At 39.3% G+C, this 72,089-nt stretch overlaps 2 protein-coding genes across 7 annotated transcripts in view; both read left to right on the plus strand.

Moving 5' to 3' along the window:
• Positions 1-2,628, plus strand: part of MSL1 (MSL complex subunit 1) — a 19,180-nt gene extending 16,552 nt beyond the window's left edge. Inside the window, exon 8 of the mRNA XM_026717523.2 lies at positions 374-2,628. Coding sequence (XP_026573308.1) covers positions 374-464 — 91 coding nt within the window. The 3' untranslated portion in view covers positions 465-2,628. The remainder of the gene's footprint in view (positions 1-373) is intronic.
• Positions 2,629-7,062: 4,434 nt separating this feature from the next.
• CASC3 (CASC3 exon junction complex subunit) lies at positions 7,063-29,456 on the plus strand. Of its 6 annotated transcripts, none has more exons than XM_026717627.2 (14): positions 7,063-7,294; positions 12,506-12,533; positions 14,544-14,581; positions 15,300-15,455; positions 17,034-17,185; positions 17,726-17,902; positions 18,047-18,735; positions 20,233-20,297; positions 20,749-20,860; positions 22,189-22,287; positions 25,668-25,897; positions 26,453-26,575; positions 27,986-28,025; positions 28,158-29,456. In XM_026717627.2, the coding sequence occupies exons 1-14, from the start codon at positions 7,085-7,087 to the stop codon at positions 28,169-28,171; spliced, it is 2,133 nt and encodes a 710-aa protein (XP_026573412.1). In that variant the 5' UTR covers positions 7,063-7,084; the 3' UTR covers positions 28,172-29,456. The 6 variants fall into 6 exon arrangements, with proteins under 6 accessions (XP_026573412.1, XP_087772540.1, XP_026573411.1 ...); XM_087916414.1 differs by having other exon boundaries at positions 27,990-28,025; XM_087916416.1 differs by lacking the exon at positions 7,063-7,294 and adding an exon at positions 7,583-7,662.
• The last annotated feature ends 42,633 nt before the right edge of the window (positions 29,457-72,089 follow it).

Genomic DNA, 72,089 nt, shown 5'->3' on the forward strand with positions numbered 1-72,089 from the left:
ACACACCGCATGAAGCCATAATGTGGGTACATTTCATCATAGCATGTTATGTGGATGGATTTGTTAGTTTGTAATCTATTGCTTAAAGGATAGCAGATATCGTAAACTCAGCCAATTATGTTTTATTCAGCAAACATTATTATAGGGCACTCAATATTGTAAAATAATGCTCTTGATAAAACATTTTAAGTTTAATATCGTCTGTATTCATTTGTTATGTAAATCTTCTAGAAAATGTGCTTACCGTTTGTATTTCTTTGCTGTCAGAATGTAGGCTTGAAGGCAAGTTATGCAAATGTAGACAGAGCTATTAACCATTCTCTTCTTTTCAACATCACAAATAATCTTCTATGGGGCGCTTTCTGTTTGGCAGGAATTTTGAACTGCCATGGCTGGATGAACGAAGTCGTTGCCGCCTAGAGATGCAAAAGAAACAGACTCCTCATCGGACATGCAGGAAATAAATGCATCAAACTAGGAGAAATCTGTCTTCATGGTTGGCTATGTCATTTGCTGCAAATGGCAGAGAACAGGACATGTTTTGTTATGTCTTTTTCTTGTACCATCCTCCATGATGTATATTCTTGTTCATTATAAATATTTTTATGCTACATTTCCCTCCCCCCTGGGGTTTATTTTCACTTTTTTCATTATTTTTACCTTTGCTTGGTAGAAAATATTGGAGGTTTGTGTTGAGAGAATAAGGTTAACAATTTATGGTATGCCACCTCTGTTGAGCTGTATTGGATAACTGCAACCACTTTGTGGGAAGAGGTTATCTGTCATTGAGCAACACAAGACACTTCATTTGACCTATTGCTTCTAACTGCTATTCTATAAAGCATCCACATATTGATTCATGTATTTTCTCCTGCCCCAGTGTCTTTTTGAGGCTTTTTAATGAATTCCTTTCATGCCTTCTGATTCAAAACAAAATTACTAATCAGGTCTTGAATTTGTAATACTGAATGCAGGCAGTTCTGGTAGTGAAGAGCTGCATATCTTCACATCTTTGTCACAATTCTAATGTATAATTTGGCAAAATCCAGAAATAACCATGCAATGCTAGTTTGTCTCTAGATGTTTTTCTGTTTTGTTTAATAAAATATCTTGTCAAAACTGTGAAACGATTGCTACTGTTTTTTTTTTTAATGGACAGTTTGATTTCCCAGTGGAAATACTGAGAAGTAGTTTAAACTTCAATTTGTGATTGTTTAAAGTTTGGCACTTTTTTAAGCTAATCATAATCCTGTAACTTTTACAGTAAGTGAAATCAATACTTTCATCTTCCCCGAGTGTAGGGAATTCGTTTGTAAAATCGCATGTCCTTCTGCCTGATCTACATCATTTTTGGAAGCTGCCTTTGTTTGTGTATTGCCTGCTTATGGGAATACTGAAACTAACTTTTTTAAAAAATGGCTAAAATTTCTAGATAAATGGGGGCGGTTTCAGTTTCTTGAATTGTAAAAAGCCCTACATATAATTTTCTGCATTACTTATGGAGGACACTAAAAACATTGTTTCATTGTCTATTTTAATTTCAAGGTGTTTCAGGACAGTTGCAATCACACTTCTGGGCAGTTTTCCCTGGGAATTTAAAGTACTATTTTTTCCACCAAAGGTAGAACACTTAGTATGAACATTGTTAAAAGTTATATTCTATGACCTGAAATTAAAATGACAATAACAGATCCTCTTTTCTGCCATGTAGTCTATTGTAGTAGAAGTAGTGCAAAATGATTTTGCTTTAAATGAGGCTGTATTGCATCTTTTGCTTTTTAGCATGCCAGCATGCATCCATAAGTGGTTATTTTTTGTCCCCTGCCAAGTACAAGTGTGGATGTTTCAAAGAAGCAGATTTTTGGTAGAAGCTTCTTGAAGACAATGTTGATTTTAGAACTTGATCTTGCTTTTTCTAAAGTAATTAGAAATTATCACATGATCAATTCTTCAATCAATATTCCATTTTCAGAAGACAATGTTTTTGTTTAACCCACAATAAGACAGTTATCAGAAATAATTCAATTTGTACTCTGAATAAAACTTCATATTATCTCTTCCCTTCCTTCAATGAATAGAATGTTGACTTAGAAAGACTTACCATCAATTATAACACATGCATCATAAAAAGATGACTATGCATGTGGAAGTAGGTAGGGTTTGTAGAAACAGTTTGCAGTGGATGTTAGCTGGGAATGGGCTGGTAAAAATAGCGCCCCACCCTGTAGGAAGTTCAACATTTGAAAACTCTGTTAATCAAAAAAAAAGCCAATGCAAATTATATCTGATTTAAAAAAAAACATTATCCAACTTTATGGTAGTTCTAAAAACTGTCTATAATTCTCTTTCTCTTGTATTTCTGCCCTTTCAAATGTGGTTGTCTGCAAATGCATTCTTTTTATACCATTTTCAATATGTAAAATCAGTTGTCTTGTAAATAACTTATAAAGAAAAAAAGTTTGTAAATACCAAATTTGTGGCTGTTAATGTTCATTTTTTGTCTTTAAAATTGTTTTGCTTTGTTCAGTTTAAACAGTGTTAACAAGGAGTATTAAAAGAGAAATTCTGCTTGTATGTTTAAACAAAATTGAAATAATTTTTTTTACAATAAAATGAAAAGAATATTAATGCTTTTGTCATGTATTGCCTCATTGCCCATCAGGTAGAATTCTGAAACACCGTGCTTTTTCTGTATCTATCAAAAAATAGTCATCTGACCATTGCTAGTAATGGGCAAGACTCCCTGTGCTGTCAGCTTAGCCATCTGTTTCTGTGTCTCTTGGATCATAAAAGTGGCCAAGGAGGTGACCCTCGTTTGGATTTATATTGTGGTGTCAGTCTCTCTAAAGGAAGTGGTGGTACTTCCAGCCTTGAAATAGGTGGTTCTGGTGACCTTCCTCAAGAGGCCATCTTTGAACCAGCAAAGGGTTGAATCTCCCAACTTTCTGTTTTGATGAAAGTTGTTTAGAAGGTGGAGGAGACAACGTGATGAAAATACTAAAGGAAAGGGATAATCTATACCCATTCACTCATGTTTCAGGCCAGGAAGTATTGAGACAGCTTTGGTTGTGTTTGTCAAGGCTTCTCCTATGTGGAGTTCTGTACTGTTCTTTCTGTCTCCTTCTTTTCAATATCTACATAAAACTGTTGGAAGAAGTCATCTGCTGGTTTGAGGTTTGGCATCATTGGTATGCTGCTGATACCAAATTATTTTTCATCTCTTGAGCCAGTAAGGCTGTGAAGGTTCTGTCATAGTGCCTGGTAGGTGTACATATTTCAATGAGAAGGAATCCTCTCCAACTCAAAACCAAGTGTATGTGTTTGAATTGTCTAGATCTAGAGATACTCCATCTTTGACCTTGACTAGGGTTGCACTTCTTTCATAGTTGGTATGCAATCTGGCAATCTCTGGACCTGCAACTCCTGCTTGAAGAGCAGGTGTCAGCTGTGGCCAGAAAGGCCTTTGCACAATTTTATCTGGTGTGCCAGATACACCCTTTCCTAGATCAGGGCATCCTTCAGTTGCTCGTGCTCTAATTACCTCATAGCATAAATACAGCAATTCTCTCTATATGGAGCTGCCCTTGAAGGCCATACAAAAGTTTCAGTTGGTCTGAAATATGGGCAGTTTATGGGCAGTACTTCGATAAGCAAAGCAAAGCTATAAAATCTTTGCTTTGTGAGAAACACTGGTTCCCAATAATACCTGCCCTTTGGAACAAGACTGACATGTCTTTTCAACCAAGGCTTCAGCTAGGGAGCATGAAGATCCCTTACTTCATTGTACTTGCTGTCTTTATTTTTTATATTTTATGGCAATTTCCTTGTTCTGAGCTACCCAGTCATTGACTCAGATGGCATACAAGTTTAATAAATCATTATCTTTTTCTGCTTGAAGATAATACATGGTATGAAGCTTGCAAACAAAATAGTTAGATATGTATTTAGAAAAAAAAATTGATTACAGTACATAAATTCCATTGCACTTTACAACCAATGCCTAAATGTATGATCTTTGCAGTGTCCCTCAGTTGTGATCATCATTACAAAGAGTATACACTGTTAACAGGTAAACCACAAAGTTAAACCTCAAAATCCTTCGTTAGCAATCTATTATTATATTTAACTCACAGAAAGTGAGCAATGGCTTCTTATTTATCACAAATTACCATAGCCCTTATCTCTAATCTGTCCAGGATCAAATATCTTCATTTTATTCTTAATAATAAAATTTTTCCTTAAGATTTTATAGCGATCTTTCCTAAAATTGCATCTCATTCCGCAGTCATACCTGTTGTATCTCCACAGCATGTGCTGTTCAGAATATATCTCTAAATAAAAACCAAAGCATCTCGGCAATTGCTTTCTGATTAAGCATAATCAATGACACTCCAAATTCCATCCATCTTCTTAAGAAAATCTAGTCAATCACTCATCAGTTCTATCATCTGAATCTTTTATATTCATGCCTCTTTTAATCTTACCCACCAAACCTGCAATTCTCAAGACAGACCCTTTTCCTTCATATCCGCTAGCAAAAGATCAGATTCCAATCCATTTGACTGTAAGTCTAGTCCAGCTGTTACTGTATTTGGCTGTTATCTTGGGTTGCATTAATATTGTTAATTTATCAAACTTTTTATCCAAGTTTTCAATTAGAATTTGTAAGTTAAAAAGCATTTTAAAGGTTTCCCAAAGGGCTTTATCTCTTTTTGTAGACAGTGTAAAGCACTGGTGGGATTCAATTTTTTTACTACTGGTTCTGTGAGTGTGGCTTGGTGGGAGTGCAAAGGAAGGATACTGTAAAATCTCCAGTCAGAAGTGGTATTTGTTGGTTTTCTGAACTACTCAAAATTTCCAGTACCGGTTCTCCTGAACCTCTGGTGTAAAAAATATAGAATATATTGTATTCAAATCATTTATTGTTATTTATATTTACATATTTACATTTTAAAATAATCCAAACTTTTGTAGTTGAGCATTCACGACAAAAGTGCAGTTTCAATCTCAAAGATTAGAAATAAAGGTACCATAACTGAACAATCAGAGAAAAATAGAGATAAAATTTCCCACAATAAAAAGTAGTTAGAAAAAAAGGAAATTTTCCATAAGAAGTTAAAATAAGACCAAAGTTTTTAAAAATTGTTAAAATACAGAATCCTTGTAGTAAACGTTCAATATAAATATGTTAAATTGGTTTTCATCAACAAGGAATAAATCCTCTTGCCATCAACTTCCTTTCAGCAAAAATGAAAGTGATTTTAAACTCTGAAACAAACAGTAAAAAGAAAACACCAAAAGTTTTATTTTAAAATCCAGCAACGGATTGTAGAATAAGTCAGCATTCAGTCAATTAACAATTAAAAATATAAATCAAAAAATAAAGAAAACTTTAAACAGTGCAATTAAAACCAAAGCATGCTTAAAGATAACGAACAGCGGGAAGGAAAAGATGAAAACTTGACCCTCCAATAGCTTCTACTAAAAGTTGTGATTATCAAGATCCTTCTTCCCAGCAAGCATGTAATCATCTGAGGGACATCTTGGGTCATTCCTAGTTGCTTTTTTTCAAATCTGGGGAGAGGATCACCAAATAGCCAGTTTTGATGGCATGATCAGCTGTTTGTTTGCAAGGGGGCGGGGAAATCACCATCACTCAGCCTGCCATGTTGGGAGAAGTCCTCAATGGTGGTGGTATTCCATGGTCTGCCTGGAGGGTTTGGGAAGATGGTACTGCTCTGCTCTTTCCTCAGGTAGGCAGTTCCAGTCAGTATTAGGTTAAAATAAACATTAGCCCAATGTCTATTCCTTTATGGCAATCTTCCTTAAAGATTTGAGTCAATAAATATAATGAATATTGCTCAGTTAAACATAAGATTCCCTAACCCATTCCCTACACAAATCCTGGGCAGAAATTTGATGTTCTGAATATTTTTATAGCCAAATGACAATTATTAGTTAAGTACAACTATAATAAAGTTATATGCTGATCACAAAGGAATCAATGAAAATCAACAAGAAATTTCTTTTAAAAAGAAAGGCTGTATTTTGGTGTTTTAAATTTAAGAAAAAAGAAGGGAAAATGATAAAGGTGTATGAAAATGCAGAAAATGGATAGGGATACTTTTCTTCCATCTTATAATATAAAATGGAGTCAACCTAATGAAGTTGATTAGAAGAATATTCAGGGCAAAAAATGGAAGTACTTCTCGTTATAAATTTCCTTGCTATACAATGAGATAGCCTTTGGATTAAGATGGCTTCAAGAGATCGGAAAGATTTCTGAAGAGAGTGCAAAGTGGAATGGAAGCAAGGAACAACCCTTCAGAAATCTGTTTAGTCAGGACTCCTCCCATCCCTAGGGGCTTTGCCATCAAATGTAGCGTGGGAAAGATCTGCATAGAATTTGGAGATGACCCCCCCTCCTCATGGCATTGTAACAGGAGTTGCCAGAACGATGCAAAAAGACAGCACTGCTGATAGCCGCATTGCCTTGCCTAATGTCTAGGTAACATTTTGTGTTGTGTCCCTAATGATCAACTGGCCACCCTAGCCTTACATAAGCCGCTGTTCTTTTAAACATTAATGGCTCCCTTGTTTTCTCCAGAGGAGGCTGCTGCGCCTCAACTATTTCGGCACTGCAGGAAAACTGGAATGATGTAATCCCTGCAATGGGAAAACGTCATGCTATTTTTGACTAGCAAGTCACCTTCCGTCCCCACCTCTCCTGCAGCAGTTTAGAAGAGATAAAGCACGTGACATTGTCGCCAGGACTTCTCCCGCCCGCCCCCCTTCCCCGCCTATTGAACCGCTTTCTCGTGATGTCATCGCCCTTGATTGGGCGCGAATTTTCTTCTTCCCGCAACCTTCTTCCAACGTGCTTCCTCCGACGTGCCAAGCACAAAGAGTTCTGGGTGAACGAAGTCAAGTTTTGAAACAGACCTGCGTTGGACGCTGGGAATCGTAGTCTTTTCATGATGGGACGTCATCTTCGTTACCCGTCATCCTCTTTGGGCCTTGCTTCCTCTTCCTCCTCCTCCTAACCGTTTCGCTTTTCTTGTTTCCTTTTTGGGTTCCTGTCAAAATGGCGGATCGTAGGAGGCAGCGCGCTTCGCAGGACAGCAGCGAAGAGGATGAGTCCGATTCGCCGCCTGGAAGCGCAGGTTCTTCCCCGCACAGCGGCAGTCACCGCTTTGGCTTACCCGTAGCGGCAAGCACCGCCGGTGCTACTCCTACTCCTGAAAATGTAGAGGCGCCGGTGGCGGTTGGAGGTAGCCCGGCCGACTCGGAGTGTGTGAGTGGAAAGATCCGGAAGGGAAAGAGGGAACGGGAAAATTCTTACGGTCGGCTCCCCGCCTTCCTTTGCCCATTATAGCGGGGAGACTTTGACTACGGTCCTCTCCATGGGCGTTTCTGCAAAGTTGGGAACAACTGGGGAGGGGAACATGGTTCTGAGTATGTGCAGAGTACTCCTTTAATTCGTCGCTGAGTAATAGCCCACCAGATTCCGCTTGGATGGGGAAAAACAAGCTAGTGTCTGGTTTTCTTTTCGATGTTTTCTCCCTAGCCTCTCTGTCGTCTCGGAAGTAGATAGCCAGCACTTCCGTTTGCGTGCTGCATTAAACAAAATTGTATCTCTGAGTATAATACAGTATGCAGAAGGTGCGTACCTGTTATTCTAAGATAAAGGATGGTGGTGATCATGCAGATTTCACTGATGGTGTCTTTTATTTTGCGGGTATTTAAATTGAACTCGGTTCGTTAAGTCTCTTTGAGATTAAACGTACTCTTCTTGGGTTTCCAGTAGGTAAATACTATTATGTTTGAATGCGTGTCATATTTTAGTTTCTTACACCTGAGGGGGGTCTTCTGCCTTTTTAAATAAGCATCGTGGGTTTTATGTTATAAGTCATGAAAATGTGGCCCTGAAGATTTTGTTGTGGCATTTTGAAACTGGTAATATGTTAGGTTAACAATCCAAATTGATACTGTAAAATTGATACTTTGAAAATAATTCTGGGTGAATTATAACAGACATTGTGCTGAAAGTTCAAAGTCAGAAAGGGCTATTGTACAAATAAAAGATTTGGTTTGGTAGATGCAGGAATTGTTGTACAATGTATCTGTTACATTTAGCAGACTTACTTTTATGTTTAGCAAGAAGCAATGTTTTCTGTATAATGATGTTTTTCCATTTCAATCCTGTTCTCCATAGTATTAAAAACTGTATAAGTACTTAGGAGTTAATGTTCAGATCTTGCAACTTTAATTTAGGATACTTTGTTTGTATTGTATATTATATGGTAATATTATATTACCATTGTGAACACTTCTGTAAGAAAGTAAAATCTGTAAAATAACATCTTGTCATGTTCTTGTTTTCTTGTGTTTTCATAGAAACACAAAGATAACATCTGTTTTTTAGGCATAGAGAGGCTATTATGTTTCGGGAACAACTAAGTTGCTAATGTAGACAACTGAATAAAGACCCAGTTTTTATTTTAAAAATGCACATGGACAATGCATGTATTAAATAATGATTTTAGGTTTTCCAAGAATTACTAATCATCTCCATGGGACATTTTTTTCCCTGATGAAAAGTATTCATATTCGTGCTCTTATAATCTTACCTAACCTTCCATCTAATCATTATGTTTTCTAATGTTTCATAAGGCAGGATTTCCTGTAAGTGGAAGAAAAAGATGCCTTCTTTCTTTTGGAATATCCTGGTGCTTTACTTACAATATAGCAAAATAATTACTCCTAACAACTATCGGGCTCAGTTTTAAACAGCTATTGAAAAAGCACACATAAACAAGTTTAAGAATAAGAAAAATAACCAAATATATCAAGAAAGAACGGAAAAATCGATGTCCTAGAATTTTGGGGGAGGTGTGGATTGTTGTGGTAGATTATTCTTTGAATATTAAAGATGTAGTGATTTAAAGTAGAAAAGAATAGAATACTTTATTGGCGAAGTGTAATTGGACACACAAAGAATTTGTCTTGGTGTAAATACTCTCAGTATACATAAAAGAAAAGATAGAAAAGATAAAAGTAATATTCCCCTATCAAATATTCATGAAAGATGCTGTCTGGAAATTTATTTAATGCTTTTAAAATAATTGAAAAAAAATAAGATACAAAAATAATTATGGTAGAAATATATGCTTAAAAAAAAGCTCATAAGTATTTGAAAAGGTAAAAAAATACATAAAATGTAGCATGTCACAACAATAAACTTACAGTTTTATATATGCTTATACAAATATTCAACTGTTTTTCTGATATACTTAAATAAGTCCACCTGTCATTATATTAGAGATAAAATTATATCTCTAGACCATCCCTTCATAGGTGACAATGTAATCAGGTATTCAATCCATTTAGTAAATATCTTCATCTTACCAATGCTGCAATATCAGTCTTTCAGTCATAGTAAGAACACGGCCATTTACTTTGTTAAATTCCTTGCCTAGATACATAGTTAAGTGATTAATATCTTCTGAACATTTTAACTTTTTTTTTTGTAAATTTTATTTGAGTTTTCACAAAGAGAAAAAAAATACAAATAAAACATCTATTTTGAAAGCAGCATAATCCCGGGTTACATTTCTTCGTACAGACACAAATTCAGGTTCATGCTCATTTTTATATTCTATTCCATATCTTATTACTATTTTACATTTTCTGCATAGCTTCTCCCCTCTTAATTTTCTCAATTTTATTTTAATTATCTCATCTCAATTCAAATCATTGTATTTATATGTTTTGTCTATCCTGTTTCAATTATCTATTATCTTTTCTCATTAAACAAAATTTCTCCTGTAGTTACTGATTGGAGTATGACGCCTTTATATCTTTTCCCTAAAGTTGTAACATTCAATATAATACATAACTTCCATTCGGATTCTGCTTGGTACATTCTTAAAATGCACACTATATTCTTTAAAAAAGAAAAAACTTATAAACGTATATAATTAAAACAACATTCCATTCCAATTCAATTCTATCATTAATATTAATATTCATTAAAGTCTTAACATCTTTAACATTACTTTTCAATTAAATATCATACTTCTATGGGAACAATTATAAGCTTTCCATAGTTAATTCCCCCCCCTTCACTTATATTTTATAAAACATTAACTAACTAAAATGTTCCCGTTCCTTCCTAATTCAATTTTCTCATTTATTTTATTTCACTTATTTTATTCACAAACATTTCACTAAATTACACTATTTTATCCCTCATTTTAATCATATGTTGTTTCCAATTTTCTAAAGTTATTTCTATTACTAATATAACAATACAATCTTATGTACCTTTACAGAATCCCTTTTTCAGTTAGATTTTCACCCATTATCTCTAAATAGGACCTGTTTCTCTATATCTTGCCCCGGTCCTTTGTAACTTCTTTTACTTTCCTTCTTCCCTCTCTTCTTCTCTCTCCCCTTTTTACCCCCTTGTCTCTCTACCTCTATTTCTCTCTTCTGTATTCCCCTTTTCTGTTGCTTTCCAGTATTATACTTATTTTTTGAATTATTTTTCTTTTCTTTGGTTGTTTTTTTAAGTCTTAAATTCTCCATTCTCTTTTCCCCCTTTCCTTTTCCTTTTTTCTTTCCCACATAGAATTACTTGTTCATTAAAGATGGCTTCTTTTTTGTCCCAGTCTTCTTGTTTTGCAGTCTTTTCTTGTTGTTTCTCATAGTTCCAAATCTCCATTTCTAAGAATTGAAAAACGAAGCCAAAAAAACCCTTCCCTTCTTGTGCATCTTCTTTGTACTTTTTAAGTTCCATTTTTAATTCATCCAGAAGTGGTGCCATTGTATAAATTTTTAAACAACCACCCAATTGATTTTAGTTATTCAAATATAATAACCAAAAATCCAAAGATCACCAAATCATCCAAATACACGCAAGCTGTTTTTTTTTTGCTCTTTTTTTTTCACTTTCTCTTCCTGGGGTTACTATTTAGTTGCAAAGTTTCAGTTAAAATGTATCTTTTAGAAGTCTTGTTGAAGTTTTACTTTAAATTCTTTTTATTCCAGGCAGTCTCCTCCCTTTTCCAGATCCTGCCCTTATTCTTTTTCTCTCCCTTCCTGCTTATGAAAAAGAAAGTTTTTAATGTCCAAAAATCTTTGGCATTTTGTTTTATTTTCAGCTTAATTGCCTATTGATGTCAAAGCGGATTTTTCCGATTTCTTATTTAAGTCTCTTAGTTGTCAGTATAGGGAAGGAGAGAGAAGAAAAAAAAAAAGGCAAACCTTTCCCTTTTCACTTTCCTTCGCTGCTTCCAACTCTTCTTTGGGAGCGATGCTATTTTTTGTAAGTTTAAATTCCAGGGTACCTTGGTTGTTGCCTTTACAATTTAACCCGGTCAGCCAAAACTTTCACTTCTTATCTTCCTCATGCACATTCTTTTCCGGTTGAGTTCTTCTTTGTGGTGGCCATTTCTGACCACCACTGCAACCGCCTTCGGGAAAGGGAGTAATGGCCAGCTGAGGAGGAGAGATGCGGCTCTCCTCAACCCTGCTGGTGGTCTCCCCCCTCTTCACCATCTCTACAGGGTGGCTTAGCCCCGAAACCAGCCGGCTCGGGGCGCTCCAGTGGTGAGCCCAGACAGAAACCGCGCACGATCTAAACATTTGCATATCAAATTTATGACAAATACCTACAAAAACTAACAGGTTTTTATTTAATAGATTGTTAAACAAGGATTTAAGAATTTTTTCCTATATCTTAGATTGGTCCAAACACTGTTAACAAATGTAGCAGTAAATATTGCCATTGGTTTATATCTGATAGATGACTTTTATCTCTTAACACAACATATGTTAAAAATTATCTTCATCACCTATCAACTGAGCCAGTACCAATATCCCCCATCCATCCAATTTTTCCATATCTTTTTCCTAATTTTTAAAGTTGGGTTTCCCCATAAAGTCAATCTCACATGAGAAAAAGAGTCCATTTTTATTAGGCATTACATTCCGTAAGTTTCTAAGCGACATAATTGTTTTCACTGGAACTTACTGGAATTGCACTGCCAGGAGGATATCTTCCTGTAGCTTTGATACAATTCCATCCCTTCCTAATATTTATATTAATAATAATAACCTGATAATGCATCTCTGTTATAGTTGTATGGTTATTAGTTGCATTGACATACTGATCATTCCTTCAGAAGTTCAAATCCCTCCAATATTTTCCTTATGGTAATATGGCAGGTAGGCTACCGAGAAGCCTACCTGTCAAATTGCATCATTATATGATGCAAAGTCATATAATGAAACACATAGCCAAGATAATTCTTAATTTGAATCTCCTCAAACTATGTCCAATCTTGAAGCAACTATTATACTCAATTGTTTAGAAAATAAACCATGCTAAATTCATTTATCTATTTTTTCATAATAAAATACATTCTTAGAGCAGTCTAATGTAACATATTTGCATCTGCCTGTTTTCTTTCTTTGATAAATGTTTTCTCTCTCAAAACAGGAAAGTGAAGATGGCATAGAAGGAGATGGTAAGTGGTATTAGCTTTTAACAGTAGTGATTGGTGCTAGAAATACAAAATAATTATGTAGCAATGTTTTTAATATCATAAAGTATTTGTTGCAAATCAGTATTCTAATTCTATTCATTTTTTGGCAATAAGACCAAAAATGTATAGACTAGTATTTCTGTTGTTAGCAATGGAAGCAATATATAATCGAGTACCAAGGTATATATTTGTTATTTGACAATATTCTACGTTATTTGGCTGCCATAGCAGGGTGCAGTTCTTCAAGATGGTTACGCTGCAGTAATATAATTGTAAAGAACATGGATCACTGATGATAGTGTTTCCCAGTTCAGACACCAGCTACAGCTTGGTGTAATTGTTATTGTTTCTAAGGCCAGTGTGTCTCTACTGTAATATTGAAATTAAGAAGAGCTCCTAAAATATACATCTGATATTTTGGTGGAGCTACTATGATCTAGAATAGGACATCTTAATTTCTGGTTCTGAGAACTTCCTGACAGTATTTCCTTACATCCTGACTGGATTCAGTTTGCTGTTTCTCATTCACTCCAATTCTACATCCAGGTAGCTCTCAAGCACTTGTGCAGTCTTTCCTGTTTCTGATGGAAAGGAAGGATAAAGGTGAATGTTATCAGCATACTGATGACACTTTATTCAAATTCTCTGGGTAAATGTTCCCACAGAGAGGAAAAAATGGAAACCTATGAGAGTCCCATCACAAGTTTCTTGGAAACTTTCCACTGCTAGTTTAGATAGTTCTGCAGGTAGGAATGAAATCATAACCACATTGTGGTTCCAGTTTCTAACTACCTAAACCATACAACACTGTTCCAACTGCCACATAGTTTAAAAAAAATGATCAGGGCAGCTGACAGCCTTTTTGTGGTATCTTTGCATCTGAAATAATACTGAAACAACTCATTCCCCAAATGAGGGGAATGAGTGGCACTGTGATGTTCTTTGTGCTGGCCCATCCTTGCTTTGGGCAGCTTTGATTTTTCTTCTTCTTGAGATTGGCAGGAGCCACTGATTTGTTGCTTTGCCCCTCCACCTTTCCTCTGGGTCCAGCATTTTGGGTTCCTCTTCCATTTTGACTTCACGGTGAGCTCTCTGCTCTGAGAGACTGAAAACTTGGAGTCGATCTCCTTTTTGCAGACATCCCTGGAAGAGGCTCACAAATGGCCTTCTCTCTCTCCCTCCCCGCCCCTTAGAATAATTAGGTTTTTTCAACCTTACTGATAGTTAGATAACCACCACTTTTTTTAGCATCTTGCTGAAGAAAGTTGCATAACTTTATTCAAAATGATTGGCATTGGAAAAAGACTAGTTTGTATACCTTTCCAGTTAGACTTCCTTATTAGATCTTAATAGGGATAATGTGCAAGAATCCAGATAAAAAGTAGTGGAAAATAAAAGCTTTTCATAGGTAAGATAATAATCTTTAAGGGAGGGAAAAACATAAGAGTTCTGGAGTCATACTTAATGGCAAGTTAGAAAAATGGAATAAAGAAACAGGATATGGAATTAAGGTTGTAAAAGATGGATGATGAAGACCAACATTTTTTACATAGGGACAATGAGTTTAGAAAGGATTAAAAAAAACATGAAACAAATATAAGGATATGTGAAGACATAGCCCCATGGGAAAGGTGAACAATTTTGTGCAGAATTCTTGGAAGAGGATTTAATATTAAAAAGAAAAATGTGTTAGTCAACAAATTAGTGCTGTAGTTTTTCCTGAAATAGATTCAGAGGAACAATATTTTGCATTTGTTATGCTTTATAGAAAAATGATTTGTGATAGATGGAATATTCAAAACAAGCAATATTAGATGGATGAACCAAAGATAAAACAAGATTTTATATATGAGCAAAAGAAACAGGTAATACAGTTGCAAAATGGATTTGGAGGGTATGAATGAAATGCTTGGGAGAAAATAAGGGAATTAAGCCTTTAAAGCATTACATTTTGGAAGATGTTTTTCACCTCAAATAACTCTTTATTTTTAGCTGTTCTCTCTGACTATGAAAGTGCTGAGGATTCTGAGGTGAGTTGAGGTCATATACATCATTTTATAATGTGCATGAATATGTAATACGGCAGTTTATTGGATTTTTTTAAAAAACCTGCTACCGTAGGTAGATTTAGAGACTGGGTACATATAAGTGCCTTTGGACAAATCAGGGCATGAAATGTTTACTTCCTTATCACAAAAAGCCATTCAGCTCTTTTTTTCTATACACTTTGTATGTTTGGAGAGTTTCAGACATTCAGGTCATGCATATTTCAGCAATTCCAAGGAGGTGCCACACCTATCTGCATTATTCAAGTGATCCTGAGAGCACAGATAAATCTCAAAGTGGCCTCAGTGACTCTCAGAAAGAGTACTAATGACCAGATGACTGTAAGGAATGTAAGGAAGGATATGGAATATTCTTCCATCGTTCACCATTTAGTCAGAACTGAAGAAGCTTCGTGGATGAGAAGTGAAATGTCTTCAAGGAAAAACAAAGTCCAGTTGCCTTTTGAAAAGACACCTTAGGATATACATTCTATAGTATATTTTTCTTTACAGCATTTAGGTTTTCTTTACACCATTTTGTGGACTAGAAATGCATGCTTTGGACATATGTTTTGTTTCTGTATATATTTTAAAAAGGTATTAAATGACACATTGTATAACATACTCTGCATAGTGTAAATATAGACAAAATATTGGTTATTCTCCAATTCTCCAATTGAATCAAATTGGATGTTTGTTTTAGGCTGAGGAAGGAGAATACAGTGAAGAAGAAACTAGTAAAATGGACTTAAAGCGGGACAGAAATGACACTGAATTGAGAACAAAAGCAGACAAAGCGGATGAGAAACCAGAATCAAAAGGCACAGTTGCAGGTGAAAGGCAGAGTGGGGATGGACAGGTATGTTTTGCTGAATTTTAAGCTTAAGTATTAATTAACCTAGAAATTAAAATATGTATTTGTATTGTTTAGCAAAACATGGTCATAGAATAAAAAAAATATTTTAAGAACACATTTAATAGATTTTCTCTCTCTCATGCTTGTATTCAGTTGCATTCTAAGCAAGTAGTTTTGCAATAATTTTATAAGCAATATTTTGTAGCTAAAAAGAGAAGAGCTACCTTGGTTTAGTGTAGTAGCAGTAAAACTCAGAAGTAATAGTGAGCTTTGATTGGATGTGTCCTCAGCTAACCACTGGCATTTGGTTAATAGTGTTAATGGAAACTTGCAAGATTTAAAATGATCTGTATTGCTTAAATACCATGCTGAAATAGTTTTCACTAATATCTATACACAAAGTTATAGACATTTTTAAGAGGACTTATTTTAATTGACTACCCATTATTTCTCATATCGTGACACATATTTCATCATATAGCCTTGTGTATATTGTCATTTTCTAACATAATATTGAAATATAACCACAATTGTTGATTTAACTTTATAAAACAGGTGCTTATCTTTTACATGACTAATATTTTTTTTCATATTAGTACTTTCAAAGATATTTTAAAATGTTATGCTGATTGATTTATATTTGGTACAGGTAGTCCTTGACTTACAACCACAGTCAAGTCCCAAATTTCTATTGCTAGGAAGACACTTGTTAAGTGAGATTTGCTTCATTTTACGATGTGAATTGTTGCAGTTAAGTTAGGAACATAGCTATTAAGTGAATCTGGCTATCCCATTGACTTGTTTGTCATAAGGCTGAAAAGATGATCATATGACTCTATGACACTACAACCATCATAAATACACACCAGTTACCAAGCATCCAAATTTTGATCACAGGACCATGGAATGCTGCAACGGTCATAAGCAGAGGTGGGCTGCTGCAGGTTCAGACCGGTTTGCCTGAACCCCTTGTTCTGATTCTGCACTGTTGGGAGAACTGGCAGATCGGACCACCGGCTGGCCCCCACTTGTTTTCAGGCTGTTTTCTGCAGTTTTTTGGGCAAAAAATGGCCTGAAAAAGACGACTGTTTTTTTAGCTGTTTTCAGGCAAATTTTGGCCAGAAAAACAGCCTGAAAACAGCCCAGAAACGGCCTGAAAATGGGCAGGGGCATGGGTCGCCAGTGATGGGATTAGCCCCAAGCAGCTTAATCCTACCTGTTCCTTTGAGGCGAGTGGCCGGAGGCGGGGCTGGTGTGACATCAACCACCCAGTCACATGACCAGCTGGCCACGCCTACCCAGCCAGAGAACTGGTTGTTAAAAAATTTGCAGCCTACCACTGGTTATAAGTGAAAAACAGTTATAAGTCAGTTTTTTCAGTGCTATTGCAACTTTGAATGGTCACTAAATGAATGACTGTAAGTTAAAGGCTACCTGTAGTAGTTCACAATCAATTGTCTATCCAGAATACATAATCATAACACCTCATCAATCACATTTTTAGTAATGAAAACCATGGTTTCTGGGATATTATTGGTGGTTTTCAATAAGTCAGTGAGTGTTTGATTTCTCTCATTTTAGGAAAGCACTGAACAAGTTGAAAACAAAATTGGTAAAAAACTTCCTAAGCATCTAGACGATGATGAAGACCGGAAGAACCCAGCATATATACCTCGTAAAGGTCTTTTCTTTGAGCATGACCTCCGTGGACAAACCCAGGAAGAAGAAGTCCGGTAGGTGATAGGAGTAGCAGACAGCAATTGTAGAAAGAATTCATAGGCAGGAACATTTTACTTGCAGGCACAACTGACTGCTAACAAAGAAAAATACATAAACCTCTAAAGAGGATTACTGTGAGTTATATAGTAAAATAATGAAACTAAAGGAAAGTATGGAACCCATTATCAGTCTTTTAGTGGTTATTGGATAATTAATTGACTGGGCATCCATTAATAGGAGAGTACAGCTCTAAAAAGGTCTTAATTTACAGGCACAACTATTTCCTTTGTCTCTCCTTTGTCTTCCCAGGCGAGGTACCTTTTTATTGAGAGGCATAGTGGCCTCCCTGAAATCTAGGAAGATTTTTTAAAATAAAAAATTGTCAAGGATTTGGGTTGTTCTAAATTTTCTCTTGTGGAGTCATATTTTTTATGGCTTTGGCTTTCATTCACTGTTACATATCTATGGTAAAGAACAGCAGTCTCCAAACTTTTTAGTATTCCCACATACCATTCTAATTGTTCTAATTGTTTTTCTTTATCTTGGTATACAAGACCTAAGGGTCGCCAGCGCAAATTGTGGAAAGATGAAGGACGGTGGGAACATGACAAATTTCGAGAAGATGAGCAAGCACCAAAATCCAGACAAGAGCTAATTGCTCTTTATGGCTATGATATCCGCTCTGCACACAACCCTGATGATATCAAACCCAGGAGGGTGCGCAAACCAAGGTGAATTTGTAGAAGTGGGTATATGTACTTTTTGTGGAATAATATAGGGCTTGAAAAAAAATTTCTGACCTTGAGAGAAGGAAATTGTGATGATGCATTGAACATAAAACATTCATTTCTGATCAATAGCATCTCTTCATTTAGATTTGGGAGTCCACCACAAAGAGAATCCAATTGGTCCAGTGAACGACCAAGTAAGCCACCACGACATCAGAGTCTAGACAGCACTTCTGTGGCACCTCGGACATTCATTAATCGAAACTCAGCAGGAACAGGACGGATGGCCAGTCCAAGGGCATTCCCCAAACCTAGTGGCTATAAAGATACTCGCCCAAGTTATCGAGCTGTGGATGTAAGTAGTCAACATGCACCTCGCTTCAATGAACAGTCAAAGCCTGAGAGCAGTTACCGCGCCAGACGATCAGATCCAATCCCAGCAAGAGAGCCGTCTCCCAAATCTGAGATACCCCCTATTCAAAACAGCCCTGTTAAAAAAGAAGAAGTTGTTTTGGAAAATCAAACTCCACCTGCAGATATTCTACAGACACAGCCAGATAGGCCTGTGGAAAAAAAATCCTATTCTCGAGCAAGGAGAAGTCGGAACAAAGTAGGTGAGACAGGAAAATTGGCAGATGAAGTTCCACCTCCATCAGGGTTGATGCCGGCACCATTAAAAAGTGCTGATATTATACCATCACCTTCTTCAGCAAAGACTGGTAATTGGGAGGTACCTGTTGAGGCAAATCTGGATGGTCTTGAACAAGACATGACTCAGTTGAATATGACAGAACAAAACTGGAATCAAGGGCAACCCCAGTTTATACCACCACAGGGTAAGTGATATGCTAAAGCAAGGAAAAATTAATTTACAGAATATATAAACTAGACAACTATCCTCTTTTGATCATCATTTCAGAGATCTTTCCTTATCTTCCTTGGTAATTTCCAGTTTGTTCTGACATTCAGTTTGTTTTTTTCAGATATTTTGGTTTTTGCCAGTTTTTTTACATTCATATACCATAATAATTTCTTTGAATTCATTTCACAATTTCTGTGGTTCCTTATTAATATGGTTTAATCCTTCAGAGCAATTTCTGAAAGTCTTCTTGAAGATGATTGGTATATCTTCCTATAATATGGAAACAGGTAGGCTTTGGCCACATCTTTGATGTTGTAGCTGAGTTCTTCCCTCCCTATACCAATAATATAATCACTTTGACTTCTGTGTGCTAAGGTATTGTTTAGATAGACAGATTAGATGGATGGATGGATAGATTAGATTGGGTTTTTTTTTGCTATTTTTCAGCAGAAAACAGCAAAAAACACTCATTGGATATGCTGGATTAATGATCACATGCCGAGTCTAAAATTGAGTCTGGTGCCTTGACTTAATACCACGATAAGTAATAATTGAAATTCTAGGTTTCATTGTGTCTGTAAGTCAAGAAGAAACTAAGTTATTCTCCTACTTCAGTTTCAGTTCATTTTTCTCATTATTTCCCATTTTGGTATTTTTCTCTCCAACCAAAATTGGTACATCTCACTTGCATTTTTGGAGCATTTCAGATTGAACTTCATCCTAAAGCTTATTGATCTTCTGTTTTGTTTTGACCATAAACTTAGATACCTTTGCTATGTCCTTCCTAACTATAGAAACAGTGCAATTCCTTTTTTCTTTGTTGATGTTTAAGTATAATTGATACTTTTCCTTTTTACATTTTTTACATTCTAGGTTCCTAGTGACTGGCCCAAAGTCACCCAATCGGCTTTCATGTCTAAGGCGGGACTAGAACTCAGTCTTCTGATTTCTAGGCCAGCCCCTTAACCACTCAGTTCTTCCTCAATAGCACGTTGAGTGACATTTAATCTGAGATATCAATCATCTGGATTTCTAATGTTATTCATTTGTTTGATTTTCTTGTTGAGACACATGAGTGGTTTATCACTGCGTTTTGCACTGAATGGAATGATGCTATTGTCACTTAAATGAATTTGCTGCTGTCACTGAAATAGTCATCTGCCTCCAGCATCTTATTATATTGCTGCTGCCCAATTTGGCTTGCTGAAATTTCTTGCGTGCCTTGAATGACCCTGCTGGGAGTATATACTCTTGGTATACATTCCCAACCTCATTCCTTCTGGGACCATTCCGTACCATATGGCAGCAAGGGAGGATTTTGGCATACTTTTCTCAATGTGAGAAGCATTTGCCTTTCTTATATTATCTAGGACTTTTCCAGACCTGCTTTCTGTTTTTAAATTTTTCTTAATATTAGGATAAAGCTGAAGAATAATTTGGTGTTTTCTTTCTCCTTTGTCTTTCCTAATAGGTTTGCCTAATCAGATGCACATTGGAGCAGCCCCACCCCCTCAGTTCAACAGGATAGAAGATATGGTAACATTCCATTTATTTTTCTTGGTTCTGAAATGGTGGGTTCGATTGGCAACTAGAATGCAGATTCTCATCGAAGGAATGAGAGTCTTTATCAAGCAGTAGGATCAGTTCAACAACTTGAACTTAGTGGGATACTTACCTTTGTAATAGATTCATCTAGCTTTGATTTAATGTTTTTGGAAGAAGAATGATACAGAAGATAGGATATCTATATGAACCAATCCTTCCTGTATACTGTTGGAGAGAAACTTGAATGTATTGTTAAAAAAAACAACAACCAAACAGCTAATCATTCCTGGGCAAAGTTTGACAAAGTTTTTAAGAATATAAACCATGCGAGAAACCCTTCATAATTAGAAGATATTTTATGGCTAACCAAGCTCATCATACAGGAAAATATTTCGCTCTGTCAATCTTTTAAGAAATTAGACATTGCTATGCTTTTTTCCAGGGGGTTCAAGGTGGGCGTGCAAAGCGCTATTCCTCACAGCGTCAGAGGCCTGTCCCAGAACCTGCTCCACCAGTCCATATAAGCATAATGGAAGGACATTACTATGATGCACGTGAGTACAAACTGTTCATTAAAAGGATTCTTATATTCGTTTGGATTGGGTTTTGCAGTACTGTGGGCGACATATAATGTTCTTAACCTTTTGTAAACAAAAACAGCAACCTGAAGAACTTGTTCAGAGAAGTAAGATTCATATGTACTAGTATAATGGGGAAAATGAATGAGATACTGAATAAATACTCTTTCTAAACCGCACAGGTGTTTGCCTTTTGTAAGTTAGAAAAAGTACTGTATTTCTGGAAGCCTGCTCTTTGTTAGAAAACTGTTTATTTCTAAAACTTAGAATGTTATCATTTTTTATCAATTTCATCTTCATCCTGCCTTTAATCAGACACATTTGATAGAATGTATGGTGCTATCCTGTTTGACAGGAAGTCCTTGGGTTATGACCACTTGATCAGCAACTATTCAAAGTTAGGATAGTGTTGAATGAGATATACTCATAATCCGTCTTTGAATTTACAGTCACATGAATACAATTTGGTTGCTTTATAAACTAAAGCTGCAATTAAAATTCATAGTGTTCCACAATCACATGATAACCATTTTCAACCTTCCCTATTGGCTTTCCATAAGCATAGTAAATAGGGAATACAGCAGGAGATCCCAAGTCATTCCCACAGGTTACTCTCACTTCTGCTGCTTTTCTTTGCCCACCTGTGCTCCAAAGTGCCCATCCACAGCACCCACCTACCTGCACTCCATAGCACCCATTTGCAGCATCTTTTTGCCTGCCTGTGCTCCACAGAATCACCTACGACACCCTCTTGCCTGTACTCAAGAGTACCCACCTGTGACACTCTCTCACTTCCCTGTATCCATAGCACCGACTCATGACACCCGCCTGCCTACTCATACTACATAGCTTTCGCTTGCTGGATTCCGCTTCCCTGGATTCCGATCTCTTCCCAATGGTCCCTCCTTAACAACTCACATTACCCTCACGTAACAATAGCAACAAGGATGGATGGGATTGCCATTGCTACATCATATGACTGCATTGCTTAGTGATGGATATTTTGGTCCCAGTTGCCATGGTAACCTGAGGACTACCTTTAATTTACAATAGCCTTGAAAAACTGATCCAAGTTTCAAGTCAAGTTGAACTGGGTTGAACTTGACTTGAACCCAGTTTGCTGTTCTAGTTACTAATGTACTAGGGGCTGGGGGTGGATTTTTTAAATGTTCTCTCTACCCAATACATTATATGTTGTTGTTGTTACTCTGCCTGATGGCAACTGAGGCTTCTTTTTACTTCATTTCAAAATAATTACTTCTGTCAGTGTTAGAAAGGTAATGTCTAATGGTTTGTCCTTACAGTACAGTTCCAAGGTCCAATTTATACACATGGTGAAAATCCTACTTCACTTCCTCCTCAGGGGGTGATTGTTCAACCAGAAATGCATCTTTCACATCCAGGTAAGGACTGATTTTTCATAGCTCCTCTTCCCTCTTTCATTTTTCTCTAACATTTCCTTTATATTTTAATTTTACCAGCTTGTTAGAAATATTCTCAAATTCCTGCATTGCATCACTTATATCTCTTGAAATATATTTCAACAAATACATTGTTTGCTATTAACAACAACAAAGTGAGATTGCTATTGACAACAACAAAGTGAGATAGTTCCCCATGGAAAAAGGACATAACCTAATAAAAGAACTAGAACAATTTGGTTCAGTAGCAGGATTAAAGATTAATAGAAATAAGACAAAATTACTGACTAAAAATCTAACAGAGAATCAGAGGAAAGAATTAGAAAAAACCATGGGGATACAGGCAACAAAAAAGGTCAAATATTTAGGCATATGGTTAACACCACATAGTAAATCACTCAAAGAGAATAATTATGATAAACTGTTACAGCAAATTAAGAAAGACCTAGAATCTTGGAATAAGTTGCAGCTTTCTCTATTGGGCAGGATTGCCACGATCAAAATGAACATCTTACCAAAACTCCTTTACTTATTCCAGACAATCCCAATTAAATTACCAAAAAATTTTTTTGAAGATACAAATAAGGTAACTCTTAAATTTATTTGGCAAGGGAAAAAAGCTAGAATCAATATTAAGGCTTTACAAGATGCAAAAAGTAGAGGTGGGCTAGCGCTCCCAAACTGGGAATTATACTATTGGGCAGCCAACTTATTATGGTTAAAAGACTGGGTCAATTTACTCAATAAAAGAACTTTAGCCTTGGAAGGGCACGACCTTCAGAGAGGATGGCACGCATTTCTATGGGATGTGGGGAAAACTAAACAGTCGTATTTTCATAGACACCTTATTAGAGATTCATTATTAACTAATTGGAAAAAAATATGCAAAAAGCATTATTCAAAAATTCCGATTTGGCTTTCAACAATGGAGGCAATGGTTCATCCCAACAATTTGGATATAACAAAAACGACTAAATATAAAGATTTATTAGACCCTTTAGGAAAATTAAGAACTCGACAGGACTTACAGGAACAGGGATTTAAAATTGACCAGTGGTTATATATACAAATCCATAGCAGATACAAACAAGATATCAAAGAGTTCGGAATCTATAGCAAATTATAATATTTAGATAAAATCTTATTAGGATCAAATAAAAAGAATATTTCCAAATTTTATAAATATTTATTGGAGGTAGAATTAGAGCAAGAGATAGTGAAAGGGAACATGATAACGTGGAGTAGGAATATTGGAAGAAGCATTACATTAACAGAATGGGAAAAGATCTGGAATAGAAACATCAAGATTACAAAATCCGCGGCGTACAAAGAAAATATGTATAAAATGTTATATAGATAGCACTTACCCCCTTCGAGGTTAGCGAAAATGAACCCAAACACTAGCCCAAAATGCTGGAAATGTAAAAGCACAGAAGGAACCTGCTTTCATATGTGGTGGTCTTGCAAAGAAGCCCAGAAATATTGGCAAAAAATCAGAAAATGGTTGGAGGAGATAACCAAAGAACAAATCGAATACAAACCAGAGTTCTTCCTACTAGGGATCTCTGATAAACATTTACCTAAAAAGATGAAATATGTAACAATTCATATCCTAACGGCGGCCAGATTAGCATTCGCCCAGTGCTGGAAATCATCCTATATACCTACAGAACCAATGGTCATCCAGAAAATATGTGACTGTGCAGAAATGGACAAATTAACTATAGCACTTAAAAATAAAGAGTCTTCAACATTTTATGATAATTGGAACTCGTGGTATAATTGGTTATTTCAGAGATAAACTGTTTAATGAACAATGGGTAATTTAAGCATAGATATTGATAAGATGTGTGTATTTAAGGTAGGAGAATTGGATCTTGCAGACTGTCAAAAAGGATATCTGTCTGTTTTTAAGTGTATTTTCTTTTCTCTTCCGTTTCTTTGTTTCTTTCTTTCTTTTATATCTCTTTTTCTCTTCTTTTTTCGGTTCGTAAGACCGAGCGTTTTTTTTTCTCCCCCTTTTGTATATGTAATGTCGATATGTTTTTAATTGTAAACTCAATAAAATTTATTTTAAAAAACAACAACAAAGTGAGATAGTTCATCATTTCTAGTACATGGTTGCTCTTCTGCATTAAAGAAAATATTAACTATCTATTAATATATGTGATTGTAAGGAAATTAGGAAGATGGAAAGTAGATGCACTTTCTTTCTTCGTTCACTGGAGTGACAAAACTCTTTGGCGCTACTATAAAGCTTTGCTTATTTATACACTGTAAGTGTCATAAGAAAGCTTTGGATTCCATTGTACCATTTTGCTATATTGCAACAGCTTTTATAAGTATCTAAAAGATAAAGCTCCAAAATTTAGTTTTGGGAACTAAGATATGTCAGGCAAAAAAAAAGAATGGGGGTGAGGGTGGATTTTTTAAATGTTCTCTTTACGCAATACAATCCAATATAAGTTTTGCAAACTGGGATGATTTTAATTGAAGGAGAATGAAACTTGTAATTTGAGATCAGATTTATTGAGACTATAAAGTTGAAGGTAAAGGGCTTTGTTTTTTGTAAAATATTTGACTTTTTGGAAAAAGAGAACATTCTGAATCATTCGTTTCTCACATATTTGATGCACAGTTTACATTTTTTCCTTTCACTTCTGGAGAAAGGAGAAGTTATACTTACTTCAGGTCCTGCCACTGGCAAGGAAAGTTGTTAAAGCATATTTTTAAAACTTTATTTTTTCTCTTTCCTTGTATGCCTTCTTAAAATGTAATGAACTGGCATGGTTGGCATGCACCAGGTCCCTTTGATTAAATAAAAAGAAATTGGACCAGGAAGCGTGTCTTGGCTCCTGAATATTCCAGAATAACTTCACAATCTGGCTGTTTTGGGTTAGAGTGGATGGGGTCTTCTTTTGGATAATTTTTTTTTTTGGGGGGGGGGAACACATATTCTGTATTGACTCTTGATACTGTCATGGTTATTCTAATTTATTGTGCTTTTATTTTGTTCCTTTCCTAGATATGTTTTGTAGTCAGATGGTGTCTACATCTAATGAAATAAATAATTACACAAGAAAGAATTTTAAAATGTAAACAGAGTGAGGGGGGGAGATTTTCTGATCCTTCTGTTAATCAAGTAAATTAACCTTTGAAAATCAATCTCTGCAAGCGAAGAACAGGGATTTATTTGGCATATTGTAGACGTATGTTCCAATGACTTATTTTTCTTAGCAGCCAGATGGATTAACTATTCTTTTAACTTTAGCACATATATTAAAACATTATCTATTCGATCTTTGCTTCCTGATAGCATTTTGATTTTAGAATTGTTTGATTATGTTATCTGTCTTTGCCAGGATTGCATCCACACCAGACACCTGCACCTCTGGCTAATGCTGGCTTATATCCTCCTCCTGTCTCCATGCCTCCTGGGCAGCAGCCTCCTCCTCCACCACCACCACAACAGCTGTTAGCACCAACCTACTTTCCCCCTCCTGGAGTAATGAATTTTGGCAATCCCAGTTACCCCTACCCTCCAGGAGCCCTTCCACCTCCCCCACCTCCCCACCTGTATCCTAACACTCAAGTAAGTCTACTTATGTTTTGCTTTTAAATGCTAGTCATTTTGGGGACATTTTGCTGAATGAAGAAAAACACGAATTGATGATTTATGTAGTTGAAGAATAAGAAAGATGCAGATTAAAAGAGGAGGCTGAGAGGATTTGTAAAATATTTAAGAGGGACAATATGATTATAATTAATATGTCAAAAAGATGGTTGAAAGTTGTTTATATATTTCTTAACTATAGCTTTGTTTTTTTCTTTGACTTTGTTTTTTATTATATGAAAATGTTCAATAACATTTCATTTTCATTTTAACAATAAGTGCATTGTTTCTTAGAATATACTGTATTCTTAAGAAAATCTTCATATGCAAGTTTTAATAAAATGTTTATTTCAATAGAGAGTTCAAATGTTCTTTAATATATAATGTTTATATCTTATAATTTCACAATTTACTAGATATTGCTGTCTTTTTAACTCTGAGTTTCTAAGTCAACTAAAATGTCTGTGTTTTGAATTTCAGTGAATTCAATATACATATATAATAATATTTCTTTCTTTCCTTTTGGATTTGCAGGCTCAATCTCAGGTGTATGGAGGGGTCACCTACTACAACACAGTTCAGCAGCAAGTGCAGCCCAAACCTTCACCTCCCCGAAGAGCCTCCCAGCCAGTCACTATCAAGCCACCCCCTCCTGAGGTCTGTTATTTCCCCCCTGTCTCTTCCTAGTTTACTATTGTATCTGCTTCCACTGGAAGAATGTCCTTTAATAATGAGAGTGCCGATCTCTCCACCTGATTGATTCGTTGCAAGCTCTAGTTTCTTATTACAGATTGTAAATAGGTTTCGTGTTAACATCTATGAAGACTTTCACAAATAAATTTAGAAGTTAAAATTAAGATTGATGTCTAAATCCTGTTTGACTAAACTAAAAATGTATTTTAAAATCCATCTTTTTAACTGCAGCTTAACTACTTAAGACATAACTTCACAATAAACCTGAACAAGCTTTTTTGTGCAATGTATAAATGAATGTACCACTATTTAATTGATCTGGCAAAAGCTTCACTTTTTGTGTTTTATCTTTATTTAGTGCATTTTTTAAAAAAATCTGAAAATATGTGAGGCCCTATTGCTACATCAGCACAACATTATTAGTTAAAACATATTGCTCCAAAATGTGTGAAGGTAAAGCATTTCCCTTTTTAAAATGTGGGGAAGAATCTATAATTCTACAGAAACTCAATTTCTTTATTTTGGGGGCACCATTTGAGATAAATTCCTAAAACCTTTTAAAGAAAATGGGAATAACTATTATTTTTGGTTTCTTGACTTAATATTTTTTATGATTAGTTACCCAGTTGCTGTAAATTAAATTCAGATTTTATTTAATTTGCTGATTTCATATTGAATTGTTGAATTGACAGGTAGCAAAAGTTAGTAACTTTAAGGACATGATAATATATTTGTATTAACAATTGTTAACTTCTGACTATTCTCTAGATAAATACCGACTAAACTCACAATTTGTGACTGGGCCGCACCGTTTCAGACTGAGGCTGGGCGTTTCCCAACAGAATGTTTCTTAAAACTCCCTCCTTCCATGTAGGCAGGTAGAATGTTGCAAAGAATCCTTAGTTAAATTGTTCTGAAGGAATATTACTTGTAAGGAGCTCTGTAGTTGTATACATTGGTAAAACAAAAAATATGTACTTGTGTGTATTGGCCAATAAAAAGGATGGTATTTCATAAAGGGGAAATGCTTGGGATATGATCAAGAATTTGATTGAATCTTGACAACAATAAGCTATATCTTACATTGATGATTGTTTAGACTAGAGAACAGGAGCCCTTTACATGTCTTCTACTGTAGGCTGGATGATATCGTGGTGCTGAGACTAACCTTCCTCCTTTCACAGGAATTAATTAATTCAAAAGTCATTTCAAAGCATCACAAATGCTTTGAAGCAGCTCCTGTTGGGAGCAACTTAACTGACTGCTCTCACAGCCAGCTTCATACAACCCACACATTTGTTTGAAAGGCATGTGGCTGAAGTGGCAGGGAGTGAATGCTTGCCTGTGCTCCTAACTCAGCACCTCTTTTGACAGACAGATTTGCAGTTTCTTCTTGGGAAAAGTGTCGGAGTAGGTAAGATATCACCTCAAGAAATAGTTATTTCTCTGCAGAGAAGTGCAGTGGGTAAGGGGCTTCATACTATCAGCTCCAAAGCCATATTAATGAAGGAGTTCTGCTCTTTTCCCCCCTCTCATTTCTATCTAGGATGGCAGAAATGAAAAATCCAAAGAAAGAAGCAACATTTAGAGAATTCTGCATCTTGCTGATTTCAGTAGAGTTCCAGAGCTGACCCTGTGGAAGACAGAAGACAGCTCCTTTGTGGAATCTCTCCTCTTTTCCCTTGGTAATGAATGATGCACAGGGGTGCAGATACATCTGCTAGGCCAGGCCATATCAGTATTATATCTGAGGCAAGATGTCTATCAGAAGGGTATCAGCAAAATCAGATATTTTTTGCAGTTCCCCCCTTTTTTTCTGGTGTAATATTCTTTGGAAGATATATATGATCAATGACAGAGGAGCAGTTCTACTTTATTCCTTTCTAAATGTGAGAGTTTTTAAGTGTCAAGCTAAATCTATTCAGCACATCCCTGGTGTTCGTTTCTTATTCAGTGTACCTGTCCCTGCTTTATTTGTTTATCTGTTTTAACTAGTTTGTTAGCTTGAGTTATATGAATTTGTTTTGCTTGGCTATGTTTTTTTTCCCCAACAATACAATTTTAAAATAAAATACCATTTTACATGTGCAAGATTATGCATTTGGGTAATTAATGCTCTAAGATCGCCTTCAAATTTAGACATTTTATGCTCAAAACTGTCTCTGGTGCATTGTTAGACGGCAGAAAAGATATTTGTTCCTTGTATAACACTATGTTCTTTAGGATTCCAAATCACTATTTCTCAGCCTTGGCAATTAAGCTGGGTGGATTTTAGCTTCCAGAATTCCAAGCCAGCAATCTAGGGGTAATTCTCCTCACTGAAGTCCACAAAGTTTAAAATTGTCAAGGTTTTCTAAATGATGCTTCACAGACATCTTTTTCTTGCCTGCCCTTTGCAGCTTACAATTTCCCTATTCAGGCTGCATGGCTTCCATTAACCTCTTGTAATCCTCATAAACTTTGAATGTACTTGATTTGCTTACAGAACCATAATAGTAAATGGCCACCTTATAATCATTTGGGCAGGAGGAAATTGATTGGCATTAAACTAACTTTTGGTGAGGTTTTCAGAAAACATCCTGGATCTGTCTGTCTTTTTTTTTTTGGGGGGGGGGGAGTGCATGTGTAAATTCCTACTTGGAATGTACCAGGACCTATTTTTAAAAAAAAAATATTTTAAAAAGCAGTTTAGCTAACATTTGGGAAAAAACCCTGTATGATGAAAATATATTTGGTTTTTTCCTGCCTTAATGTTTAAATGTATTCTTTTAACATCAATCTTGAATCTTAGACCCAACGACACTGTGATAGTTAATTCTTGTTAATAAATTTTTTTGTTCCTGTTTCCAAAGTGCTTTTTTGTGTTAATAGTACTACAGATACTATTAAAGTTAATACATGATAGTTACTCAGTAGAAGCTTGTATATTAATCATTTTCATCTATCCTCAGCCAGCCAGCCAGCCTACTTCCTTTCTTCTTATTTAGAACCAGTCCTCATGTCACCAGTCCTCATTAGTTTCAGGCTCTCTGTAAACATTTCAATCTTGAATTAGCATACAGGTGCTTTTCTAAAAAAGTTCACAGTTATATAGTATGACATATTTTTATTCCCCTTGAAATAGAGGCAGTCAACTTCTTCCAGTCAAACCCACATTTAATATTATTTTGCAGAATGAGAGCTGCAATGTTGGGGTAGGGAATTTGGAAATTTTCTTTGCTTTTTTTAAAAAACTGTGATAGCCTGTTTCAAGATTTACATTATGATACTTGTGTTTTCTACTCCAAAGTAGTAAGGAATTATACAATCAGATTTAAGTTTGAAGATAACTGGAGAGCTAAGGGTATAAAAGACTGATAAAGCCTTTCCAATTTGTGACTTTGATTTAGAATTATCAGTGGGGCCTCAGTGGGAATTCTGGGAGTTAAAGCCAAGACATCTGGAGGATGCCTAAGTTAGTCAGAGTAATGGTTGTTGTTATTGGTTTTGGTTCTTGAAGCAGGATTTTTCCTACTTGGGAGAAAATGGTGAGGGAGAAGCAGCATGGGTTTTATCTTACTGTGGAATTCCGGGTCATAGACAAAACATGGGAAATGATTTCACATCATTGTGGGGAAAAAAAGAAAAGTATTAAGTATTTGAGAAAATATTTTTAAGTGAGATATTTTGGTCTTAGCAATAAATAGTAAGCTTTTAAGAAGTTGTGAGACAGTGTTTAAGTTTTAAAAACTGAAAAGCAAGGTGTGTTAGGAGAGGAGGAAGAAGAAAAACTATAATCTTCCTTAATTTTTTTTCTTTTGAACTAAATAAGTAGAAGAAGACCATGGTAAGAGACAATACAAGTGATGGAATGTACAGTAGACATCAATCAACAGAGAACTTAGGAACCTGTCTCAGTTCATTCTAGAAAGATAATAGGTTTTCTGGACAAGCGTTTTGTTCTGAAGAAAGACTTTAGATTAGCTGCAATATTAATCAAAAGGAGATGTTCAATCTACCTCTTTTTGATCTAAACAACACCCAACAATATTTGGATGTCCTAGGTATGAGAAATAAATTTTCATAGATATTAGCCTTCATTAAATTTTTTGCCAGCAACAAGGGCACAAATAGCAAGTTATAGGAATTTTATTATGGCCTGTAGAAAGTGCAGAAAGAAGTAAGTTGCAAAATTCCCTGGCAAAGGCACTTGAAATTTTGAATGGAATAAATCAATGGGCAAAGATAATATGCCAAGTCTTCCCTGTGAAATACATTTGGGCATCCTCTGGAAACAATAAAATAAAATAAAAAGGAAAGGAAAGGAAAGAAGTTATGGTTCTTTTGCAATTCTCAGCCATCAGGGAATCAAGTATGTTAGCATGTGAGTCTGAACCAAGACCAGAGATTACTTTGAAGTTCAATTAAGTGGCTGGAAGAATTGTATTCAGTGCTCAACAATTCTTAGGGCTGTTGCCTAAATAAATAAAAGGGGGCGGGAATATGACCTATTCTTTCCTTTGCAATAGGCACAAACCACCATTGTGGTATTATTGGGTGGTAGATTATTTCCTATGCCTGAAAATTCCCTAACCAGATTTCTATATGGTAGGGATGGATGGTCGTATGGAAGCTTTTTGCAGTTCTGTCCTCACATTTTGCTCTCTAATTATCAAGCCTCAGCATCATAATCTGCCAATCTCTTTCAAGATACCTATGCATCATGGCAAATGTTACATTCTTTACATGCTGCTCCCATTAGGATATCTTCTGGACTGACAAATAATCAAGCCACTAGAGGGCACCATAGCTCACAAGTAATGTTCTATGGACCAGAGTCAGCAAGTGTGAGCAAATATCTTAGTACTGACATTTTAAGTTACTCTAATAATATCCCTAATTAAAATAGGGGTGAGGTGGGATTTGATACATGTTTTACTAATCTTTCCATGTAGTGATGGAGGTATTACAATTAAAAAACAGTTTCAAAGTTCAAAATTTTCATTAAGTTCATACATTATAGTAATACACTATATACACATCATAGTAATACACACACACAAACACACACACACACACACACAATATACATACAGAGGGAGAGACTTTTGTTTTACAATATACATTGTATGAATCCAGCCATTTTACTAAGCAAGCCATAATTAAAATAAAGATTGGGCAGGATATGTGAACCAAGTCACAGAAAGTACTTTTTCTTCGGCCTGTATGAGAAGCAACAGAGACTTTCTGAAATCAGGCAAAGGTCTTGTTCAAGAAGTGCCACATAGCTAATCACCATGGGTGTGGCCCCCTAGCATTTTTGTTATAAGAGCAAAGACTGAACATTATCTTCAAATAGTTAATGAGCAATGTTTGCAGGACCTTCAAGAATGGACTGGAAAATAGGACACTACCTTATATTGATTTCTTTTTCTAATTTTACATGGTTGTCACAACCTTAAAGATGCCCTCTTTCTTTGTAATTGCGAGTATTAGGAGCCACAGAGGCAGGAATAATGATATGAAATGATAAGGTTGGAATTTTGTTTTTCTTTGGAGACAGATAAAATCCTTTTTGTTGTTGTTGTTGCCTTCAAATCAGTGTTGACTTCTGGATTAGTCCAGTCTTCTTGGTAAGATTATGGAAGTGATTTTGTCATTGTCTTCATAACCAGCCCAAGATCACCCAACTGGTTTTATGGCATAAGATGCATAGGACTGGCATTCACCATCTAATTTCTAACCTGATGCCTTAACTACTACACTAAATTGGTTGTCTAAAATACCTACACAGAGTTTAAATTATGACAATCATGGTGTTTCTATCCAAAAATAAAAGTATCCCTGAAGCATAAATCACACTGTGTAAAACTGAGAAATTCTGGGTGTTTTTAACTCAAGGAAAAATGAAGCACTGAATGGACCCAGTTCCAATCTGATAATGGAGCTCTGCTTCCAGTTGGTAATTTACAATATACATAAATTCGATACTTAAGAAAATTTTGGATACAGAAATCAATAGAGGCATCCTTCATTAAACTGCAGTCATACTACAATCCAATCTTGAGAGATAAGGATATAGGAAAGGATGTATATATTTGGTGTCATACAATAGCTCATTCCACCTATATTCTCCATATAAGTGAGAGACAGCAATTTTTGCAATTTTTTTATTCATCCACTTTCTCATTCTTATTTGATCTTCCAGTTGTGTAGTTTATCCATTTCTCTCCATCCCATCCTTTTATCATTGCACAGGCATTCATTTATTTTGATTAAAGACAATAATTTCAATTGTATTAATTTAATAATCCTTCATGCATTTATAATTCCTTCATAAGCTTTCCTTTTAACTATGCAGAATAAATCTGTTAGTTTATTTCTGTCATTTATATGCCATCAATCTACTACGCTGGTCCTAGCAGAGTACGTCAATAAAACAATAAAATTAAAGCAATAATAATAATAATAGTACATTACAATAACAGAACATACACTCATCATCCCCTCGCTTCCAGCTCTGTCTTCTTCACCAGGTTCCGGAAGGCCATTAAAGTAAGTTCTGATCTGAGCTTTCATACAAACGAGGGTGTGTGGACTTCCTGTGTTTTGTCCTTATAAGATCAGGCGCCACATTTCAATTTGGCCTGGTTGGCAGAGGGAGGGGGAGAGGAGAGACCATGTCACCCACACCAATTTGTATAGAATTGGGCAAATTAACTTCCAAATAATCTAAGGCTAATATTTTTTTGATTTGATGATCTGGCCACTGCATGGGTCAAGAGGTCCTTGGATTGCTCAAATTAAAACCACGAAATTAGATTGCTAATGTTCAGTGGAAAAAATCAGATTTCAACAAAACAGATGGAGACTGCAAAAAAAAAAAAGACACATTTTTACCAGTATCTTTATGGCTATGCTTGCTAAATCTAAGGCTACTGTCAGTTATAGGCTATACATTTGCTGTTTTCACTTTTAAGTGGTAAAAAATAGAATGAAATTTGACAAAACATGGGAACATGAACTATCTAGGATGTGGGAAATTTATTTATATAGATTTATATGTGGTAGCTGCCCATTTCACCGAAGTGTCTGGGCAGCTTACAAGGATTAAAACATTATTATATGTTGCATTAAAAAAGTGCAACATATTACCATCACCCCCATACCCAAGGATTAAAAAAAAACCATTAACCAAAAAAAAAAGCAGAGATCATCTATACCTAAATGCTTGAGGGAATAATACCTTGTGTTGGACTATCAGGGTTGGGACTATTCAAATGTCTTGGGAGACACTGTTCCATAGGCCAGATGCTGCTACTGAGAAGGAACAGCTTCAGAGTCAAGTCTTTCCTGTTCAAAGAGCCAATTTGATCTAGTGATTAAGGCTTCAGTCTAGAAACCAAGAGACAGAGTTTAGCTCTGCCTTTAGGCATGAAAACCAGCTGGGTCATTCACTCTTGGCCCAACCCACTTCACAGAGTTGTGGAGAAAATAGGAGGAGGAAAGAATATTGTGTGTGTGTGTGTGTGTGTACACACACACATACACACATAATAAAAGTGAAATAATCATTCTCAGGAGAGTACAAACTTGGAAGAATGGAGAAGAGACTTATTTTGTTCATTTGTTTCTTCTGTTTGGTTGTGATTTTTTAAAATAGATACTATTAATTTATTTGTAAGCTGCCACAGTTTTTAAGGAGATGGGTGGCCTTGAAATGGGATAGGGGACAGACAAACTTGCCATGAAATAGCACTTTTAATCAAGACCAATTGTTTCTCAGCCTTCACAACTTTACACTATATGTGGACTTCAATTCCCAGAATTCCAGAACCAGCATGACCAGATATTGCAACTCTCATGAACATGGCTGAATGATGATATGTTTCCTTCATATTACAAAAAATAATAGGTGGTGGCTTTCTTCATATCTGAATCAATACAACAGAAGCTAACATGATAAAGTGTTTGGAATATGTGCCATTCTAGATCTAGGCTACTCAGCACTCAAGATATATGGCTTTTACACAGCTTTGAACTCCAATAAATATATTTATACCAATTTCAATAAATATATTTACACCCTCCAATAAATATATTTACACCAAGTATCATGTTATATAATAACATCTATGGTTTCTTTGATTCAGGGCTCCCCCCTTATTTTGTCGTATTCGTCAGTCTTAAAAATCAGTGGCAACATCTTATTCTCACACCCAAGGATCACTGCCTGAGAGAATGTGCATGCACATACATGTAGATATTATATAATCTCTATCACCACAATTAGATATTGCTGCAGGCTTTTCTCCATCTGTGTGCTCAGTGTACTTTGCAGTCATCTGTACTGTGTCTCTTGGAAAACATGGAAAAATGTTCTGTTAGCTGAAGGATGCTTAGAAACAACAAAAAAGACTCATACATTTTCAATTAATACCTTATCATTTGCTGGGTACAGAGTGACAAGCTGATGGTAATATAGTAATGTATTTTAGTTTATGTTTAAATGCACATATATGAGAGATAAGATACAAAAAAAATCACATAGCTTCTGCAGAGCTGATAGGGATGGATTAAGACCTTAGTGGCAATTCTAGCAATTTACCTGAACAATATTCCTAAATGGCATTCTATAATATCTTAAAGGGGCAACTTGTATGCAAATGATTATTCATGCTGGAAAATGGAAATCAGCTGAACACAGGCTGTTCTGGAATATACATGGATTAATATTCATGCTGTGTAATCACTCAAAAATATTTTTCTCTCTCTATCCTTGATCATGACTTCTATATTTTTTACCTTAACCTTGGAGTTCCAAGTAATGTCTTTCAAAGTTGGTTATATTTTTGAAGTCTTTTATTGCTGTGCATGGTGGAGGATGCTATTGCTACTGTTGTAGATTTCTCCTCCTCCTTCCATCACTCTCTAGCCTTCCTGGATATTCACACTGTCCCACAAGTAGATGGAAGACATGCACTTCAGGAATTTAACAAAAATGTGTATAAAAACCAAGAGCAACTGCTGGAAATAGGGTCGTACAGAAAATGAAAGATATTCACAGATGCCACTTAATTAAATTTTTTCATCTAGATTAATCAAGTGAAAGAATAGCACTATTCCACCCAAGACAATTTCACTGAAAATCTATTCTTCAAATATTAACAGCAAATTCTCTTTTTCGTCAGCTGGATGAAAATATGGCAACAACAAATGAAGATTCTCCCCCCTGCATGGAACAAGTTAATATTCTCACAAGCTTACAGATATTCCCTCTCTCTCCTTTCCCTAATTGTTCTCCCCCACAAATGCCATGTAATTTGTCACTCCCACACATAGTCTGTTTGGCAACGATGTCAGCAAGGTTTTACATGTATCGCCAGGCTACTGGGACTGCCAGAACTGAAAATTCCTTTACAATAAAATGGAAATGAAAGAAATTGAAGGGAAGACCAAAGGGAAATGTCCAAATATCTTCACAAACCTAAATTTTAAAAGGCATTATGGCCAGACAGACATTTAAACTGGATTTGGCATTTTCATCCACCTATCAAGTCCTTCATCCAACTATCAAATCCACCTATCAAGCCCTTAGGCAGATGTTTAACAATATTAAGAGTATCATCACAGGATCTAAGTTGTTCCAGTGCTTTTTGTAATTTATTGATGGTAATTTTATTGGTTTGTTTTATTGACTGCTCATCTTGCCACCCTTGTCAATGCTGGTAGTGTCTGATTGGTGCTCTAGTTATTTTGGGATTGTACCCAAGGCACTTGTTACTATTGGTACTATTTCTGCTATTTTCTCCAGTTCTTTCTCTTCTATTGTCTCCAGTTAGTGGATAATGTCCGCTATTCACAATTTTTTTAGCTTTCTTTATCAACAATTGTTAAGGCTGGAGTGTTGTGTGGGGCAGATGTTTGTTTGCATTCTAAAGTCCCAGAACACTTTAGCTTCTTCATTTTCCATTACTTTATCTATTTTTGGTTCCACCAGTTTTACTTGCTGACAGTTTTTCTTGCAAATATTCCAATGCACCATTCTTGTTATTTTGTCATGCTATTGTTTGTAGCCAGTCTATGCAGATTTCTTGCAGCAGCCAACTAGGTGATCCATTGTTTCTTTAGCTTCTTTACAGAAATGATATTTGCTATCTTTTGTCTTTTCCATTTTCACTTTATATACTTATGCTCTTAAGGCTTTTGCTCTTGCACAGCCAGAATTAACTCCTGTGTCTCTTTGTTCTGTTTCTTGTTCTTAGCCATTACCAGGTTTGTTAATCTGCTTTGTTTGCTAAATTTGTTATGTACTCAGTATATCATATTTTGCCTTACCATGTCTCTTTTCTATTCCTTTGGCTTTTCTTATAAGCCAGTTTGATCTCTCTGGTACAGTGCAATGTCTTCACTGTCCTTCAGATATTCTTCACCTTTTTTCCTCTTCAGTTATCTCACAACATTCAATTCCCATCTATGCTCCTTGCCAAATCTCTACTTTGCTGTATGGATGAAGGGCATATTTCACTGTCTTCGTATCCTATCTCTTACTTCAGCTTGTATTTTCCATTATATCTAATGATTGAAATTGCCCAGGAGTTAGTTGCTTTGATGGTATTTCTGCCTCTGAATTAGTTATTCTTCTTACAGATCTTCTTTTTCTCTGGAAATTTTCATTCTTATTCACTACTAATCTTCTTGATTTCAGTATGCTTGATATAATTAGCTTGAAGGGTGCCCAGATATTTGTAGTGATCTTTTGCATGCCATTTTATGAACACTGCAACACCTACATGGCACTTTCAAAATAGCACTCGCTTTTTGGTATGGCATGTGATGGCTTCTGAATAAGAAAAATGCATAGCACACTAGCAGATTCTCTTTTGGAAAGACTTTGAAAGAAATAAGTGAAGCAAGGCACGATAGGGAAGGGAGGAGACTCAAGAATGTGGGGCCTAGCTGGATGGGAAGTAGGCTCAAGGCTTTTGGGGACCCAGCCAGGTGGGAAGAAGGAATAGGATGTGGCAACATTAGGTGGGCAAGGGCAGTTGAAATGTCCTTGAAGTCTTTTGTAAGGGCAGGAGGTATAGAAGATGACCAAGCTAAGCCCGAAGGAGGGATCAATATATCATCAGTTTAAAGTCTCTTCGTCCTCACAAGAGAGCCAAGCTAGGCCACCTTGAATTCTATTGATTCTTATCTACAGCCAATTTGCTTTGACCAGTTCAGATTCTTGTGGAGATTCTTAGCATATAATAAAGTATGTGTTCCGGACTAGCAGGCTCGTAGCCTGCAAATCTGATTGGCCCACTGAAAGCCGATCGTGATTGGTCGCCATAGACTGATGCGATTGGCCAGTAAACGGGCTGCCGCGATTGGCCCTGCCAAGAGCGGCAAACTCAAATCGCCTTCATTGGCTGCCTAGCTGCAGCCAGCCCTATATAAGGGGCTGCTGCAGCTGGGGTTAGTTGCTCAGATCTGAAGTCACAAATAAAGAGCTTTAGTTACTATCTGAGTCTTGCCTCCGTTCTTGAACCGTCCTCCCAGATATAACACTGGCGACGAGGGTGGGATGCGGAGGCAATGAAAGCTATTGAAATTGAGCTAGCTGAAGGAGCACGTGGCTGACAGAGCGCAACGACGGCGACATGGCCAGCAGCACTATTCCACCCGCACCATTCGATCCAGCTAGCGAAGATTGGGACTCATACATGGACAGATTTCAAATGTTCCTGGAGTCCAACAACCTCAAAGATGCCATGCCCAGCAAGACACGAGCCGTTTTTCTAACCCATTGTGGACCAGCCATTTTTAAGATGGCTAAAGCCTTAGCCAAGCCAGCTGAAGTTAAAACCATGGATTGGGACACCCTTGCTCCCATCCTGCGCAACCATTACGCCCCATCCGTGCCAACTCTCATTCGCAGGCATGAGTTCTACCAGAGGGACCAACGTGAAGGTGAGAGCGTTGGGGATTTTGTGGCAGACCTGAGGAACCTGGGTGGTTTGTGTGGCTTCGCCAACCTCGAAGAAGCCATGAGAGATCGCATCGTCCTTGGCCTCAGAGACCCCACCGTCCAGAGCAAGATCATGGCCAAGGGGAACATCTCGCTTGCAGATGCCATAGCAGACACCACAGCAGCCGAAGCCACTCGTAAATTGGCAGCACGAATGCGTCGAACCAGCGGGACCAACCGCCAACCCACCAACGATGCTGGGAAACCTTCAGACAAGTACACATGAACCACCCATCACGAAGACATCGAGTCATCCTCAGACAGCGAGGAAGAAGAAGTCCACAGGCTCCGGTCAGAACGTGAGCAATGGGACCAGAGGGGTCGCAAGTCCAACTACCAATGCGCCAGATGTGGGGGAAACCACCCCCGATCCGAATGCAGATTCTTAGATGCCATATGCTGTTTTTGCGAGAAACGGGGACACATCACGAAGGTATGCAGAAACAAGAGAAATTCCAGCCCCAGACGGAGAGGGAGCAGCCCAAAGAGAAACGATGGCAATGCCACCACACAGAGGGACTGCCCTAGCAACCAGTGGAACCGGTACAGCAGACCCCGAAGGTTTAACGATGCCCCCAGACGAGAGGAGGCTCATCAAACCATCACCATCGGCCACGCTTCATCACTTGACGCTAAAAAGATCCGAGTAGAGGTCACGATTGAAAACAAACCGTGCAACATGGAAGTCGACTCTGGGTCATCTCTATCCATGGTATCCTGGAGAACACTCAAGCAGCTAATCCCCAACATCCGACGCCAAGACCTCAGCAGTCAGAGACTCATACTAAAAGACTATCAAGGCAACCGGATTCCAGTCGCAGGTACCCGCCATGTACAGGTCTCGTTCAAGGGACATAAGGCAATTCTACCACTCACCGTCGTAGACTGAGACCGGCCAAGTCTATTGGGTCTTCAGTGGTTCGCGCCATTAGGAATCGGAATGGCTGGCATCCATCATACTGAAGACAATGACTGGGAGGCGGCCCTCGTCCACGACTTCCGAGAAGTGTTCAACGAAAGCCTAGGCAAGTACAAGGGGTCCCCTATTTCATTTAATCTTTGCCCCGACATAGCACCTATTCGTCTAAAGCCACGCCGAGTTCCCTTTGCTCTTAAATCCAAAATTGACGAGCAACTGGACAAATTAATTGTGCAAGGAGTGTTAGAACCTATTGACCACGCCCGATGGGAGACACCAATTGTCACCCCCATAAAACCTGACGGGTCCATAAGAATCTGCGGTGACTACAAGGCCACCCTCAATCACGCGCTACAGCAGAGCGCCTACCCAGTGCCAGTTGTTCAACATCTCCTGCATTCACTTGGGGGTGGCAAAATATTCGCAAAATTAGATCTGGCCCAAGCGTATCAACAGCTACTAGTTGATCCCGAGACTGCAGAAGCTCAAACTATAGTCACACATCGTGGTACATTCAAATGCAACAGGCTCCAGTTTGGTGTAAGCGTAGCCCCAGGCATCTTTCAAAGCCTGATGGAGAGACTATTACAAGGGATAAAAGGGGTCGTGCCCTATTTTGATGACGTATTAATAGCAGCACCCACAAAAAACCAATTAGAAAAATGTCTCAGAACAGTCCTACAGAGGTTCAAAAACGCTGGCCTCAAGGTTAAGAAGGAAAAGTGCCAGCTTTGCACAGAAAGGGTGGAGTTTCTTGGCTACCTCCTTGACAAGCAAGGAATCCACCCCACAGAAAAAAAAATTGGCAGCTATCAAAAACGCCCCAAGACCCAAAAACAAAACTGACCTCCAAGCCTTCCTGGGACTTATTAACTTTTATAACATCTTCCTACCCCAGAAGGCGACTGTTGCTGAGCCCCTCCATAGACTACTCGATAAAAGGGCATCCTGGATTTGGGGACGTCGGGAGGAACACGCCTTCCAGCAAGTAAAAGACCTCCTTACCTCAAAGGCAGTACTAATTCAGTATAATGAGACACTACCTTTGACTGTCACGTGTGATGCCTCACCATTTGGGGTAGGGGCCATCCTGAGCCACGTCCTACCAAATGGCTCAGAAGCACCAATTGCATTTTTTTCACGAACTCTATCAAAAACAGAAAGAAACTATAGCCAATTAGATAAGGAAGCCCTTGCTATTGTCTCTGCAATAAAACGATTTCATGAATATGTTTATGGGAGACCGTTTTCTATTATAACGGATCATAAGCCACTACTTGGGATCCTGGCGGGCGACAAACCTACTCCACACATTCTCTCCCCCAGAATGACGCGATGGTCAGAATTTCTCGCCGCCTACGACTATCAATTAAAGTACCGCCCCGGGAAATCTATTCCCCACGCAGATGCCTTGAGCCACTCACCGCTACCCGAGCCACAGGAAGACCCAGCTCCCACACTCCCGGTACTGCAAATAGAGACAATGCCATCGCCTCCACTAACGGCTCAAGACATCGCCTTTGAAACCAAAAAAGACTCTTGTTTGGCATGAGTTCTTGGTTGGGTGGAGAGGGGATGGCCAGATTACGACACTAAGGAACTGTTTAAGCCGTTTAAAAACAGACAAACGGAACTTTTTTCACAAAAGGGGTGTGTTTTGTGGGGAGACCGAGTTGTTGTACCAACTAAGTTACAAAAAAGGGTCTTGCAAATGCTACACGATGGACACCCGGGCATCGTGCATATGAAAGCGCTGGCAAAAAGTTACGCCTGGTGGCCTGGTATGGACAAACAAATCGAAACCTGGGTCGCCTCTTGTAACAAATGCCAGGAAAACCACTCAGCTCCACCTAAAGCCCCACCAACAGAATGGGAAACACCCAGGGGTCCTTGGTCTCGCATTCATATTGACTTTGCGGGACCTACGAGAGGCCACACCTTCTTAATAACTGTTGATGCCTACTCAAACTGGCTTGAGGTCAATAAGATGAAAGCAACCACTACTGAGGCGGTCATTAAAAAACTGAACAGACTCTTCGCCACACACGGGTTACCAGATGTCCTGGTCTCTGACAATGGGCCCCAATTTACTGCCTTAGCCTTTGAACAGTATTTAGCGGAACGGGGCATCCGACACGCACTCACATCGCCGGCTCATCCTGTGGCGAATGGCCGGGCTGAACGAATGGTTCAGTTTACAAAGAAAACCCTGCAGAAAATGGATCAAGGCAACATCCACGACAAAGTCACTAGAATGCTGCTCCTACAACACATCACACCAAACAGCACGACCAACAAGAGCCCAGCTGAACTCCTGATGGCCAGGAAACTCAGATCACCTCTAGATCGTTTGCACCCTGCCTACACCCCGGAAAAGCCCCTGGGTTCCAGCAGCAAGCACCGTGTTTTCAAGGTAGGAGACCTTGTTTTTGCAAAAAAAATTTCTGGGGACCCCCTTTGGATTCCTGCCCAGGTAACTCAAGTTACGGGTCCCTGCTCCTACCGTCTACTCACCACTGATGGCAGACCATGGAAACGCCATATTGACCAACTGCGCTCCAGACTAACCACATCTTCCAACCCTGACCCTAACTTTGACACTAGGGGGGGAGGGGAAGCAGTGAACTCAGAATTAGAACCAACACCTGTTTATTCTGAGCTAACACCGAGATCACCACACCATGGTTGGCAACACTCACCAGCTGCAGCTGAGACGGGACAGTCAAACACTTCACCAAGAAGCAGCAACCAGGCAGGTTCAGCGAGCCCCGGGAGCCATGGCAGTAACAGCGAGGTTGAGGACTCCATCACCCCGGGAGCACCAGAAGAGAGCCCTAACCATGACACCGGGTCACTGTTCCTGTTTGATCCAGCAACCAGTCCATCTGAACCCGGGTTTGAACAAGGTCAAACGGAACTGCGTAAGTCAGGCAGACAGGTGCGAAGACCTGCCTACCTGCGAGACTATATTACTCCACCCCTTAAACGGAACCGAGAGGGGAGGGGTGTTCCGGACTAGCAGGCTCGTAGCCTGCAAATCTGATTGGCCCGCTGAAAGCCGATCATGATTGGTCGCCATAGACAGATGCGATTGGCCAGTAAACGGGCTGCCGCGATTGGCCCTGCCAAGAGCGGCAAACTCAAATCGCCTTCATTGGCTGCCTAGCCGCAGCCAGCCCTATATAAGGGGCTGCTGCGGCTGGGGTTAGTTGCTCAGATCTGAAGTCACAAATAAAGAGCTTTAGTTACTATCTGAGTCTTGCCTCCGTTCTTGAACCGTCCTCCCAGATATAACACTGGCGACGAGGGTGGGATGCGGAGGCAATGAAAGCTATTGAAATTGAGCTAGCTGAAGGAGCACGTGGCTGACAGAGCGCAACGACGGCGACATGGCCAGCAGCGCTATTCCACCCGCACCATTCGATCCAGCTAGCGAAGATATAACAGTATGTAACATTTAAACAGTCAGATTTCCACTCACCTGAATTTTTATTGTATGATTGCAGCTATGCTGGTAGAATAGGTAGTTCTGTGAGATGTTTGTCATTAATATATAAATTCCTTTCAGAATCTGATTTTTCATCTACAAAAACATAATACCTTTTATCCAATTGTGCATAAGCAAACCATTGACACGTATTATCTTTCTTTTCCAGCTCTTCCCTTGTTTTTAATTTAGGTTCTCTTTCAGTAAAAGCCAGTAAATCAGCATAAGTCAGCCAAGTTTGTATAGCCATTGTAGCTCTTCTATAAAAAACGCTTTCTGGGGTAACAACCATAAGGGATTTTGGAGACATCTTGCTTTGTATTTATTCCAAACTATGGATATGGCAGGTCTAACAGAATGATTTTTAAAATTAACTTAGATTTATTAAACCATAAATACCTGTTCCAACAAAATCTCAAATCGTGTTCCTCTAGCTCCATTTTTTTTTATTCTTTGAAGTCGCCCATTTCTTCATTCATACCAAACAATATGCTTCAAAATACAATCATAAATTGAGTAAACCTAGCTTACCTGTTTTGTTCACATCTTGCAACAGTTTATAGTTAATTCTTGGTTTCCTACTTTGCCATACAATCCTGGAAAGGTCTTCTGCTATTTTTTAAAAAGTAAATCAATTGCCAATATAGGTATGGTTTGAAATAATAATAGAAGTAACAGAATAACAGAGTTGGAAGGGACCTTGGAAGTCTTCTATTCTAACCCCCTCTTCAGCAGGAAACCCTTTTTCAGACAAATGGTTGTCCAATCTCTTCTTTAAAATCTCCATAGCGCCCACAACCTCTGGCAAGATGTTCCATTGATTAATTGTTCTGTCAAGAAATTTCTTCTTAGTTCTAGGTTGCTTCTCTCCTTGATTAGTTTCCACCCATTGCTTCTTGTCCTGCCCTCTGGTGCTTTGGAGAATAGGTTGACTCCCTCTTCTTTGTGGCAGCCCCTGAGACATTGGAACACGGCTATCATGTCACCCCTAGTCCTTCTTTTCATTAAACTAGACATACCCAGTTCCAGCAACCGTTCTTTATATGTTTTAGCCTCCAGTCCCCTAATCATCTTTGTTGCTCTTTCCGGAGTCTCAACATATTTTTTACATTGTGGTGACTAAAACTGGATGCAGTATTCTAGGTGTGGTCTTATCCCTCTGTTAATGAAGCCTAGAATTGTATTGACTTTTTTGGCAGCTGTAGCACACTGCTGGCTCATATTTAAGTGATTTCCCACTAGGACTCCAAGATCCCTCTCATAGTAGCTACTATTCAGTCATGTACCACATATACCATACCTGTGCATTTGTTTTTCTTGTCTAAATGCAGAACCTTCCTTTTTCACCATTGAATTTCATTTTGTTAGATAGTGCCCAATGTTCACGTTTGTCAAGATCCTTCTGTATCTTAAGCCTATCTACTTGGCTATTCCTGGAGTATTGGCTATTCCAGCCAGCTTGGTGTCAACTGCAAATTTGATGAGTTCTATCGCATCTAAATCATTGATGAAGATGTTGAAAAATACTGGGCCTAAAACAGAGCCTTGGGGTACTCCACTGCATATTTCCCTCCCTGTAGATGCAATTCCATTGAGGACTACACATTGAGCGTGGTTGGTCAGCCAGTTACAAATAAATCTAGTGATGCTGTGTAACCCACATTTTTCTGTCTTATCAAGTAGTAGGTTTGGTCTATATCAGTGGTTCCCAAACTTTTTCAGTCCCTGCCCCCTTGGTGCTACAAACTCATCCTGGGTGCCCCCCACCCAGGGTGGGATTCAAATTTCTGTGGGTGTGGCCTAATTTGAGGGTGTGGTTTTCTGGTCACATGACTGGATAGGCGTGGCTTGCTAGTCATGTGACTGGGTGGGCATGGCCAGGTGACTTGTAAACCAAATACAAGTGGTCCTCACTTAATGACCGGTTGTTTAGCAAGTGTTCTAATTTATGACTGGCCTCCCCAGAGCTACTTGACCAGTTTTTGGAGTTTTGACAGCTTTAGATCAGGGGTCTAAATCCCATCCCTGCCTGTGTGTGTGAGAGAGAGGGAGAGAGAGAGGTTTGATCAGATCTCTCTCTCTCTGTCTCTCTCTCTCTCTCCCACCAACGCCAGAAAGCCGTCAGTCAAAATTCATATTAGTGGTCTCCGGGATTTAAAATTATGAGTTTGGTGGTCTCTGAGGTCCAAAAGTTTGGCGACCCCTGATCCAAAGGGATGAGCCTGAGAGAGGGAAATAGAGAAAGAAAAGAAAGAGGGGAAGAAAATAAAGAGAAAAGGGAAAGAAAGAAAAAGGGACAAAAGAAAGGGGTGGTGGAAGGAAGGGACAGAAAGAAAAAGAAATAAAGAAGGAGGGAGGGAGGGAGGGAGGAGAAAGATAATGAGAGAGAGAGAGTGTATGTGTGCGTGTGGGTGCGTTCTCCTTGTAATTTGCTAGTACCTTTTGGTTTTGCCTTCTTCAGAATTGGCACTGTAATACATTGGGGAAAAGTAATTTTTAGGGTGGAGATCTGGTCCGAAGGATCCTGTTTAAAGCCTCAACAAAATGTGAGAACTTCCTGATAGTCTTGACCATGTTTCGTCCACAAAACCTTTAATAGAAGCCAAAGAGGTTTCAATGTGCTGGCAAAGATGTTTCAATGTGGAAAAGGGCCTCAGTCTAAACTAGGCCTCATTCAGTCTGATGCATCAGGTCTCTTTCTCTCTCTCTCTCTCTCTCTCTCTCCCTCCCTCCCTCCTTCCCTTCCTCCCTCTCAGACTGGCTTTGCTCTACTTTCCCAATGTGCCTGTGGGACTGACGCTTCGAACATGGATGGATGGATGGAGAGAGAGAGAGAGAGAGAGAGAGAGAGAGGCAGGCAGGCAGGTAGGTAGGTAGGCGGGAAGGCAGGCAGACAAACAGACAGACCTTTTGGATGGATGGATGGGCAGACAGACAGAATACGACAGTGACGGCACTTTGGGAAAGCGATGGCAGCGGCTTTTCCCAATGTGCTGCCGGATTCGGGGCACCAGTTCTGGAGCATTACTGTTATGTCCTGAGGACTCAAGGAGTTCTCACCCAGGTCCACTCACTTTGTGTGGGCGATATTCCCCCATTTCCATTGGTTGGTTCTCCCCAGCAGCCAGCTATAAAAGCAGGCTGCGGGTCCAACTGGTTGCTGATTGCTGCGAGCCAGTTCCAGGCGTGGCAAGCACGGTCAGCCCTTTATTTGTTAAATAAAGTACTGTTGCACTCATGCTCTGGTCAGCCTCTCATTGCTCAAACTTAACACTGGCGACGAGGATGGGATGGCTACCAGATGCACCTTGCAACCGCTGAGTCACTAGCCTCCGATCTACAGCCCAGAGAGAGCGATCGGCTGGCGATAAGGAAACGCTGATCCGCAGCCAGAGAGAGCGGTCAGCTAACAAAAACGAGCGATCAAAAAGAGCAAACGCAGATCCGCAGCCAGAGAAAGCGGTCTGAGTCAAAAGTTAGAAGCGTCTGTAGCCGCTTGTTAGCCCCGCTACGGGGAAAGTGAAGCGCTGCGAGCCGCAGCCGCTCTGCATTTGGCGCGAAATTCAAACGGGTGTCATTTGAATTTCGAACCAGTAGGAATCACAGCACAGCGCTGTAGAGAGTCACTAACGCCCACTTTTTTGGCGCGAATCTAGACACCTCCAACGGCTAGCAGCCAACGTGGTAACCCAGAGAGAGAAAGAGAGGTTAGCAAAAAACCTCTCCAGAGCTGATATCACTGGTAACTCACGAGCGCTCGTAGTCCCAGAGAGATTTTTCCGCAGGTAGCCCAGACGTTTCCAGCACCATGAGTTCCAACCCAGTATTCCCAGCGTTTAAACCAGACGAAGAGAAGTGGGAGTCGTATAAGAACCGTTTCAATCATTACATCGATGCGGTCGGCCTGGCGGATGCGGGAGAGCATCGGAAAAAATCCTATTTCCTAATCTACTGCGGAGCCACCGCTTACGATACCGCCGCAGCACTCGTAGCACCGAGAGAATTAAAAACGTTCCGTGGTCCGAGTTGCTTGAGATCCTCACTAACCACTACGCTCCCAGGCCTTCACAAATCGCCAGGAGGTTCACGTTCCGTATGAGGAAGCAATCAAGTAAGGAGACCATCAATCAATATATGGCCGCCCTCAGAACAGCAGCCCTGCACTGCGGGTTTGGAACATACCTGGAGGACATGCTCCTCGATCAATTAGTTTGTGGGGTCAAGGATCTCAACCTACAGAGGCGACTGCTAGCTAAAAAAGACCTCAACCTTGCGCAGGCGGTAGAGGAGGCCCTAGCAGCCGAGCTAGCAACGAACTCAGCCACCGAAATTCAGGGCCCAAGTGCCAAGCTAGCATCGTTCCCAGTCCATTCCGAAGAGGTGGAAGCGGAGGAAGCCCACAGCGATGAGAACGATGTCCATCACCTCACCAATGACAGACGGTCGCAGGTAGGGGCCAAACAAGAATACACCGGTCCACCCAAGCACATCACGCTGTGCCTAGCCTGTGGGGGATCACATCAAAGGGCCACCTGCAAGTTTAAAGGAGCCGTTTGCAACAACTGCCATAAGAGGGCACATTGCGAGAGTCTGCCAAGCCCCCCAAAGCGCTGCACACAGACCCCCATCCTCGCATTCGGGACCACAGAGGCAAGTATTAAACTGTCGCACGCACCGCCTTGCCAGACGTACTGGCCACACTGTTAGTAAAATTTCTCTCTCCGTTTCCCTAGAAGGTAAACCGTGCCACATGGAGGTTGACACAGGGTCAGCGCTCTCAATAATCTCATGGAACACCCTCAAGAGACTCCACCCCAGCCTATCTACTACCCGGCTTCAGAGATGCCAGTTCGGTCTGAAGGACTACCAGGGGAAGGCCATTCCCGTGATCGGCAGAGGCAAGTTCTTTGTCAGTTTTAGAGCTTTTAAAGGCCACCTACCTCTAGTGGTAGTTAACGGCAATCTACCCACCTTATTGGGGCTCGATTGGTTTCCCCACCTCGGTCTAGGGTTAACAGGAGTCCATGCTGTCTCAAACTCAGACACTGACTCCTTATTCGCTGACTACGCAGATGTGTTCAGCGAGGAGCTGGGGTGTTATAATGGAACCCCCATCTCGTTCACCGTTGACCCCAGGCAGTTCCAATTAGATTAAAACCACGTAGAGTTCCATTTGCTATTCGACCAAAACTAGACGCTGAATTGGATAAACTACTAAAACAAGGGGTCATTGAGCCAACAGATTTCGCCAAGTGGGAGACGCCCATTGTCACACCCTCAAAAAGATGGTAGCCTGAGAATTTGCTCGGACTACAAGACAACAATCAATAAATATTTACAAGTTAGCGCCTACCCTGTGCCCATCATTCAGCACTTATTGCACACATTCGAACCGGGCAATATTTTTGCTAAATTGGACATGTCTCAAGCATATCAACAGTTCCCTGTTGATAACCAAACAGCGAACTTCAGACCATCGTCACTCACAGGGGTGCCTTCCGATGCAAGCGTCTCCAATTTGGCGTAAGTGTTGCCCTGGGTATTTTTCAGTCCCTCATGGAGCGGATTTCACAGGGCCTCCCTGGTGTAGTACCCTACTTGACGACATCTTGGTCTCGCCAGGGACAGACCCCAACTCTTCCAGAGAGTGCGAGCAGTGTTAGAGAGGTTCAGACAGCATGGCCTCAAGTTAAAAAAAGAAAAATGCGCCATTGCCACTAGACAGGTGGACTTTCTGGGTTATAAAATTGACGCCTCTGGCATTCACCCCCTGGAGTCCAAGGTTAGGGCGATCCACGAAGCTCCCACACCGACCTCCAAAACGGAGCTACAAGCTTTCTTGGGGCTCCTAAACTTTTATGCATCCTTCTTGCCCCATAAAGCCTCAGTAGCCGAACCCCTACACAGATTACTAGACAAAAGTCGCCGTGGCACTGGGGGGCACAAAGAAGACCAGGCGTTTAACGCCGTCAAATCACTACTTATGTCAGAGGCAGTGCTCATCCAATTCGACCCCAACCTTCCTTTAGTACTGGCAGCAGACGCATCCCCTTTTGGAATTGGGGCGGTCCTTAGTCACCGACTCGCCAATGGCACCGAGGCTCCCATCGCCTTTTTCTCCAGGGACGCTCTCGGCCACGGAGCGAAATTACAGCCAAATAGACAAGGAAGCCCTAGCAGCTGTTGCAGCCGTGAAAAAGTTTCACGAATTCCTTTTTGGCCATTTCTTGAACTGGTCACCGACCATAAGCCCCTCCTGGGCCTACTGGGGCGACAAACAGACACCTCAAGTCCTCTCCCTCGTATGACAAGGTGGACACTTTTCCTAGCGGCCTACTCATACAAACTTATCCACCGCCCGGGCAAAACTCTATCCCACGCTGACGCGCTCAGTTGCTGCCCCTTACCCGCTCCGGCTGAAGACCCAGCTCCTGTCAATGCCATTTTTGAAATCACTCAGTTGGACCTGCCCATCACCGCCCTTGACATCGCCACCAAAACCAAGGCAGACCAAACGCTCGCCCAGGTGCTTGACTGGGTGAGGAGGGGGTGGCCGGGAGGCAACGTTGATAACAAATTCGCACCCTTTAAGACTCGCATGCAGGAGCTGTCCAGTTTGCAGGGTTGTCTACTGTGGGGCACTCGAGTGGTCATTCCGACCTCGCTGCGTACCCGAGTCCTGGAAGCGTTGCACGAGGGACACCCGGCATTGTGAGAATGAAGGCGTTGGCACGCAGCTACGTGTGGTGGCCGGGTCTAGACGAGGACATTGTCAATTGGGTAAGTTCCTGCAGCATTTGCCAGGAATCCCCTCCTGCTCCCCCCATCGCCAACCCTACCAGATGGGAGAGCGCCAGCGCCCCTTGGTCTAGAATCCATATCGATCTGGCCGGCCCCGTGCATGGAAAGATGTTCCTAGTGGTCGTGGACGCTTATTCCAAATGGATAGACGTGGCACAGCTATCCACGACCACCACACTAGCAATCACCAACGTTTTAACGCGCCTGTTCGTTACACATGGACTACCCGACTCCTTGGTCTCCGATAATGGCCCACAGTTCGCATCAGTAGAATTCAGCCGTTTTGCAGCCAACCTAGGCATTCGCCACATTTTCACAGCCCCATTTCACCCTGCGAGTAATTGGTTGGCTGAAAGGGCCGTCAGGACCACCAAAGAGGCCCTCGCTAGGTTTGGCAGAGATGACTGGCACCACAAACTCTCACGGTTCCTGATGAGCCAGCACTCAACCCCCTGTGCAGTCACCAATAAGTCCCCAGCGGAACTTCTGATGGGCGGCGCCTGAGGACTGTATTAGATAGACTGCACCCACAATACTGCCCTGACTCTCCCCTCGCTTCCACTTCGGGGGTTAGACATTTTATATTACAGGAGCCGGTATTCGCAAGGAATTTCACTGGGGACCCACTTTGGATTCCGGGCAAGGTCATCGCCGTCACCGGGCCAAGATCGTATAGAGTCAGGCTGGAGGATGGTCGCGTCTGGAGGAGACACATAGACCAACTCAGAAGGCGCCTCAGCAACCTCGCAAACAAGAATCCAGAGTCTCCAGTCGAAGGGGAACCGTCTCATCCGCCGCCCAGCCACACCGCACCCAGCGACCAGTCTGCGCCAGCGGTCGTTCCGGTCAGCCCAAACTCGGACAGCAGCACCCAGAGAGTTGACCAACCTGATCCAACCCACGAGAGCTCGACCCCAGAAACCAACCCGGTGGTTTCCGAGGATGCCAGTCCAGAGAGAGTGTTGGTGACACTATGCCAGCTCAACCGTCACAGACTGATACCGGACAGACAGACAATGTTCCCGAGTTGCGCCGCTCCGGGCGCCAACACAAACCCCTGTCTACCTCAAGGACTATGCGTGTTCGCATCTGGGGGAAGGGGTGTTATGTCCTGAGGACTCAAGGAGTTCTCACCCAGGTCCACTCACTTTGTGTGGGCGATATTCCCCCATTTCCATTGGTTGGTTCTCCCAGCAGCCAGCTATAAAAGCAGGCTGCGGGGTCCAACTGGTTGCTGATTGCTGCGAGCCAGTTCCAGGCGTGGCAAGCACGGTCAGCCCTTTATTTGTTAAATAAAGTACTGTTGCACTCATGCTCTGGTCAGCCTCTCATTGCTCAAACTTAACAATTACTACAGTCAATAGGTGAACCTGCAGGGCCAGTGCCTCGAATGCCCCGCTACCGCCTCTTAGTGTCCCCAAGGGGGCCTGCAGAGGGGGTCTAAGAGATGGCAGGGGGGTGTTCAAGGCGCCAGCTGGCCCTGCAGTTTCACCCATTGACTAGCACTGCTCCGGAGCCGGCGCCTCCAATACAGAAGTGGTGGCATGTTACATGCCGCCACAACTGCGTTCGACGCACCGCCCCCCTGCCGCCTCTTAGCGCCCTTCTGCTGGCCCCCTTGGGGATGCTAAGAGGTGTTGGGGGCGTTCGAGGCGCCGGCCCTGCAGGTTCACGCATTGACTGTAGCACCGCTCTGGAGCTGGCACCTCAATGGGTGAACCTGCAGGGCCGGCTGGCTCCTCGAACGCCCCCCTGCCACCTCTTAGCGCCCCTCTGCCAGCCTCCTTGGGGACACTAAGAGGTGGCAGGGGGACAATGCATTGAATGCTGCCGCACATAACGGCACATAACGTGCCATCGCTTCCGCATTGGAGGCGCCAGCTCTGGAGCAGTGCTAGTCAATGGGTGAACCTGCAGGGCCAGCACCTCGAACGCCCCCCTGCCGCCTTTTAGCACTCCCCTGCCAGTCCCCTTGCCTCTTAGAGCCCCCCTAAGGCATCCCATCCCCCCAGGGGGCGGTACCACCCACTTTGGGAACCATTGGTCTACATTATCAAATGCCTTATGAAGTCCAAGTAAATTATATCCACAGCATTCACTATTCTCCAAAGCACCTGAAAGCAGGACAAAAAGCAATGGATGGAAATTAATCAATAGAATAGAATAGAATAGAATAGAATAGAATAGAATAGAATAGAATAGAATAGAATAGAATAGAATAGAATTCTTTATTGGCCAAGTGTGATTGGATATACAAGGAATTTGTCTTGCTGTAAATGCTCTCAGTATACATAAAAGAAAAGATACATTCGTCAAGAATCATAATGTACAACATTTAATGTTAGTCATAGGGTACAATAAGTAATCAAATCATACTAGGAAACAGTCAATATAAATCGTAAGGATACAAGCAACAAAGTTACAGTCATACAATCAAAGTGGGAGGGGTTTGGGTGATAAGGAGTGATGAGAAGATTAACAGTAATAGTAGTGCAGACTTTGTAATAGTTGAACAGTGTTGAGAGAATTATTTGATTAGTGAATAACGGGTTTTGGGGAAAAACTGTTCTTGTGTCTAGTTGTTCTGATGTGCAGTGCTCTATAGAGTTTTTTTGAGGGAAGGAGTTGAAACAGTTTATGTCCGGGATGTGACGGGTCTGTAAATATTTTCACAACCCTCTTTTTGACTTGTGCAGTGTACAGGTCCTCGATTGAAGGCAGGTTGGTAGTAATTGTTTTTTCTGCAGTCCTAATTATCACCTGAAGTCTGTGTCTGTCCTGTTGGGTTGCAGAACCAAACCAGACAGTTATAGAGGGGCAGATGATAGAGTCAATAATTCTTCTCTAGAACCGTATCAGCAGCTCCTTGGACAGTTTGAGCTTTCTGAATTGGCACAGAAAGAACATCAAGGAAAGAGTCGCCATGGGCAAATAGGTGGCTATATAAATTCAATAAATAAATAAATAAATAATTTCCTCTGGTTCGCTAATTTTGTCAATTTGTCTGGCATTATTTGTAACCAATCCAAGTTGGCTTTTGATTATGACTTTGTTTGCCTCTAGGTGTCTGCGGATTCATGATCTTTTCCAGAATCTTCCCAGGTATTTAGGTCAGTCTGTAGTTTTCTGGATCTATTTTTTTTTCCTTTTTTGAAGATGGGAACTACATTAGCTCTTTTCCAGGCCTCTGGGAGTTCCCCAGTGTTCCAGGATTTTTGAAAGATATAGTTCAGTGGTTCTGAGATCACGTCTGCCAGTTCCTTCAAAACCTTGGGGTGTAATCCATCTGGTCCTGGTGATTTGAACTCATCTAGAGTGAACAGGTGCTCACTTACCATTTTCTTGACAATTTTGACTTGTATTCCTAATCTGTTTTTTATGGTACTGCTTTTTAAAATAGATTGGACTGTTTTTTCTTTTGTGTAAAAACAGCACCAGGGGTGAAACATTCATCTTAATAAGCCAGACCTCTCCCATATCAAATTTCTGGTTGTTTATTTATTTATTTATCTCCCATATAGCTTACCCATCTTTATAAATATTATGAGTGGATCACAAGCAACAACAAGTACACCACCAAAATGGAATAAGAACAGCAAGCAAATATAATAAATAAGACGAGTTAAAGAAACAATATAAAATCATAAAACTAAATGGATAGCCCATGTAAGCATCTCCATAGATAACATGACTATTGCATGGCTATATTGACTGTTTCAGAAAGCACTGTAATTTATCTTCATATATACAATCATTCATATGCAGACATCATATTTCTTATGCATCAAATAGAGAAGGATGTCTTAGAGATTTAATTTCTGCTAGACTTGAGCCATTCTGGGAACTCTTCCATTGTTCCACCTCCCCACCAAGCTGTTACTTGGGACCCAACTGCTTGCAATCTGTAGGCATTAGTACAGAATTTTTGGCAAACTGTACTCTCTTCCTTAGTACCATGATCAAGGATAGATTAATGCATTTTTTGTCAATGGCTGTATTTTTTCTGGGGGTCAAGGAAAATCACACTTGCTGTTTTCTGAAACTTCTAAAGTCAGGAGATATGCACAGATTTTGTTCCACACATTCCTCCAGATCTATAGATTCCTACATGAAGGTGCTAAGCATATCTGAAATAGAATCCTTATGTTTTAAATAATCAGACTGAATGGCCGCACCTTTAAGCTATGCAAAAACTGTGATGTGGAAAGATAAATTGGTGTCTCTTCAGCTTGCCATGTGCCTATTGATTTTCATTTAAAAAAACAATGATGTAACCTTAGTTTTCAGAATGATGGTTTCCCCATCTCATCTCTTTTTGCAGACTTCTCCTTTTAATACTCGATCTGGAATAATAAAGATACTAAGACATAGTTTAGAATTTGGAGAAACAAAATGGTTCAGAATAGAAAAAGGAGTGAATTTGAAACAGATTGTATCCATATCTGCCTAACTAGTATAGTGAATATATTATCAGGATGGCAGCACTTGAAGTGGAATAAGAACTGAAAATGGAAACACTCACAGTTTAAGATATATAAATACCACAACTAGGTTAACTGAACAGAAAGAAGACTTAGAGGAGCTCAACAGGAATGTAAAAATGCATAGTGAAAACTCCAAGTTAATGTTAAATGTTAGGAAAATAAAATTAATGTTATTTTTCCTTCCTATTTAACTTGCAATTGCTGGAAGATAATTTTGTGTTTTGAGCTTAAGAATAAATCATGATAGCAGTACAGTGGAGTTGGGAAAATTAATTATTTTATATGAAGGAAAGCAATGGGAAACTTAAATAAGATAGTGAAAGGTAGTATCAACAGTAACAACAAAGATCAGCATAGTTATTGCCTTAGCTATGCAAATCTTTGTTGTTACTGTAATGATATCATCTTTTTTTCCAATGGGTATGTATGACTATGAAAACTGGTCATTGAGAAATAGCAAGAGAAAGATGTTAAATACATATTTAGAAATGATTATTAAGAATCCTATGGACTTCATAAAAAACTATCAATTTGTCTGGTATGAAGCAAAAAATGACTGGTTCCTTGAACTAATGATCAACTACTAAAAAATCTTCATGTGTTATCAGGGGATGAGGGCTTAGAAAAAATGATTATGCTTCACAATGTTTGGGAAATAAAAGGAGAAAGCCACAAATAAGTTGAATGGATGGATTCAAAAATATTGGAATATCCATGGAAAAGCTGTGGATTAATAGAAAGGAAAAATCAAAACGAAGGGCATTTCTTCATATAGTCATCAGAAGTCGGGCCTCATTTGACATCCCACAATTAATTCACTTATTTATGCTCCTTTCAGAAGTTGATTCATGAGTCAAAAAGTACTAAATTTGGTTTTTGTGGTATTACATCAGGGCAGCAGTACATATTTGGGTTTTGGGGATCATGGTGGTTCATTTTCCAAACCAACCATAACTTAGTGAGCAATATACACTATAGAATCTGTTTCATTCCTACATAATACGTTATAATGCAAAAATGTTGGAACATCTCAGAGAAGTTCTACTCTTCCTGAAATATCTCATCAAATTTTCTGAGCAATTTCTGTAAAAGAAACTCGAAAGATTACCCTATTCTATTCTTCTGCTTCACAAGATTACAAAGCTTTTTGATATAAATGTATACAAAATCTGAAATACATTATTTTTAACATTCACTGATTTTTACTTTGTATTAGAACGGCTGGTCTTTTAAACTCAGTTTCTTCTTATACAACCACAGAACAGAACAAGATGGCCCACATTAACTCAAGCTGAATCCAATCCAACCTTACATACCACAGTGTGTTAATAAACTCAGGTCTGTTCAACCAATCTTCCCAGCCCTGACCCATCTGGCTTTCCAAAGGCCAAGAGAATTTGGCTGTGAAGGCACACTCTGAAAACAAAAGATGGATTGTCTTGAACAAGATGCTGGATCCTCCAGGCACCCCTCCAGGGTGTTTTCAGCTTCTGTCTAACCATGTGATTTCAAGTTGTCTTATGCCATACCATCTGGACAAGAGAAGATGGCTGATGGCTGTACGATACCTTCCAACAATTCCTTATAGCTCAGAGTCCTAAAAGTAGAGCAGATCTAGTACACAAATTAGTAATGGCACAATCCGAGTCAGCATTTACCCCAAAATTTATTTACAGTGCCCAAACTTTAAAGCATAAAAATCGTATAAAGAAATCTAGTAATTCTAATCAGGATGAAATCCTAAAAATTTAAATGTTAGGGCTCAATACCTACACAAACATATTAAAAATACAAATTAAAGACATAACACTAACTAAAAAAACCCCACAAGCTGTAGAAGAATATGATGAGCATAAATCATTCTATCATTATGCAACTTGAATGCCTCTTCTTCCAATTAAAGCCTTTTTTGCTCGCTGACCAAAAGATTTTTAAAGATCAATCAAGATCAGCAAGCTATTATCACCAGAATCTCCCACTTCTCACTCTGCAACACTCTGCAATTTTCAGGATTGGCCTATCAAATAATGTGGAATCCTTCGTCTTTGAACTTGGTTATTTGCTTGTAGACATTTGCTTGCAAAATAACCATGCTCACAGTGTTTCATTACCTGACATGGTAACATCACCAGTGCTAGTCAATGTGGAATTTTCTGCCTATTTATATACAATAGTTTTCCGCCCAAGAGTGTTCTTCATGGATGCACTTTGCTAGTCTTCTATCTATCTGTCCTATTCAATGGCTGTTACAGTCCTTATGCTATATGTTATAGAGATGACTCCTGTTTTCTTTCCTCCTTGAGCATCTTTTTGTTTAAAGTTGTTTTGGAGAACTTTTGTTGGTTTGAGAGTGGTGAAAACATGCATATCTGGAAAATGGTGAGAAAACCCAACAAGTCAACAACACAAGCCTCATCTCCTCATTTAATACTCTTTTCTCACATAATATTCCATCCTACCGGTATTATTGTTAATGTTAATGTCAGTATTAACATTATTCAAAGAAACAAACAAACAACAGATTGAGAACCTGGTGTTTCCCTTTTTATATCTAGTTTCACCCTAAGGGAGTATCCAGATGGCAATCCTGGTAACAGCCGACTGTACTCCAGTTCATGTTAATCCTTACATCTGACAGTACATTTAGACCTGTCTATTCTGCAGAGTATCATCTGCACCAGTTTATTGGGATTGAATGTTAGCGCTATTTTTCAATCTGCGTACTTTTCAGCATATGCAGAGGGGATCTTACAGATTCTCTCCTAAAAGCCAACAGAAATGCCTAAGAAATCCTTGGTTAGCAATTATCTATTCTTCTATAGAGAGAACAGCTACCTAAAGTGAGAACATAGGAGATCAAGTAGAATAATCTGGAAGTATCTGGAATACAATACAGATGATTCTCATTTAATGATGGCCATAATTTCCATAATTAAGCAATGAGGCCATAAAGTGTGACATCATGTGACTGCATGTTTTAGCAACAACAGTTTCAACATTTTCCAGTTGCCATATTTAAGTGAATCCCCACAATGTTGTTAAGCAAGGACTTCACACGATCATCATATGTGACTGTGGTTTTCCCATTGATTTTGCTTTGTCAAGAAGCTGACAAAGAAGATTGTAAATAGCAATAGCAATAACACTTAGACTTATATAATGCTCCATAGTATTTTAATTTACAGCACTCTATGAGTGGTTTGCGTCAGCACATTAACTCCAACAATCTGGGTTTACTCATTTTACTGACTTCAGAAGAATGGAAGGCTGAATCAACCTTGAACTGGTCAGGATTGAACTCCTGGCTATGAGCAGAGTTTGTCTGCAATACTGCATTCTAACCACCATTCTAACTGTGATGTGCCATCACGGAAATGATGACTATGTGATTGTGAGACTCTGCAATGTCATAATTGCATGCCGCAAGCTGAGTGTCTGGACTGCAGTCATGTTACCATGATGTGACAACTGGAACTTTGAGGATTGGTGGTAAGTATAATTTGTTCAGTACCATTGTAAGTTTGAATGGTCACTGAATGAATTGTCATTAAGTAGGCACTGCTTTACTTTTGGAAAATCCAGGTTTCTGTTTCATCTAAGGAAGGGAGGGAGGGAGGGAGGGAGCTCTGCCTGGCAGGAGACATAAAAGTATCTAGGATTGTGCAGAGAACTGGATCTCTGAGAATGATGTTCTTAACATTAGCAGAGATGGAAGGGACACCTCCTTTCAAAACGGATGTCATTGTTCCCACACTTCTCCTCTGGGCTGCCTCCAACCATTAGGGAGGTGGCACAAAAGGTGCATCCTCTTTGGTTTCCTGCCTGTAATTATTGCCATTCCAAATTTTAACTAGAGAACAGGTTGCCAGGCAACTGGCTCTAACGTGGTAACTCATAAAACAGTGCCCGGAGGCTTTGTAGGCCTCATCCTCCATATCACCATGTTATTGCTAATTCATCTGGGCTCCCAATTGAGAGGATTTTGGCTACTGCCACTTTCTTCATCCCTCTCACATTTTAAAAATTATTTGTATTTTTGAGTGGGAGGAAGTTGGTGGAAACAGGTAAATAATTAATTCTGACAGTTTATTAATAATTTGCTACAGTGGCTTGTGCTGCTTCTACATTATTCAGTGCAGGTAGTTTTATCATAAGAGAGCCAATTTAGCTTAATCTAGGGGTTAAGGCAAGCAGGTTGGAAAGCAGGAGATCATGAGTTCTAATCCCACTTTAACCATGAAACCCAGCTGGGTGATCTTGGGCCAGTCACACCCTCTTAACTCAAATTACACAGGGTTGCTGTGGGGAAAGTAATAGGAGTTGATTGTAAAAATAATAAAAGCAGAATACAAATAAATAAATCATATCAAAACTTTGCATGAAACATCTGAGATAAATGATGGTGTGCTAAGCTTACCCTTAGAATTATAATTCCGTGATGGCAGAAATAGGTGCAAATATGTAATATGACATGGCTTTTTGCATTATGTAAAACCATCATATGCTTTGTTTGTTCTGGGCCTAGAATGTTACCTGAATCCAACCACTATAGTTTACCAAAATATTTTACAAGCCACATTTATTATTGGGACCCCAATGTAGTTTTTATAGGCAGAAATTTCCTTTAATACCTGCCAGTCCTGCTACCTACACCTCCATTTTAAAAATTGTAACTATTTCATTTTAAACTTAAATAGTAGAACTTCCCATGTTGTAACTAAAATGATTGTCTCCTGAATCATATTTACTTGTAAGGAGCTCTTCGAGGGCCTCTAAGAATTTTTAGGGTGTTGATCAATGTAATAAGTAGATACAGTTCAGTACATACTGGTATTTATTTCCCAGAAATGAATACAGTTAAACTGGGAGTGGACTGTGAATATCTTGTGGGGATAAAATGAAGGGTTGAGAGCATCTTCACCATCTTTCCTTTAAATAATTTGTTGTTTTGTGAATGGCTGTGCCTATATAAGTAGGCTTTTCAAAAATGGGAAAATCTGCCATTTGTTTTGGACAAATCTCAAATGTACCTCTTGGCCCCAATTGCTTTAAGGATTCTAAAGGCTGAATTTAAACAATCTATGGCTTAGTCTACTATGGTAAACCCAGCTATCTCCTTTTTTTCCATTAATGAAAAGGGTTAAGAACAGGGGTGGGATTCTACCAGTTCGGCTCAGTTCTATAGAACTGGTAGCTCTGAAGAGCAGCGGACACCAAACCAAGATCTTCTTTTCTTTGGTTGGGCCCACTTGCCTGCCCGGGCTCTAGGCTGTCCTTTATTCCCTGCTGTGCATTAGCAGGAGAAATTGATTTACAAGTACTGCACATACACACACTGAACCTGTTGTTATGCTGGTAGGATCCCATCCCTGGTTAAGAATTTTATCTCTACAGAATGGGGATGCATATGCACCAGTGCTCTTGATTTATGTTTGTACGCTATCTTTGTTTCTGAACCATTTTCCAGAGTTGTTGCATTTTCTGACATTATTTTATTTGGGGGAGAATGCAATTGTTGTTTTTTAAAGAGAAATTACTGTAATACATGGCAAAGGAATGTAGTTGCTTGGGGAACATAATCCTCTATAGATTTTTATCTTCACATGAATTATGATGGAAAATCCTGTCCTTTTTCTTCTCTTCTTTAATCACTGGGTAACCTTTCTGCTCTAGGACTTTCAGTTAACGAAAAAACAATAAATAAGGAGAATAGTCTCATTAGCAATTGAGTTTCATTTGCTTACCAAAATGCCTCATTAAATTAGATTTTATTATTACCTAATTATTGCATGTCTCATGGAAATTATTTCCAGACTGTCATAGAAAAATCTTCTGACCTCACAAACCAGTCTTTTGCAGCTGTTGCTCTCTAGATGAGTTGAATTTTAATTCCTACCCACCATTGGGGCGCGGGGGGCTGATATAGTAAAATCAATAACAGTTAACAAAAACATTAAGCATTATAATTGTCAGCTGGTGCTCCATTCAAAATCCAGGAAAGAAATACTTAGACTCCTTTGAAAAGTGAAAAGATATCTTTTAGTGGAAATCAAGTGGTAGCAACAAAAGAATTCTGAATCTGAGAAAATGGGCGCGTAAATCACATATACAAAGAAATGGCAACATTCCCACCCCCAATAGTTCAAATGGTTCATCCAATTAAAAGTTGTGTATATCATCATGTGGGCATCTCCAGGTGGTGATGAGGCTTCTGTCCGTTGACCTTGACATAGTTTGATAAAGAGTTGCAGCTGCGCATAGCATAGAATAGAAACCTAAGCAAGAATGTACCACCACCACCACCCCCGTTTATACAGTTCTGGTTTGTAACATCTCCAGCTCACTTCCCATATCCATTCTCCCCCTCCTCCCCCTGTTACTTATGACAGCCAAAAGATGCAAAGCAAAGGGAGAAAATCTTGAAGGCTGACATTCAGCCCTCCTAGAAAAGAGACGTTAGTCCTAAAAAAGATAAAAATAGAAGGTAATAAACAATATACAGGTAACAACAACATACTAATTTGTTAGGGTTTATCAGGATATTTAATACTAAATGCCTTGATAAGTGTAGGAGCTCTAACATCCTTCTCATTCACCCACTCAGCCTGGGAAGGAGGAAAATGTTTCCAAGCAACCAAATACTGGAGTCGACCCCTTCGTTTTCGAAAATCCAAAATTTCTTTAACTTCAAAATGTTGTTCACCTTCAATTAGCAATGGTACAGGAGGATCAACCTGAGTTGGTCTCAAGTCGGAGGTCTGTTCAGGTTTTAATAAACTAACATGGAAAACAAGGTGGATCTGTCGAAGAGTTTTTGGTAACTTCAGTTGGACTGCTACAGGGTTTACAATTCGTTCAATTGAGAAAGGGCCAACATATTTAGGGCCAAGCTTTTTTGACTTTTGGGTGGTTTGCAAATATCTGGTGGATATAAAGACCTTGTCACCCACCTGATATGGTTTTTGTGGAGTTCTCTTTTTATCTGCAAATTTTTTATGAGCTTGATGAGCATCATCTAATGCTTTACGAGTAACCGGCCAGGTAAGCTGAAGCTGTGTTATCCATTCATCTATTGACTGAATGTTAGGTTTCTCCTGTGGAAGCTCGGGTATGGGTACAAAGTCTTGTCCCAAAGCCACTTTAAATGGAGTAAACCCAGTACTACTATGTACCGAATTATTATATCCCACCTCAGCGAATGGCAATAGGTCAGCCCAATTATCTTGCTGATAATTTATATAACATCGAATATATTGTTCCAATACCAAGTTAGTTCTCTCACAAGCCCCATTGGTTTGTGGGTGGTGGGCGGAGCTTAAGCCCTGGGCGGAGCCCAATAATTTCAGGAATTCCTTCCAAAAGTTTGAGGTGAACTGGACACCCCTGTCTGAGATTATGCATTCAGGAAACCCATGTAACCTGTAGATATGTAAAATAAACAGTTTAGCCAACGTTTTTGCAGATGGGATCTTCGGACAAGGTATGAAATGTACCTGCTTGGAAAACAAATCAGTTACTACCCAAATAACTGTATTCCCCCCACTTTCAGGTAATTCCACTATAAAATCCATAGAGATGTCCTTCCATGGAGCCGTTGGTCTAGCCACATTTTGTAGTAAGCCTGCTGGTTTACCAGGAGGCCGTTTGGCTGAGGCACAGATAGAACAACTAGCTACATAAGTTTCAATGTCCTTTTTCAAGGTAGGCCACTAAAATGGCCTTTTAACCAAGTGTAAGATTTTCACAAATCCAAAAGGACCAGCGGCTTTAGAGTCATGAGCTTGCTGTAATATTTGGTTTCTCAGCTTTGCTGGCACATATAATTTGGCCCCCACCCATGCCAATCCATCTTTAACCGTACAGTTATTTGAGTGAGTAAGGAACCAATCATCAAGTTTTAGAGCTTTAATTGTGCTAAGAGATCTAAGTTTTAGATCTCTTAATTGTGCAGTCAAATCATTTGATAAATCAACCTCCTTCTTTTTCTGAGCTCTGGTAACCACTGGAGCTGCCAACTGTTTGGTTGGGACAATCAGCTGTACCATTTCTTGGCAAGCACTGTTATATTGAAGTAATCTAGATAAAGCATCCGCCATGAAGTTCCCCCCCCTGGAATGTACTTCAATGAAAAATTAAAGTGTTTAAAGTACTGTGCCCAGCGAACTTGTTTGGGAGACAGCTTCCGAGGCATTTTCAAAGGCTCCAAGTTTTTATGATCCGTCCACACTTCAAATGGGTGTTTTGCTCCTTCTAAGAAATGCATCCAGGTTAACAGAGCCCAGAGAACTGCAAAAGCTTCTTTTTCCCAGGTGGCCCATCTTCTTTCAGTTTCAGTTAGTTTACGGGAAGTATATTCACACAGTTGCAGAGTCCCCGTCTCGTTTGCTTGTAGTAACACCGCTCCAATGGCTACGTCACTCGCATCGACTTGGATTACAAAGGAGCATCCATGTCCGGGTGCTTGAGTACTGGTTCAGCAGCAAACAGTCGTTTCAGCTATTCAAAGGGGGCTTGACATTCCATGGACCACTCCAGTGGTTTACTAGGCTTTGGTTTCACCTCCCCTTTGGTTTTTAGATTTGTGATAGGCATTGCTATCTTCGCAAAAGCAGGGATAAATTGACGGTAAAAATTGGCAAATCCCAAGAAACTTTGAAGTTGTTTCCTGATGCGGGGAGGGGCCCATTCCAACACGGCATGAACCTTCCCCAGATCCATTTCTATGCCCTTATGTGAGATGCGATAACCTAAATAGTCAATTTTTCCTGGTGGAATTCACACTTGGACAAATTTGCATACAGCTCGAAGTTTTTCCAGAACTGACCGCACTAGTTTCACATGTTCATCACGAGTCTCTGTGTAGATAAGGATATCATCAAGATAAACCAACACCCCTTTGTATAGATGTTCATGCAACACCTGATTGATCATTTGCATGAATACTGCAGGGGCCCCCTGTAGGCCAAATAGAAGAATGTTGAATTGGAAACAACCCATTGGGCAGTTAAAAGTGGTTTTCCATTCATCCCCTTCCTTAATTCAAACCCGGTAGTACGCTTCTCTCAAGTCGAGCTTCGTAAAAAATTTTCCTTTGGCCAAGTAGGCCAACATGTCCTTCATCAAGGGGAGGGGGTACACATTCTCCACTGAAATAGCGTTCAGGTTTCTATAGTCATAAATGAAGGGAGCCATCTTTCTTTTAATGGAACAATACTGGGGCTGTTACCCGGGGTTGAATTAAGGAAGGGGATGAATGGAAAACCACTTTTTTCAGAATAATGTCAGCTGGTGCTCCATTCAAAATCCAAGAAAGAAATACTTGGACTCCTTTAATCAGAGAAAAGATATCTTTTACTGGAAATCAAGTGGTAGCAACAAAAGAATTCTGAATCTGAGAAAATGGGCACGTAAATCACATATACAAAGTAATGGCAACGTTCCCACCCCCAATAGTTCAAATGGTGCATCCAATTAAAAGTTGTGTATATCATCATGTGGGCATCTCCAGGTGGTGATGAGGCTTCTGTCCGTTGACCTTGACATAGTTTGATGAAGAGTTCCAGCTGCGCATAGAATAGAAACCTAAGCAAGAATGTACACCCCGCCCCCAGTTTATACAGTTCTGGTTTGTAGCACCTCCAGCTCACTTCCCATAACCATTCTCCCCCTCCTCCCTCCGTTACTTATGACAGCCGAAAGATGCAAAGCAAAGGGAGAAAATCTTGAAGGCTGACAATAATATTGCTATCTCAGTGTTCAGTTGTGAGGACTGTCCAGCTCATTCCTAGCAATTTCCAATCCAGCTCGAGATTTGAAATGCTGAACTTGGAGGTTTAATTTAACAATTAAAATCTTTGGGGATGTGATATTTCATATCTTTTATAGCAATTATATAAAATATACGTTACAAATAATAAACATACACAGTTATCTCACATTCCTTTTATATGGATTCCTGAGTATTCAAAGAGGACAGCTAGTTGGTTTTTAATGGATCAGAGGAGAAGCATGGTAAATTTGATATCTAGTGTGACAGGATATGGGCAGAAGGGAAAATGCATTTAATCCCCAGATCATTCTAAAAATGTCGCATTAGTGAAAGAAAGTGATTTTTTTTTTCTGGATGGCAGGGTTTCCATTTTTCAATAAGAATTTATTAAGTTGCCATATAAACATGCAAAAGATTGGATTCTCTAGAACAGGGGTGTCAAACTCACGTTGTCACAGTGGCATCATGTGCATATCAAGATTTTTTTCCCTTTCACTAAACCGGCATGGGCATGGCCAGTGCATGACACATCTGGCCTTTGGAGTTTGATAGACCTGTTCTAGAATCTCCCACACCACAGAATTTGGTGAAAATCAACTAGAATATCAATTTTCCAAAATGTTGAAGATCCATGTTCTCCATCCCATTTCATATCTTAGTTGAAAACAGGGTGCTAGAATAAATGTCATTATTATGTACAGTGTGATTTAAATAACAATTCAGAGTTCTAGCAAGATAGCTTGGAAGGTTTTTGTGCACATCTGCAAGGGAGAACAAGGTCCAGTGATAAATCACAATGAAAGTGTCATCATTTTGTTTTCAGTGTAGTTAAGAAATGATCTCTCTTTCTCTGTCTCTCTCTCTCTTTCTCGTATGTGTGTGTGTGTGTGTGTATGTATGTATGTATGTATGTATGTATGTATGATCTATTTCTCTCCCTTTCAACCGCTATTGGATATAGTGCATAAAACATTTAATACATAAACTTATATGAATAAATATTTGTATAAAATGTCAGCGTATTCGTTCTTTTTAAAAAGGAAAGTGCTTAATTTATTTGTTCTACTTTGATAGGGGGGAAAGCTGTGGAATGCTGATCTGGAAAATGATTTGAATTCAATATAAAGTTCAAGATCAGCTTCCTGTTAATACTCATTCCATAACTAGTTTTTGCTTCTGTAGAAAATAGAAAATTCAGGGCAGTTTTCAAAATATAGTGAACAAGGAATTTCTGAATGTTCTGAATGTTCTATTTTTCAGGATAAGTGTTAATAAGAGAAAGAAGAAACAATCTTTTTATAGAGACAGATTTTTTAAAAAAACAGTTAACTCTGAGAGTATTTCCTGTATTATTTATTTCTTTATTAATGAAAACATGGTTTGTTTAACTATGGTTTATTGCTTAAACCACACTTCATAAGATGCCAAAAACCATGCCCTAAAAACTTGAGAGACTGAATTTATACAACCCGCTAAGGTAAATCAAACCAATTGGATGCAGGCCCTGGGGTCTGTTATTTTTATTTTCTGTTTACATATTATGCCCAGATCCCTTGTTTTATTTGGTTTGTAATGACTTTTCAAGTTACTATTTGTAAACTATCTAGACACAGTTGGAATTGAAATTAAGTTAAATAAAAAAATAGGATAGGATAGGATAGCACAGCACAGCACAGCATAGCTGGTAAAACGAATCTCTGTAATTTAGGGGCATGTCCATTAGCTGTAGTTCTCATTCATTGCTCTTTTCACTGGCTGAATTCTTTCTCCAAATCTACAGTATCTCCAGCAAAGAGGGAACAGCAACCTCAAATAGTACAGTTTCAGTCCATTATTGCCACTGAGGAAATACCATATCCAGAATGTCTGTGAACTGTCCTTAAATTATCTGTGAACTGTCCTTAAATCATCTGTGAACTGTCCTTAAATACCACAATCCGCTTCTTACTATGCTATAGGGCCCCTTATTATGACATAGTTTATGCAAACAAGCTAACTTCACTGCTAACGTGGGCTGCCTCTTCCCCATATCCTCTTATTTTCCTTGGTGACCTCAATCTACCTCTTATAAATTGGACCCTAAATGAATATACATCTGAACCAGGGGTGGGATGCTACCAGCTCTGCCCGGCTCTAGAGAACTGGTAGCTTTGAAGAGCAGCAGACACCAAACCAGCTCCATGTTTGCTGCTGTTTTGCCCACCTGCCCATCCAGTCTCTTACCCTTTATTTCCTGCTTTTTCAACCTCAGCTGCTTTGCGTGGCACAGCTGAGGTTGAAAAAGCAGGAAATAAATGGTTTTTCAAATGCTGCACACCCATGCACAGCACTTTTCAGCTGTCCAGGCGGCACAGCTTAAGGTTTTTTTACACACACACACAACGCAGCAAAACATAATAACCTAGTCGGTAGTAACATCAGTTGAATCCCATCCCTGATCTGGACCCATATATGCAACGCTGTATAATGCCGTTACTACTCTGGGACTGGATCAATTAGTAGCTAACAACACTAAACTCAGCAACTGCCTCGACCTCATCTTCTGCAACAGCTCAAACTCAATTTATGGCCTACAAATGCAAGAACCCTTTTCAAACAGTGACCACAGCATGATTGACCTTTGTCTCAATTTACTCCCTCACAAAGAAGAGAATAATGATGGATCCCCAAAATCCAACTTCAAAAAAGCCAACTATGATCTCATAGCTGCCAGCCTCTTGATTGCCACATTCTGTTCTCTAGATGTAATACTACAAAAGACCTTTATAACACATTCTTGCTTGAACTCGAAAGAGTCATTAAACTATATGTACCATTAGTAACTCCCCAAAACAGAAACAAACAAACAAAAAACCAAATTACCCATAACAATAAGGAAACTTCAATTTAAAAAAATCACTATGGCAAAAAAACAAAACTAGCTACATAGCTAACTTTAAAAACCAATACAACATCTTATGCTGACAGATAAAGGCAGAATGCACCTATTACCACTGAAAGCAAGAGGAAAACCTCCTATGCACAAAATCCACCCAAGCCTTCTACAATTTTGCAAACACCAAACTTAAAGACTCAAGAACCATCCCACCCCTAAAAGGACCAAATGGGAAAGACTGTAGAGATGAAGCTGTTAAGGCCAAGCTCTTCAACACGTTCTTTGGTTCAGTCTTTGTAAACAGCAATGGCTCATGCCCCAGATTTCCTAGTCGCACCACACCTAACTGCAATGTTCTACTACATATTGACTTTACTAAAGATAACTTAGAAAAGGCACTACATAACCTAAAACCATCCCTATCTATTGGCCCCAATGGATTATGTGCATACTTCTTAAAAAAGCTTTCCACTTCCCATAGCATAACCCCTAAGCATAATATATGAGATATCATTCAAAACCAACTCCTTACTGAACCTATGATCCTTAGCAATGGTCATCCCTATCTTCAAAAAAGGTGACCCCAGCCTGGTTGAAAATTACAGACAAATCTAACTGTGTTGCATCACATGCAAAGTCATGGAATCAATCATTAACCAATCCACTACCTTCCACTTAGAGTCAAACAATCTACTCTCCAAAAACAATTTGGTTTCAGGAAAAATTGTCCTGAAATCTGCAACTCCTACACTGTAAAAACATATGGACTACTCTATTCAGCCAGGGTGAAGCAACGACGCAATTTATATAGACTTCTGCAAAGCCTTTGATTCAGTGGTACACAACAAACTACTGCTAAAACTAAACTCTTATGGCATTTCCAGATCTCTTCATAAGTGGATTACTGCATTCCCGTCAAACAGGCAACAAATAGTAAAAATAGGGAGTACCTTATCAAACCCTGCACCAATTAATAGCAGTATCCCCCAAGGCAGCGTTCTAGGACCCATTTTCTTTATACTCTACATAAATGACCTTTGCAATCACCTTATAAGCAATTGCATCCTCTTCGCTGATGACATAAAACTATTCAACACCGCCATGATTATGTGTCTGAATGGTCAATCAATTGGCAATTCCAAATCTCAACTAATGAATGTGCTGTCCTATACATTGGTTAAAAAAATCAGTACACCAAATACAAGCTAGGTGGATATGACCTCATTGACGACCCTCACTCTGTCAAGGACCTTGGAGTACTCATATCAAATGACCTAAGCTCCAGAGCTGATTGTAACAGCATTGCCAAAAAGGCATTAAGAGTTGTAAATCTAATCTTACGAAGTTTCTCTGGAAATATAGAATTGCTAACTAGGGCACACAAAACTTTTGCTAGAACAATACTCGAATACAGCTCATCTGTTTGGAATCCGCACTGTATATAGGGTATTAATACAATTGAGTGAGTCCAGAAGTATTTCACGAGATGAGTACTACACTCCTGTCTTGCAACAGAATATCCTACACCACCAGGCTTGAAATTTGGGGCTCGGACAACCTAGAACCATGCCACCTATGGTTGGACTTGTGTAGTACACAAAATTATCTGCAACAATGTCCTACCAGTCAATGACTATTTCAGCTTCAACCACAACAGTATAAGAGCACACAACAGATACAAACTCAATGTAAACAGCTCCAAACTTGATTGCAGAAAGTATGACTTCAGCAACAGAGTGGTCAGTGCCTGAAATACTCTTCCTGGCTCTGTGGTTTCTTCCCCAAAACCCCAAAACTTTAACCTTAGACTGTCTACTATTGACTTCATTCCATTCCTAAGATGTCTTTAAGGGGCATGCATAAGTGCACAATTGTGCCTATTGTCCCTGTCCTATTATCCCCATTCGTATCTATTTCCTGTATTCATACTCACATTTATTCGTATACCTATTATCTTGTAAGCGATTGTTGGCATGTAAAACCCAAAGAGAGTTTATTCAGCATTTTCAGAGATTCAAGTGATTATTTACAAATCTACTTCTTTTTCCCTAATCTGTTCCTTTGTTGGTTTCTGGACTGCAGATTGAAACTCAGCTGTTGAAGGAAGGTCACCTGCTGTTGGATGTCGATGAGATAGATGGGGGAAGGGAACCAGTTTTATTATTATTATTATTTTGAGCTTTCTAGGATTGTGGAAGAAGCCAATCTTATCGTTCAAGATTTGATGCTAAAATATTCAAGATTCGATGCTAAATTATATGCTAGAATATAAAACAAAAACATATTTTAAAACATTCTTGACTTTTTAATGGAAGTATTTGCAGTCTGTACATAATGATACTCTAACTAAAGAGATTTTGTATTCCTTAGTATATTATTCTATTAATGCTTAAGGAAACCTTCCTCTTAAGACATCTTGTAATGCAAATGGAAAGAACAATAAAAACAGAATTAAGTGATGGGATATGCCAGGTTCAGAAATTAAAGTTGTCTTTTTGAGATAAAAAGGCTGCAGGCGTATTCAACTTTTTCTTCATTTCAGGTGAGCCAGTTACTAGGACAGCAATCATTTGAAGTTACCCTGAAAAAACTACACTGCCACAATATTTGCATTTATAATCTTCACATAACTGTTAAAACAAAGGAAAGCTGAAGTAAGATGAACCATAAAGCACAGTTATGGTTTCACTTAGCAACGCTTTGCTTAACTATCAAGTTGCTGGTTCCAATTGAAGACACTGAACAAGGATTACCTGTATTAAGACTAGATCCATTTCATCCAGTGGGATAAAATAATCTTCATTTCTTTTGTGACCAAATGTTGACTTTGATTGATGGGTTCTGGGTGAGAGAATTTTATTGTGTCTGTGAAAGATTTCCATATCTTGAGGGTTTTCTTAGGATTTCAATTGAGTTAGTCAGTGAGAGCCATGGTGGCATGGTGGTTAGAATGCAGTATTGCAGGCTAATTCTGCATCCTCACTGCCAGGATTTCGATCCCTGACCAACTAAAAGTTGATTCAGCCTTCCAAAGTCAGTAAAATGAGGACCCAGATTGTTGGGAATAATATGCTGACTCTGTAAACAGCTTAGAGAGGGCTGTAAAGCATTTTGAAGTAGTATATAAGTCTAAGTGCTATTGCTACTGATGTTTTCCAATTTCCTAGAGAGCAATCCATTTAGTTTCAGTCCAAATATCAATATAGACAGTAAGACTGAAGTGGACTTTTGTTATCTGATTTCACTGACAAGTCAAGGATGGTCAAAGATGGTGAGTAGAATGTATGGCAAGGGTGGTAGGAGGGTTTTATAAGGGGTTTTCCTTGTTGTTGTTGTTTTTTTCTTATATTGCCAGTTTCATGGCAATAGAATTCTTGAGGATGAGAGGGACTGACATGACAAAAACATTCTGTCCTGATTTTTTTAATGCTGCAGTTCAGTGCAGTTTCCCTTGGAAATAGGTGCCCTAAAACCTGGGGGGGTTTCCTCCCCCTTTACTTGCTTTGGTGCAGGAGAAATGACTTTCCCTCCCACTGAGCCCATTTCTAGTCGTTTTTCTTTTTCTCCCTGTGATTGAATGATCTGTTTCCCACTGTGTGGTTTCTAAGGGACTATTAACATTTTGCTTGCCTGCAGAATTCCCATCCGTTGTTCCTTTACTCTCAAGAACACATTTTGCTCAAACTGAAAAATGGGGAATTTCACGCAGAACCAGAAAGTATGTCTGCCTAAAGCAAACTCTTGGAAACTCAGAGTTAATCGGTAGAAAGAGAAAAGAGGAGCAGGAGGAAAAGGCGTCTTCTACGTTTCCCTTTCCTTTGCATGACAGGAGAGAGCAGATGGAAAGGTTGCAAGATCTACTCTGCTCTTTTGTAGAAGCCTGTCATGCATGCTTAGAATAAAACAGATGATGTGCACTGAGGTTTCTTCTGATTATCAAAACAGAACCTAGACTGCATAGTTGGTTACTTCAACTGTCTAATTTAGGGCGGGGAAGGGAAATATACTGTATTTTATCGTTGTTTAGGCTGAGCAAATGGCATCAGGAAAACTTGCTATCTATTGCTGTAGAAAAACATACAAGGGAGGGGGAGAAAGAGAGCTCAGGAAAAAGCTGGAGCCTTTGTTTTGCCTTGTCAAAAATCCAGCCCCTCCCATTCTGTTTGATAGTGTTGTTGTACCGCCTTTCCCTTTTTGCTCTGTAGGAATTGCTACTTCATTAGTGATTTTTAGATGTTACAAGGTCACCCTGCCACACTCCTGGCAATGTAAAGCTTGTCAAAAAAATTAAGGGAAGGGGAGGGGACAGAAGAGGGGAAGGGAGCAGAGGGGAAGAGAGAACCAATCACTTCCTCTCAGTCTTCCAGAATTTAATGTGTGAGGACAGCTCCAGTTGCCTTGCTTATTGCAGAATAGGATGGTGGAGCTAGTATAAAATGGTCAACTTACATTTTGGTTCTCTCACTGGCTGGAGGAAAGCGTTATTGTGACCTTTGTCTAGAGATTAAATTCTGTATGATACGCTGTATAAAATAAAAATCAAATATACATAACAGATAGCTTTCCAATTAGAATGGCAGTCATAAATCTTACCTTTTCAATGCTGTTGTAATTTTCAACAGTCACTAAGCAGAGCAGTCATTAACCGAGGATTACCTGTATATTCATTATTTTTAATCCATGCTATTTAAATGCCAGCACAGTTTCATATGGATACAATATGAATTGATGGCAGTTTATAGATGCTGTCACTTTTTTTTAGATGTGGAAAAATATTTTACAGGGTTATAGATGGCTTTAAACTAATTAATGAAAATCAATATTACATTCCTGAAATATCTACACTACCTAATTGCTAATTTTTGATAGCACGTTGCAGATTCCTTAAGCATCCAGGCCCAGTTATATTAGGAGGATCCAAGAACAATAGAAAATCAGTACACAATGTTTTATTCTCATGCTGTTTATTGGGGAATTTCAGTATCTATTTTCAGTATCAAAGCCCAATCCTGAAATAAGAAATAAACTACTGCAATGTATTTGGGACAGCTATAACCAAAACAGTGGGCCGTTTCTATACCAAACCAATATCATCTACTACAAAGGACCCAATTCTTTTGTCACTCAAGCAAGTTAAACTAATTGATT

This window comes from Pseudonaja textilis, chromosome Z, assembly GCF_049901715.1.
Source record: "Pseudonaja textilis isolate UNSWEBS1 chromosome Z, rPseTex1.2, whole genome shotgun sequence".
Lineage (NCBI taxonomy): Eukaryota > Metazoa > Chordata > Lepidosauria > Squamata > Elapidae > Pseudonaja > Pseudonaja textilis.

What these genes read in the sequence shown, in the direction of transcription:
- CASC3 (XM_026717626.2), top strand. Translation starts at nt 7,085, where the DNA reads ATGGCGGATCGTAGGAGGCAGCGCGCTTCGCAGGACAGCAGCGAAGAG. An exon ending in AGATGGCATAGAAGGAGATG is followed by an intron (nt 12,534 to 14,543) that starts GTAAGTGGTATT and finishes CTTTATTTTTAG; the next exon opens with CTGTTCTCTCTGACTATGAA. An exon ending in AAAGTGCTGAGGATTCTGAG is followed by an intron (nt 14,582 to 15,299) that starts GTGAGTTGAGGT and finishes TGTTTGTTTTAG; the next exon opens with GCTGAGGAAGGAGAATACAG.